The following is a 72089-nucleotide window of genomic DNA, read 5'->3' as shown; positions in this document are numbered from 1 at the left end:
GTCATCCCAGGCTGGTGCTAGTGCCACTGTCATTAAAATATTTATTAATGTTAATCCTTTATTAAACACTCAGTACAATATAAAACAAAACATTTACAGATACTGTGAAGTCAAGCTATTTCCAGGGCTACATTAACTGTGAGATACTGTACTTTATTAATACTTTATTTACATGAGGAAAAAAATAGAAATATATTGTGGACTACCGGGAGGCGTGCAGCCACCCTAGCCCAACACAGGCAGGCAGAGACACAAGTGCAGCACACAGCACACATTTATTTACAGGAGGGAGACGCTTTTTCTTGCTCTCCAGAGCAGAGCACAGTACAATGCACCACAGTACAAGTCTCAGTCCTTACTTCTCTACTTTGCTTCTCTTTTTCAGTCCTTCTGCCTCCATTCCTCTCCCAACAAGCTTCGTCCACTTCCTCCCGACTCTGGTCCCCGAATGGAGTGAGGCAGCTCCTTTTATTCAGCTTCTGGGAATGCTCATCAGCGTTACCTGAAATCACTCCCTGGTGTGGTGGAAGTCCACTGTAGGGCTCTGCAGCTCCCCCGGAACCCAACAGGGTTATGCCAAACTCCAACTGCCAGCGTGACCTGCGGGAATCCATGGTGCCTTAGCTGCCCAGGAGGGCTGCCCTCTGGCGTCCATGGAGAGAATATGTTCTCTCCTCCGGTCCTTCCGTCCAGCTGATGTCCCAGCTGGGTAATGGCCGTAGCTGCCCGTCACATTATCAAATATTTACTGTTTTTTTCTGTACATAAGAAAATATACTGCTGCTGGAGAAAAAAATAATGGGACCACTATTAATTACTGTATCTAAACTTTATTTTGCTTATAGGAGACTAATCAGTAACAGTTTTTTAAACTGTTTTTCGCGTATTTCTAGATCTCTTTCTAGATCTTTTTTATGTCTGCCTAGTTGCTTTATGCAAAGAATATGCCTTTACTCACCAGTTTCATGTTAATTTCTTCAGAGGTTATTAGTGTCCACCCACAGTGCACTGATGTACTTTTAAGCTGACGAGTGACACTAAATAAGTCAGGTAAGAGTAAGTGTGTGTGGGGAGAGTGTGAGTGTGCATTTTACTTGACTGACATCCTAACCATGTTGGTGCCTCCCCAATGCCCACTGCTGCCTGAATAGGTACATACTTTATCATTTATAAATTCCCATTTAAAACATTCCTTGAATTTTACCAATATAAGTCATAAATATATATGTATTCCTTAAATAATTTATATTTAAAAAAATATTTATTTCAAAAATGCGAACCACGTCTATGTTAAATGTGCTTCCAACTTGTGCATTCAATTTCAGGCGGTACACTTTTCTTTTCAAACACTGTTCAATACTGTTTTTAAATGCTGTACCTTATTCATATTTTACATAAGAAGTACTACTAAAAATGATCATCAAGCAGCAAATTTATGGTTGCTACATAAGAAATGACTTTAAAGGTACAAACAGGTGTTATTGAAATATTTATCAAGTAAGGAAATAAAGAATCATCAATAAAATGTAAATGAGAACAGGAGTGAATAATTTATCATTTCATTTTGCCATAATGCATTTAACTTTTTTAATATCTGCTGACTGAAGACAAAAAGGATATGGTACAGAAAATGTCTCTTCTTTATTATTTCACTTATATAGAAGTTAAAGATCAATATACAGTAGTTTACTTCATCACAGTAGTAATGCAAGTGTCACATGAGTGTTCACCTGCTAAACCGCCAATCTGTCCAGTTCTCAAAGACAGCTGCACAGAATCGTCCACCTGTACTTTTTCTGTATCCTTAAAAATGGTACTCTATTCTTTTCACGTACATATTTTGTTGTGAGATATGTTAAAATTCCAAAGCCTTTGGCTTTCTTTTTTTCTTAATAAACAATTACACAGTGGAAAAAAAATATAGAATGTTTCAGCATAATGACATAATCGATATGTCACTGTCTTACAGCTAACAGTAAATAAATAAATACACACATTTTTGTACAGAACCTCTTGAAAACTGAATAAGAAAAATTTGCTGTTAATATTGTTTTCAAAGTTAAGACTCCTCTAAATCACCCTGAATTTTTTTTCTGAACATCTTACATACTTTTTATTATGCATTTTATTATTAATCCTTGAAATTTTGCCTGTTCACAATTAATAACTTATTTTGCTGTTGTATTTATTTTGATCACAAGTGTATCTGGTCCTTGACTGATTGATGTTTCTTCTGTATCATCCTTGTGTTTTTCCATCTTTCTTCACTTTCTTCCCAACCAGCTCTTCCTGTGAGAATTATACTGTTTTTTCTGTATTTGAACAAGGATGTGTACATAAATGTGCTTCTGTTATCTTGTTAAGTTTGAATTTTTGCTACTGGACTCTTCCTGCTTCATTTTATTGTGAACTTGCACTGGTACCTTAGACTGCCTGTGGTGGAGTAAAGGACCATTGTGGTCACTAAATAAAATCCTAAAGGAGAACAATTTCAGCCCCAAACCAAAATTGTACTGATTAAACCCAGAGTGGGGATCAACTGTGCATACCAGTGCCAAGTCCAAAACATGCCTTCCGTAATAAAGCACAAAACAAAACCCAGCCTATGAGCTTTCCCTCTACAAGTGAGAAATCTGTGCAACTTTAAAAGAGACAGGATCAACATAATGGAGCTAGACCAGGGGTCTCCAACACGTACTGGTAGCTCGCCACCCCTGTCCAAGTAGCTCGTCAAAGGGTTAATGAATCCTACATAAATTTGAAAACTTGATTAGTCAAATTAAGGGTGGGCGATCTTTCCAAAAAATCATATTACGATCCTCAATCTGAATTGCAATCTACCTTTTCAATGTGGCATACACTTAAGAGAATATCCCGACTCAAACTCATCAAGAACGAAGTAACACTGTATTTTATATATCAAAAAAAGTTGAATTCAATTGTTCTCTCATTCGCTAGCTAAGCAGAGTTAAAGTACACGCTCCGAAGCTGGCAAGTGACTGAGGAGAGCCCTCCCCCCCCAATTGCGTGGATCTCGGATTCACGCAAATAAATTGGTACCGCACGCGAACTATGATAAAAAGCGAAATGAGGGAAGTCCCAAAATCAACCGGAATGTTCAAGCAAATTATAGAACAAAACCTGATCTAAATCCGTTAAGTAGTTCTCTCGTGAAAAGCGGATAGACAGACAGACAGACAGACAATGGATTTTATATATTATACATTAGTAAACCTTCAAAATAATGTGCAGTTAAAGTCTCAACAGCATTCTCAGGACTTCTGGAGCGTAGTAGAGCCAGATAACTATAAGAATCTTCACCAAGCAGCTCTGAAAATGTCTGCTTTGTTTGGGTCTCCATACCTCTGTGAGTCGGCCTTTTCTGACATGAATGTCATGAAATCAAAGTTCAGAACAAGACTGGCAGATAAACATTTAAATGACTCCATAAGAGTGAACCTAAGTGGCTACACTCCACCATACACCTCTCTTGTTGACTCCATGCAGTGCCAGTCATCTCGCTAACTAAAAAAACACATCACACATGCAACTGGACATGTGAATACTCTTGTGAAGTGAAACAGTGACATGGAACAAAATGACAAATGAATAAGGAATATCTGTGTGTTTGGATTTGCTTTGTTTGTTTTGACAGCATTCATGTTTTAATTCAATAGTGTGGGATACACTAGAAAATGCATACAGACCTACAAAATGCGCTAAATATTTTTTTGTGATGTTTTAATGCAAAATGTGAGCTGTGGACACCAACATTGTGTGAATATTCAGGCAAAACAAGCTTATTCAGTTTGTTTGGGTTGAAATAAGTTATGAGAATAAACGTTAGAAAACACAAGTAGCTCTCAGCCATTTTCATTTTGTAAAAGTAGCTCTGAGGGGAAAAAAGGTTGGAGACCCCTGCACTAGACAAACAAACACACAGATACACATTAAGCTTGATATATTGGATGATTCCTGGTCATTCTGATGAACAGCTTAGTTGACAGTTGGACGCGTGTGTAATGGCGTGTTTTTTATTTTCCTCACCTTCTACTGCAGGTCTTAGTGTTTCCTATGAGCCTATGGTTCAGTATTTCACAAATACATTATGATTACTTGTTGACGTTCAGCTGCTGTTGGACTTTCTCACTCATTTTATGATTCACTGATTTCTGTCTATTTTGATGACCAAGTTTACTTTTTTGTAATAAAAGTATACTGACATATAAATTAACACATAATCATACCATGAACTAACGTCAGGTTGTACACATTATGTTAAGTGGCGTTGCCCAGCTAGATATGCAATCTGTTTTCTTACTTCTTTCACATCTGGTACCTTAGCTTGTGCTCATTTTTTTTTCCTAAGATACTGATAAGTTTATCTTCATCACCATTGTAAAACTAACAGGGTTTTTTGTGTCATTTTTTTTACAAGAAGAAAAAAGTTCCATATACTTAATCATCTTACAGTGATTGATATGATTCAGTCTCAAGGATTTTGAGCAATTTTTAAATTGTAGATTTCTAAATGCAGTTTGTTATTGAAATAAAACATCATTTCAAAACATGACACACTAAACATGACTTTACCATAAATGGCTAAAAATGAACTTTTTCTGCAGAACCATCCCTGTCACTACATATCATACCTACTCATGAATCCATTTTTAATTTTATTAAATCCTATTAGTTAATAGGTTAGCAAGTTACCAAGTAGTGTGGTAGACAGGCAGACTTTAAGGGCCTTCAAAACTCAACTTGATGTTATTTTGGAAGAATTAAGTGGATAGGACTGACAAACTTTGTTGGGCTGCATGGCCTGTCCTCTGTTGTCTAATGTTCTAATTTCTGTTCAGAGTTATGGGTGGAATTAAAATGGAGCTTCATCTTGTATGCCAGTACATCACAGGGCAAGCACTTGTCTTTGAGGTGAGGAAGAAATTATAAAGTGCCCAGAGAAAAATCCACAGAGACACAAGGAGAGCAAACAAAATCCACTCACCCAGGCAAAATTACACCCATTAAAAAAAAAGTTCCACCAAAATGGAACCCATGCTCTCCTACTATGTAGAAGCAAAATAATCAGTACTTTGTAACACTGTAACACAGTAATATTGATACAAACAAACTAAATATCCATCATGAAACTCCCTTAATCCAGAGAGTTGGGTACGCCAGAGCTTATCCAGGCAATCTCAAGCTGGTCCACTGCAAATCCCACTATACAATACACACTTGACCAATTTAGAGTCATCATTTAACATAACAAGCACATGTTTGGAAAGTGAGGGGGAAACCAGACCACCCTGAGGAAAACCCACACAAATGTAGGGGAAAGAGAAACATCCACAAAGACATTAACCAGGTTGGGATTCAAACCCAGGATGCCAAATTCATTAAGTAAGAAAAATGACCACTCTTCTGCTGTTTTGTCACTGTGTCCTTATTTTACATTCAATATTAAAGTTTATTTGTATTTTAAAGATTTGTACAATAGCCTGAACCAGTTGATTATGAAGTGTGTGACAAAATAGCATAACTGTACTAAATTAGATAGATAGATAGATAGATAGATAGATAGATAGATAGATAGATAGATAGATAGATAGATAGATAGATAGATAAGAAAGGCACTATATGATAGATAGATAGATAGATAGATAGATAGATAGATAGATAGATAGATAGATAGATAGATAAATATAAAAGGCACTGTATGATAGATAGATAGATAGATAGATAGATAGATAGATAGATAGATAGATAGATAGATAGACTATATGGCCAAAAGTGTGTGGTCACCCATTCACATTACTGAGCTAATGCATCAAGGATTCTCATTTTCAGTCATATCACTGATGACAATCGAGTAGTCAACAGTTTCTATTAATTTTTCCATTGGTTTTCTTTACATTTTCAGAGGTTTGACAGAGTTACTGTTGATAATAAAGCCATTGCTTTCTAACAAATTCCTTTACATTTTTACGAGTTTTGACAGAGTTCATTATTCATTATATTTGCATCGATCTATACTGCAGCATCCTGGTAATAAAAGGTCCAGCAATCAGTGTGTCAAGCAGCGGTGGCATTAATCTTGTGGTGCTGTTTACTTCCAAATGTGTGCATTTTTATGGTTTTTTCAACATTCATTTCATGTTTTCTCTGATTTAGACACTTTGTTATTTAGGATTTTGTTTTATGGCTTGGTTATTGCTATTTAATTCCCTTCCTGGATTTTTGGCATTTGCATTGCTTTTCTTTTTGTTTTAACTTCTTCTTTTACTTTCCTTAACTTGTGTACTTTGGATTTTTTTTGAATTTGGAATCTCATTTTTTTAAATTATTATTTTAACTTACTAATCAAGGAAAGTCTTTTGTGGTCAGGTGTTTTTAAATCTTTTTTTTTTTTCCATTTGAACATAACTTAGAAGATAAACAAAAGGGCACTGGAAGAAACATTGATACTCTAGGAGCTCCTATGTTATAAAGTTCAGCATTGAAGGGCCTAACTTTAAAAGCATTGCTATCTTTATTACTTTGGCTGGCATAATCTAAGCATGAAACACATTATTTCCCAGAAGTTCAACCTTCTGGACTACTGTGTGCAGTAGTGTGTTGTAATTTGCCAGCTCAGAAAACCTGATCATGTAAGGCAAGAAAAAGTACACGGTCTCTTGCTGTAGCGCACAAGGCAACTAACTACATGGTAAGTGCATGAGTTCAGTCAATTAACACGTAATCGCCGAGCATGCAGTATGCGTCCAACCGTTTCTTCTCTATCATTGCCGTTTCTTGCTCAAATCACCTAAACATTCAAACATCTTTAAACGGTTGTGAGATAATGAATAAATCGCTCAAGGCAAATATATCAGTTGAGAAAATAATGCTTTCAGCACGGCTCAGAGCAATCAATCAATTCTATATGCTGCCTAGTCAACAGCTTCTTAAACAACTTTACATGTACAGTTACAACACAAATGACAGAGATCTATACCTTTAAAGTAGGGGAGCAGACAGGAGAAGTGACTTGCTGACACGCAACAAAACAGAGTGGAGATATCAACTCGTGCTTTACCCATCACACTTTAATTATTTGAACACTCTGCTTAGCTGGGACTGAGACTGGGAGAAATTATATTAGGACTAAAATGACACTTTCAGATATTGGTTGGAATTCATTTGTACTTCTCCTTTCTGTCCATTTCCTGAATCTGCTTGGATCATGAGAAGTTGGAGAGTAGATTAATACTAAAATCCAACCCCAGGTAAGGCACCAGATCAGCACAGGGTCCATTCATGTACACATCTACACAGAGCCTATAAAGAATTGCCAGTCAACGTAACATGCAAATCTATGGGATGAGCCTGATGATCTCAGACAAATCAGCATGCAGAAGCTTCAGGGCTGATGGGCCTAGCCCTGCTGATGCACAGTTTTCCAATAAAGCGAGTCTTCCATACTGTAAGAGCCATTTGCTAGTTATTTATGCTATATTAAATGCTTGCCTAAATATTAGTGTATAGTCTATGGTGCTTATAACCCCCTAGTTTGGTAAATTCTAACTACTTTTTGCCCCTCTGACTATAGAATAGTCTCAGTTAGTGATCTACCTTGCTGTGCGTAAGACATGGAGGGCACACGGTTTTAAACCGTGCCTTACGTGCTCAATAGTATGAAAGTTAACACGCTCTATTAAATGTGCAGTGCCGTACGTTAGAATGTACTGAAGATAAAATAATGCATTTTTAAGTATAAAAATAACTGAGGTTTGACAAGAAAAAATAAGTTTATAGAATAAACACTTTTTCTCATTTTTTTTTTTTTTTTTTTTTTTATTCTATTTGTGTAACTACTTTTTTTCTTTATTCTTGTGTGGACTATTTGCTTTGAATTTTCACTAAATCTTTTAAAATGAACTTTTGGAATAAGAGATTTCTTTCAGCACACGTTTTATCCATGCCGTACGCACCTGCAGCTACACATACCTGCACTGTATACAATAAATACTGTAGATGGGGAGACAAATAGAAATGGCACTATATAATAGATAGATAGATAAATAGATAATGCACTATATAATAGATAGATAGATATTTTATTCTTATACATAACTTTATTGTTTTATATTCTCAAACAATCAAAACAATTGGCAAACAATAATTATTATTATAAAGTCATAATAATTAGAAGTACCACCACACAGTTTGCCATCTACAAGTTCCTCTCTCCAGTTAGAGACCAGTTAAAAATAAATGTACAGAATCTAAATAAATTCACCACCACCACTACCACTACCCCGTTACACATGCTGTATTTTTCAAATAGATTCAGGACATTCCAGGACATATACAGAAGAACAGCAGTTTGTTAGTTAATAAATACCAACAAAAAATAAAGATTTCAACATCAGTTCACCAATTTACCAACAACTCATCACCCTCAACAGAGCACAGCACTTATCCAGCTCCCCATAATTCATAAAACAGCCTGACATCATTCATCAGTTTATAATACGTATATGCAAGTGTCAGTCTGCTCTTTACCAGTGCGTCGGTGGCTTGGAGTTTTTTCTCCTTGTTTCATCTCATTTTTAAAATTGCTAATTTTGCTTGCCCTAAGAAGTTCTCAATTTCAGTTGGCTCAGCAGAAAACAACTGTTGATAAAAGTTTAGGGCGAAGGACCAAATGGCCTTGGGCTCCTCAAGTAGCTGCCCTTTGGCATGTTTTAAACAATGAATTATTTTATTCTGTCCAGTTTCTTTCTCCAGTCCTAAAACGAACTGAGTAGGTGCACCCATTTGAGATAGTAAATGCATCCGTGAGCAGATGAGTGCCCCTTGAACTCACTTATCAATCAGTTCCTCCAGGAGCTGTTTTTTATTTTTAAGTGTTTCAAAAACATTGTTGTCATAATTGACATTTAGCGCTGAGTGAAGTTCAGAAATGTCTCTCTCAAGCTTATCCACCGCTGCTTTGGCTCTCTTAGTAGTTTCTTAAGTGTAGTGTTGGCTCAGCACTCGAAGTTCTGTTTTTGAGTAGTCCCACCACTGACGGAGAGTAGAAAAGTTCTGTTTGTTTTGTCTCCATCTGCTCAAAAAGTACTCAAAACATTTTACGACGTGGGAATCCTTCAGCTACATGGTGGCCAGTAAGACTTAAAAGTTTAGTAATAACAAGAAACTCGCAACAGAACAAAACTGTGGTCAGAAAAGCCAGTCGGACAGACAGAGCAGTGCGAGACGAGATTTCTCCAATTTTTGTGCATATAAAACCAATCAAGTCAGACCCACCTCTTCTCCCCAAAGTCTGCCCCCACCTTTAATAACCTCCCCTTTATTAACTCAGTAGCATGTAATGAATCAGGAAGAAAACTTTTTGAGGACGGCTAACCCAGCACTGACATTTGAGCCGTGACTTAGCACAGCCTTCCCTTCCCACTACCTGTGCCATTTGGACTGGTTGATGTCATCAGTGTGTGTTTCTTGCAAAACAGAAACGCTGATATTTTTACATTCAAGGAACTCAAAAGCTGAAGCTCTTTTCATAGTGTCTTTAACCCCATTAATATTTAAGGTACCAAGACATGTAAAAGGAATAAAAAAGAAGGGCACCAAGTCGCTGTCAGTAAAATTAAATTCAACAAAAACATGGAAAAAATTATTGGTCCCTCCATAATTATTGATGTGCTTTTAGGGAGTGTTTCACCTTGCTAATGACATTCTTTAGCCACCATGTCTCTGTCTTATTCATTCACAAGATGCAACACAACTGCCGCTGAGCTCAAAAACAGTCTTAAATCGGAAAAATGATCCTCTACATTGATGCCACATTTGCCCACTGGAAAATCCAAAAAACTGAAAATGCTGCCAGTGCTGTAGCCGCCCCACGAGTGCACATGAGATGGCAGATCCCCCCCCCCAAGAGGTCAGAGTCACTGCCCTCTGCCTCCTCTTCATCACTGAAGGCGTCTTTTGTTGTGCAACTGTCTGTGCTCTGCAGATCAGTAATATTAGGAGTGGACTTATTATACTTCATTATCTTTTTGCGAATTCACTGCCGAAGGGTTAATTTTTTCTTTTTTTGGTATTTGGCTTTACCTAGCCCTGATTGCTACCTTGCTCCTGAATGAGCATCATCTCCTGAACACTCATCTCTGTTGTATGACTGTCAGCTTGGCATCGCGTGCCGGGTGCTGAGGCGCAACTCAGCCTCCCTCTCAGAGGGTGCAGCCTCCATCTCTGCTGGGCTTGTTTCAGGAGCAGCATCAGCAGCACATCTTACCTCAGGAGGCACAGGCTCATTAGTTTCTAAGACTGCGTCCTTCCTAGTCTCATTCGATGCCTGCTCATCTTCAACATGAATTTCATCATTCTGTTTCTGTCTGTGCCATCAGCTACACTCCCAAATCGAGCCTGTGCACCCGACTCTGGGTCAGCACACTGCACTGTGTCCAATGTGAGCTTGGAGCCCACCTCAGCCATGATTCATGTCTTAGCGAACTGCGTCTGTCAACTTCAAGCTCATCTTAATTTTGATTTAGTTCTAGTTCTTATGTCTTGTTCTTCTTCCATTTCATATTCACTGATTTCAGAATCATTTCTTTCATCATCTGATGCTCGCTTAAAAGGTCCTCTGAACTCAACAGACACACCTAGCCCACCAGAATCGCCTGCCATCTCAACACACTTGCATAATTTTGCTTTATGCCTCATCTGACCACACTTAAAACATTTCATTGACTCTGTAGAAACGAATACCACATAATCACAGCCGACATCCAGCTTTGCATTCACGTTATTTAACAACATGTGCACTTGTCTCCTGAACAAGACCACATGTTTCAATTCAGGAGATCGGCATCCAAGTGGTATCATCGTCAAATCAAAAAGAACTTCACCATACCACTTGAGTGTAGATTTAGTAATATGTCATTAATATAAAAGGAGGAATGTTCGAGATAATAACATGTTTAACAAGAGTCGATAACAGCAACACTGATACCAGTGTCCTGTTTAACACCAGCCCCTCCAGTACTAAATCATGAACCAACTTTTCATTATTTAAAAAAGACAACAACAGCCTTTTTCATCCTGGACGCAGATCGTACATTCTTGCTGCCTACTCTTTTTGCTACCTAAACCACGCAAGCGAATTTTGCGTGTTCAAGCCAGCCAGCATTTTTTGGGACGCAGCCATAATGGCTGCGGCCACAGCCGTGCACAACTTGTGCAGTAGTAAACAAACCAACCCAATAGTATTCTAGAATCAATTAACAAAAACAATGAACATTAGAAAAAGAAATGAAAGAAAAAGGTCCACCATCCACGAGTATGAACAAGCTGGCAATCCCAGCCAACCCCAGGCCGTGGTGATCCTTTTGACATGGTTAGTGACATGAGATGTATGCAGGTCTGCAACAGATACAAGTGCACAGCCAATTATTTTCTCAGCAGACCTCCCAACACGCTGTAATTTATTTTTGGAGTGTGTCGTTGCTGAACCAAATCAGACAACAATGAACAATGTGATTACACTTTCAATTATGGCTTTATAAAACTGAACTAGGATTGGCTGGAAAATATTTAATATCTTTAGTTGGCGTTTAATTGCAATTGCTGCTGTGCCTTTTTAGTGATGTACAGTAGATGGTGTTAAGGTCCCAGCTGAGAGTGTTTGTGATAGTTGTGCCCAAACATTTGAAGGATTACACCATATTGACTGTAGAATCATCAATGTCTAGTGCAGGGGTCCAACCTTTTTTCCACTGAGAGCTACTTTTACAAAATGAAAATGGCCGTGAGCTACTCATGTTTTCTAACGTTTATTCTCATAGCTTATTTGAATCCAAATAAACTGAATAAGCTTGTTTTGCCTGAAAATTTACAAAATGTTGGTGTCCACAATTCACATTTTGCATAAAAAATCCAAAAAAAATATTTAGTTCACCTCAAGTGCATTTTGTATGTCTGTATGCATTTCCTAGAGTATCTCACACTGTTGAATTAAAACATGAATGCTGTCAAAACAAAACAAAGCAATTACAAATACACAGATATGACTTATTCATTTGTGACAGAACTCAGGTCACACTTACAGGTAATCTAACTTAGACACCATTTAAATATCCGACTACGCCACCCAGTTTTATTAAGAGACTGGGAACTCCTGAAATTTACCAATAATAGCACACAGGTTTCTTTAAATTGGACAGTAAATAAACACAAAATGAAAGACACAATAGTAATTTCAGGAAAAGCAACAGTACCTGCTATTACACCAGACAATAATAAGTACATTAAAAAAATAAATGAACATAAACCAAATCTAACAGTATCATGAAGAAAATTTATTTTTTAGAAAGGAAAGCACACAGTCCACACTCTAAAAGTCCATTAAAAACAAGAATTGGATGATACAACCTTTAGTGGTGAAAAGTCCAGTTTGTTCTCAGTGTTACCCCAGCACTTAATTGTTCAACTGTCCACGGATGCACTCTTGTTCACCGGACACTCGTTTCCCAAGAGAAGTTTTTTCAAAATCGTGGAATCCCTGTTGGCGTCTCTTCGTTGTTCCTTTTTTTCCACCCTGGGCTCCTTGTATTGCTGTGACCTAGGCACGCCTTATTTCTTGTCTGCCAGCTTTGCTCGGTCCTTTCATGCGGCTTCCCTGTCTCACTGGACCCACAACCAGTTGTCGTTGTAGAGCTGTCTCTTCCTCCCTGGAAGTATTGCCGTCCTTGTGCCTCACGTCGTGCCAGCCACGTACCCTTGTCAGCCTGCGAGACCCTGTGCTCTGTCCGAGTACAGTATCTTGGCTGTGTTCTCAGTGGACTGTCCTTTGCCTTCTCCTGGCCAGAGATTAAATCTCCTTCAGTCCCTGCAATTATCAGTTCTGGACAACCAGATTAAACAATGGCACATCTAAATTTCCTGAGTTTAACAAATAATGAAAACACAAGTTAACAAAATGTATTGTTACCAACCATTAATGAGTACAGATCTGCTGTTTAGAAACCAATATTGTCAAACATGTTAATTGCCAAGGCAGGTAAATACAGAAATCTTCCAAGGAAGGAGCAGTTCTGTTATCACAACTTTGTATTGTTTGTAATCTGAACCAGCCAAAACCTTCAAAATGGTGACACCTTTGCAATACAGCCAATACCTAAAATCTGCAAACAGCCTTTTAACTTCTCACCCCCAGTGCCAACAATGGGTGCCTATTGCCTGTTCATCTGCTGGGTTTTAAATGAAATATTGACATGTTTCTTTTCCTAAGAGAGAAATGGAATGACTCAGTGTACAAACAATGTCCCCCTCTGACACATTTCTCATTTTGTTCCATTTCACTGTTTCACTTCACAAGAGTATTCACATGTCCAGTTGCATGTGTGATGTGTTTTTTAGTTAGCAAGATGACTGGCACTGCATGGAGTCAACAAGAGAGGTGTATGGTAAAGTGAAGCCACTTAGCTTCAGTCTTATGCAGTCATTTAAATGTTCATCTGTCAGTCTTGTTCTGAACTTTGATTTCATGACATTCATTATGGAGACCCAAACAAAGCAGACATTTTTAGAGGTGCTTGATGAAGATTCTTACAGTTATCTGGCTCTACTAAGCTCCAGAAATGCTGAGAATGCTGTTGAGGCTTTAACTGCACATTATTTTGAAGGTTTACTAATATATAATATATAAAATCCAAGGTCTGTCTGTCTGTATGTCTGTCCGCTTTTCACGAGAGAACTACTTAACGGATTTAGATCGGGTTTTTTTCAATAATTTGCTTGAATATTCCAGATGATTTTGCGACATCTCTCATTTCGCTATGTATTATAGTTCGCTTACAGTACCGATTTATTTGTGTGAATCTGAGAAACATGCAGCGGGCTGGGGGGAGGGGCCTTCATTACTCACCCACCAGCTTTGGGGCGTGTTAGAACATTAGAACACTCTAGACGAGAACAGGCCATTCAGCCCAACAAAGCTTGCTAGTCCTATCCACTTGTTTCCTCCAAGAAAACATCAAGTCGATGTCTACCACACTATTTGGTAGCTTATTCCAAGTGTCTATCGTTCTTTGTGTAAAGAAAAACTTCCTAAGGTTTGTGCGAAATTTACCCTTAACAAGTTTCCAACTGTGTCCCCGTGTTCTTGATGAACTCATTTTAAAATACAAGTGTCGATCCACTGTACTAATTCCCTTCATAATTTTTAACACTTCAATCATGTCACCTCTTAATCTTCTTTTGCTTAAACTGTATAGGCTCAGCTCTTTTAATCTTTCCTCATAATTCAACCCCTGTAGCCCTGGAATCAGCCTAGTCGCTCTATTCTGGACATTTTGTAGCGCTGCTATGTCCTTTTGTATCCTGGAGACCAAAACTGCACACAGTGCTCAAGATGAGGCCTCACCAGTGCATTATAAAGGTTGAGCATAACCTCCTTGGACTTGTACTCCACATATCCTGCTATATAACCTAACATTCTGTTAGTCTTCTTAATGGTTTCTGAACACTGTCGGGAGGTTTATAGCTTAGAGTCAACTATGACTCCTATATCCTTCTCATAAGGTGTACTCTCAATTTTCTGCCCGCCCATTGTGTATTCAAACCTAACATTTTTACTTCTTATGTGTAATAATTTACATTTACTGACATTAAATTTCATCTGCCACAAATCTGCCCAATTCTGTATGCTATCCAAGTCCTTCTGTAATGATATAATGGATTCCAAATTATCTGCTAATCCACCTATCTTGGTATCATCTGCAAACGTAACCAGTTTGTTACTTATATTCTTATCTAAATCATTTATATATATTAAAAATAGCAGCGGCCCTAGCACTGACCTCTGTGGAACACCACTCTTAACATCGGCCAGTTCTGATGATGTTCCCCACACTATCACCCTCTGCTTCCTGTGTCTAAGCCAATTCTGCACCCATCTAAAAACATCACCCTGAACTCCCACTTCTTTTAACTTGATGCCCAACCTCTCATGTGGCACCTTATCAAATACTTTCTGAAAGTCCAGATAAATAATATCATAAGCTCCACTTTGGTCGTATCCTTTTGTTGCCTCCTCATAGAATTCCAGCATGTTAGTAAAACACGACCTCCCTCTTCTGAACCCATGCTGACTGTTCAGAATAACTCCTGTCCTTGCCAGATGTTGTTCAATTTTATCCTTAATAATTCCTTCCATTAATTTTCCTGTGAATCATGTTAAACTTACTGGCCTATAGTTGCTTGGATCTGCCCTGTCACCCTTTTTATATAATAAGATGATATTTGGCATTTTCCAGTCCTTCGGAATCTCTCCAGAGCACAGTGACTTCCTAAAAATATGTGTCAAGGGTTTATATCTGTACTTACTAGCCTCCTTAAGAACACAAGGATAAATATTATCTGGTCCTGGTGATTTGTTTGATTTCATCTTCTTTAATCTGAGCAGCACTTCTCCCTCTAAAATTTCCAAATCCCTAAGTACCTTCCTAGTAGTCGTGTTTACTGCTGGCAGGTTATCCACTTGCTCACTTGTAAACACTTCAGAAAAATGTAAGTTCAGGCATCTGCTATTTCACTGTCTGTATCTTTTAATTCCCCTTTACTATTCCTGATGCACTTGACCTCCTCCATGGCTGTTCTTTTACTGCTAATCATTAACTCTGCTTAGCTAGCAAGTGAGAGAACAATTGAATTCAACTTTGATATTTAAAATAAAGTGTTACTTAGGTCTTGATGAGTTTGAGTTTAGACATTCTGTTAAGTGTATGCCACATTGAAAAGATAGATTGCAATTCAAATTGTGGATCGTGATTTTCTGTTAAAAGTATCGTGATATGATTTTTTGGAAAGATCGGCCACCCCTAATTTGACTAATCAAGTTTTCAAATTTATGTAGGATTCATTGACCATTTGGTGAGCTACTTAGAAAGGGGTTGCGAGCTACCAGTTGGAGCATGTTGGAGACCCCTGGTCTAGTGGAAGAGGTTGTAACTGCTGTTTGCAAAAGTTAAGGACCCTTTTCACTGTCTTTATGGAGGTACTGAGCAATAAGCTGCACACCAAGACACAAGACAAGACACCTCTTTTCTATAATGTGTTTTATTGCCATTAGTAATTAGACCAATAATGGTGGTGTCATTAGTGAACTTGATCATTTTAACTGAAGGATCGGTGGACCTACAGTCATTGGTTTACAAGAAATGAAGTGGGGGGGAAAGTACACAGCCTTGAGGGATACCTCTATGGAGTCAGAGAGGTGGAAGCCCACACAAATGTATTTTTTCTAGCTTACTAGAAAACTGTAAATCCACTTACAGATGGAATGATTCAGTTCAGCCTGCAGAAGTTTAGTTAACAACAGTTCAGGGACGATGGTGTTAAAATCTGAACTGAAGTATACAAACAGAATTCTGGCATAAGTTCCTTTACTGTCCAGATGCTGTAGTACCAAGTGAAGGCCCATGATGATGACATTGTCTACAGATCTATTAGCTCGATATGTAAACTGAAGAGGGTCAAGAACAGTAGCAGTAACAGACTTCACAGAGGTTAGAACAAGTCGTTCAAATGTTTTCATTAGAACTGAAATAAGAGCAATAAGAATAAGAGCAACTTAATCATTAATGCAGCTAATTTTATCACTTTTGGGAACAGGAACAATAACAGAAGATTTAAAGCAATCTGATACAGAGCACTGTGCAATGCAAGAGATGGATTAAATATGTCTTTGAAGAGGGAAGCGAGCTGCCTAGCACAGTGTTTGATTGTTGCAGGTGAGACAGAGTCAGGACCGGCTGACTTTTTGCAGTTCTGTGTTGTAAACAGTTTCAAGATATCATATACTTTGATAGAAAAAGGAAAAGAGGGGTGAGGCTTTTGTGAAGAAGTGGTTGATATTAAAATATTAGTAGAGTGACTGAACATATTCAGCACCTTGTTGTTCAGATCTGCCATAGAACTTGTCAAGTTCGTCAGGGAGGGATGAATCTGAGTAAGCATTGGGAGATGTCTTTTTGTAATTAGGGACAGAGTTTCACAAGAGTTAATGATAACACATCCATGCCCTGCAAAAAACGCATATACAAAAATAAGAATGAAAGTAATAATAAGGAAAACAAGATTTAATGCTTTTATATGAAAACTCTCCACTTGCTTAGATTTAATTATTTGTAGAGAATGCATAAAGATGGTTGGGCGGTCTTTTTGCCTTCAGATTTCCACATTTCTCCAACATTATTCCAACTGCAGTTTTTATTTTCCTCTTCTGTCTGGAATTCTGACCATTATTTTTATTATTATGCCAGACATTTTCATTATGTACGGTTTTATATAACCTGTTATAAATAACTGTCCTTTACTTTTTAATTTCTTTTGCCACTTTATTTAGCTGTAATTAAAGTAAAGCTATTTTCATGTGCATCCACAATTCAGAAAAGTGGGAACAGTACAGAAAATGCAAATAATAAAACAAAAATGTAGTGATTCTTAAATTTACTTTGACTTTTAAATGCTTTGCTGGCCTGAAATGCAGGAATAGATGTATACTGTCTTAACAAATGAAATGAAGTTGACCAGACAAAACCTGAAAAATCTTAGGTTCATACCATCAGCAATGACATAAAATTCAAAGTAAGTGCATTTTCATTCATTTACATTTTCCATACTGTACCAATTTTTTCTTATCTGGTGTTGTATGAAAATGTGCTGTATAAATAAATCATGTTTTCACTGCTGTTTTGTTCTATTTGCTTTTCTCGAAACATGGGACAGTATTATTTTATTATTAATATTGATTTGTCTGATGCTTATGCAGTTTTGAAGATTAAGATATGGTTTCCAATATGTTTTCCAGCTGGAGCAAAGGCAAGTTAAATGCTTGCAATGAGGCAGAGATTAAAACAGAATCAGCATCCTTATGACCAGTAGTACGTTAGCCCTGCACCACACTGCCTGCCAGCAGCACTCTTCATCAGCCTCCTCAATGATGCTTTTGTTAGTAAATATCATATGTGTCTCCTCTTAGCAGCCTTTTAACAAGTTAAAGTAGGCATGGTGAAATGTTCTGGTGTGTTCAGCGACTGAGTTAACTGATATGAAAGTTGGAGCATTTCACATTGTTTTATTTACTTCATCCAAGACTCCGTCTTTTCATTAAATAGTTTTGTAACAATTAATCATATTCAAAAGTAATAGTGATAATACACTGCAACTACTTGTTTTAGTAGGCTACCTTAAATATATGCTTTATAGCAACACTTTACATTGGAGTTAAAAATGGAGCACAAATAGGCTTGTGGTGGCTCAATAGCCTTCATGCACAGCAGACTGCAATCCAAGTGATGTGAAAATGGCATCGATTGATGTGTGTTACTAGTGGAGGGTCTGTGACTAATTGTTGTTCAGTTTTCTTAAATATGATATTTTTGAAAGTATACCCAGTACAGCAGTATCCAATAATTGGCAAAAAAATATAATACAAAATGACCAATGCTAATATAAAATCAGTATCAATATTACCTTATGAACGGAGAAAAGGAAGTCAAGGAAAGGTGACAGTAATCTTAAAGATTTTAATTCCAGAGTGAAGATACATGAAAGCAAAAGCAGCTCTTGTATACAGATAAACAGTAACACACGCTCAGTCTATTAGTGTGTTACACCGCTAAGTCATCACAGAGCAAACTGTAATCCTGGTCCATTGTTGCCATATTAGCAGCGAGCATGCTTAGATGTTCTTCCCACAGGTCAACTGCAGCTCCACTTCAAGACATGTCTGTAGGATGTGCAGAGATCAGGATTTTAGCTCCCCATGTGATTGTCATGCAGTATTACACACGGATAAAAATCATACATGTTAGTAAAATGAGGTTTCGCACAAGTGGATAGATAGGAGTAGTATGTGTATGTTACATAAAAGATTTACCATTAATTGGGGCCATTTTTTACTTGACGGGCTAGACCAGGGATTCTCAAAGTTAGTCCTGTAGGCCCACTATGGCTTCAGGTTTTTGCTTCAACGAGATTCATAATCACAGACAACTGATATCACTGATCTCAATTTATTAGCTGGTATTTTTTTTCTCTTCTGTTATTCTACATTAAGAAAGTATGGAGGCATGATTTCTACATTTATAAGACATTTAGTTTAGATTTAAATGCTTAACTCACTTTTGTTAATTTCCTTATATTTTACCCTTTCTCTGGGCAGTTTGCCCCCTTCATTGTATCTTAGTAATGACAATTAAAAATGAACAGAACAAATACCCAAGAAAAAGAAAAGTTGCACAAAAGGCTGCAACTACTTTAGCGTCAGACCCACTAATTACAAAATAATTGATTAATTAAACAATTAGAACACCTGGAAAGGCAGAATGAAAATCAAGATGAAAATATTGTTAAAAAGAAAAAAAATACATTATTCCCATATAACTGCTTAGTACATTTTAATAAATTTTTTTTTTTTTTACCAAACTTAGCTTTCTAATTTCTATATTGTTTCCAAATAATAGTTCACTTAATAAGCCCAGGGTCCAATTAAAAACAGAAGCTGGTTGGAACAAAAACCTGCAGCCACAGGGAGTCCCCAGGACCGACGTTAAGAACCCTGGGTTAGATAATCAGTAGCATGCCACAGTTGTTTGTGTATTTGTGGGACTTAAGGATCAGAGGCTGGGTGCCAGAGATCAGGGGCTTAAAACACTGAAACTCCAAACCCCTGACGCCACCGCCATTGCTAATCCTATCCTTTGTTAATATGAGCCAGGCCAGATCTACATTTCCTATCTAATGAATTAGTTCAAACACTGTTTAGCTGCAAACTGTTAACTTTGGTTTTGTACAAAAATATTCTGCCAATAATATTAATTTGATCAATCCAGTCTTGTATATTTGTACATTAATTGCTTTCTCCTTCCATTTTTTGTACTCTATTAGTTAACTTACCTAATGTTGCAGGAGAAGGGTGTTTCTGTGTAAGCTGTTTGCACATGTGCGCTCTTCCTAGCATATGACTCACTTACATTGGGCATCTGAGCAGCTGACAGAGGATTAAAAAAGTAAAACATACAAAATACACAAGACAGACAGTTAGACAGACAGACATTGGCTTTTGTAATAAGTGCATTACGCACCATATCCAAATGCAACTAAGAATTGTGTTCCTGTGTTGCCCATATTCATGCTACTCTATTTTTTACCAGAAGGAAATTATTTCTGAGCAGTCTACCTGATATTAAATTAATTACCCTATGTAGTTTATACACACGTTGCATTTTATAGTATTATATTCATTTCCCACACCCCTTTTTCTCATTACGGTATCTTGGAAAGACAAAGCCTGACATAAATGGAAAAAATAGATACTAACCCTAGACCAGATGGCAGGCCATCACAGGACCCATCAATAGCTGAAACCAGTTATATAGAAACAATTTAGAATTGCCAGTCAACCAAAATTATATATCTTTGGGATGAAGGAGGAAACTAGAGTTTATGAAGAAAAGGCATTTGGACATAAAGAGAACCTCGATGCATTATACAGATGGTCTGGAATCAAACAACTGAACCTTGAAGTTTAAAACAGCAACACTGACCACTGTGCCATCAGTAATTTTGATCAATGCACATAACATATAATTCAGAAAAGGACTTATCATGACTTACAAACCAGAGCACACATTAAGATCTCAAGATGCTGGACTGGTTATGATTCCAAGAATTAATAAAATAACAGTGGGAGGCCGAGATTTTAGTTACAGGGCCCCTAAACAATGGAAGGTCTACCTGCTACTATAAGAGATGTCCCTTCATTCTCAGCTTTTAAATCCCAGCTGAAGACTCACTACTTCAGTTTAGCATATCCTGACTAGAGCTGCTGATTAACTGTACATATTGCATCTCTGTTGTTAGTCATTAGCACTAAAACATAACTAACACGATTGTTATAATTTGTTACTAAACATTACCTATTCTGTTTCTCTTCTTGGTACTCAAATGTAGCACTTGGTGCCACGGCCCACCTGCCAAGTTGTTTGACCTGCCTAAGGTAATAATAATAATAATTCTTTGCATTTATATAGCGCTAAGGTAAAGTCATCCCTGATGAAGGATTGCAGGAATCGTAGGATAGAGGGGTCCTTTCATCGGATTGGCTGGCCTAGCACTGTTTCAGCTGTGGAATGGCCAAATGGGGGAGGCAACTTGATAGCTGAGGTCTCCAGGACTCTAAACAAATCCAAATCGTATTATGTGATATCATCTACTGTTACATTCTGCTCCATACTTGTAATTTTTTTATTTTTATACTGTATTGAGGATTTGTTCTGTTTTGTGTATTTATTGTATTGTATTGACCCCCTTCTTTTTGACACTCACTGCATGCCCAACTTACCTGGAAAGGGGTCTCTCTTTGAACAACCTTTCCCAAGGTTTCTTCCATTTTTTTCCTACAAAGGTTGTTTTGGGAGTTTTTCCTTGTCTTCTTAGAGAGTCAAGGCTGGGGGGCTATTAAAGCTCATTGTGGTACTTCTTGCAGTGATTTTGGGCTATACAAAAATAAATGTTATTGTATTGTATAATGAAATAGATTTATTAAATTGACAATTTCCAATGGCCTCACACTTAATGTTGCCGGGACAGGCACTGAACTGGGAAAGCAAGTTAAAAGATAGATGGATAAATAATAGTCAGTGTCCCAAAGGGAATATGAACATTCACAAAGCAGGCACTTGTGATGGCGGAGGTGAAACTGACTTTTATGAAGCGAAAGACATTGCAAAAATTCCAGCACAGACAGAGCATGTGACATTTCTGACACATCGGGCTATCCATCCATTTTCTGAACACCCTTTTTCCATTACAGGGTCAAAATAATAATGATCTAATAATGCTTCCAATGTAATGGTAAGTGTTTGTCAAGTGGCGTCAAAGTGGCTAGTGATAAACATTAGGAAAGATAACAAATGATTCTGAGTTAAATTCCTTTTATTGAATCATTAACCTAAAGGCCAATTTAAAATTATTAATCATGAAAATAGCAGCTAATACAATAGTTAGGCAGGAGTGGGGGGTGGGTTGGGGAGCATTTGAAAGAGACTGTGGTTTATGTTTTACAGGAAAAAAAGTTTAATTCTGGTTTCTGCATTATTTAATTAAAATAAATAGCAGAATGTATTTAATATATAATAAAACTGTTTTCATGCGGCTCTGATGTTCTTCACTTTTAAATGTTATTAACATTCTGTTTTCATTTTCAGAATGTGTGAGACTTCTCGTCTGGATGAATGCATCTGATGAGCATTTAGATTATTTATATCAACCAGTCTTTTTCATTTTAACTTCAATTAAATCTTATTTTTGATTGCAGTGGCAAAATGATAACTCTTCATTATCTCCTGATTGGATTACTGTAATTCTCCCCTCAACAGCCTTCTTAAAAAAATTATTACACACTCCACCAGGTTTGTAATGCTGCTCTGTGAGTCTTGTCATGTGCACAAACTCCATGGTTGTTGTAACCTTTCAACAAAAAACGAATAAAAAAACACTAATATTATGAGATTCCGACATTTTCAAAGAAGGTCAGCTATGTATCCTTCTGTTCCCCTTCAACAACCTTTCAACGTCTCAAAAGACAAAATCACAGTAAACAAGCAAATAAAAAATGTATCCTTACCTCAAGAAAAATAGTACCAGGAATATACGATAGAATTGGGTGGCACAATGGTGCCATAATAGCACTTCTGTCTGGGAGGAGGGAGACCAGGGTTAATGGCCTGGGTCTTCCCTGCGTGTAGCTGCATGTTCTCTCTGTGTCAGTGTGTGTTTCCAGTGGGTGCCACTCTCCAAAGACATGCAAATTAGGTGAATTGGTGACACTACATTGGCCAGTGTGTGTGCTTGGTATATGGTCATGTGACCCTGGTCTGGACTCATTTTATAGAAAATGACGTGACAATACAGTATGTGATAAAATAATTTTTCCAGATCCTTTTAGCTGTCACAAATATGTGTCAGAAACACGGAACACATGTTTTCTTATATCAAAACTTTTGTTGCAAAGTGGACATATTCCGTAAGTCTTTTATTTTATGGTGGTGCCCTGTGCCCTATGGCTTTCAATATAAAACCCCAGGACAGGATGTGTATTTTTTTAATTTATAGAAAATGCTTATAACACAGTTTTCCAAGGGAAATCCATATATATACACTGTTTGTAATGAAATAACTCTCTGCAATGTGACCTAAGCTTTATACAAATATAAAACACAAAATTGTTGATTGCATAAGTATTCAAGTCAGCATATAGTAGATGCATCTTTTGGAGCCATTTTTCAGTCAGCTATGCACATCGGCACACTAACATTTTCCCTGATTGTTCTTTGCAAAACTGGTCAAGCCCTTTCAGGTTGCATGGGGATCGTCAATGAACAGCAATGTTTAAATTTAACATAAATTCTTGGTTGAGATCTGGACTCTGACTCAGCTACGCCAGGACATTAACATTATTGTTGGCTTATTGCTTTTGTTTTATGCTTCAGGGTTGCTGTTGTAACAGAAAAAAAAGAAACCACAATTTTGTGTCCACCATGACTCGGCTCTAACCCCATTCATCTTTCTCACAAGAAAGTCAATAACATCTTAAAGAACTTTACAGTACAGTTACAACACAAATGACAGAGATCTATACCTTTAAAGTAGCAGAGCAGACAGGAGAAGTGACTTGCTGACACACAACAAAGCAGAGCTGAGATATCAACTCATGCTTCACCCATCACACTTTGTTTATTTGAACACTCTGCTTAGCTGGGACTGAGTGTGGGAGACATTTTTCACAAGAGAACTACTTAATGGATTTAGATCTGTTTTTTTTTTCTATAATTTGCTTGAACAATTCAGTTGATTTTGTGACTTCTCTTATTGTGCTATGTATCATAGTTCGCTTGCAGTACCAATTTGTTTGAGCGAATCCAAGAGAGACCCTGCAGGCTGAGCGGAGGGGGGTGGGGCCTTCCTCACTCGTGGCAGCTTCTGGGAGTACCTTACCTCCTCTTAACAAACAAATGAGAGAACTACTTCATGGATTTAGATCTATTTTTTTCTAGAACTTGTTTGAACGTTCCAGTTGATTTTGTATCCTCTCTCATCGTGCTAAGTATCATAGTTTGCTCGCAGAAGCAATATATTCGTGTTAATCCGAGACAGAGGCCATGGGCTGAGGGGAGGGGGAAGCGTAACGTCAGGAGTGGGGAGTCAGTCTACCTCCATGTTTTGGAGCATAACTTGCCTTTGCTTAGCTAGCAATACCTTTTTGTTTATTGATTTCACTACTAAACGGACACAGCTAGTGATAGATAGATAGATAGATAGATAGATAGATAGATAGATAGATAGATAGATAGATAGATAGATAGATAGATCTTTCTCTGATGTAGAACCCTCGTCATCATCTGAGCTCACCTCTGTTATAGGACGTCTTTATGTGAAAAAAGCAGTGTCAGATCGTTGAAAGCCTGAACAAAACTGAGAGAATAAAAAAAACAAACCTAACCTTTACAGTATCATAGATTTACACCGGCTGTTACAGACTCAAATCAAATGTATGTTTTTATTCTAAAATAGTAAGAATAAGAGTAGCTCACTAAACTGAGTCATCCGGGGTTGAACCCGTGAAGTTTTGATTACCAGTCAACAGTTGTTACCATTGTGCCACCAAAGCGGTCGTATCCAAAGCATGTCAATGTCGCACCCTAATGTGGGTTCTTTTTCTGCAGTTATATTCTTGAATAGAAGCACACTTGTTCTGTTATATTTGTACATTTTGTGAAAGTGTTTATTTGATATTTGGACTTCAGGCTTCACACTTTATACACTTCATGTCTACATTCTGTCAATTATTACTAAAACATGAAAAACGTTTCTGTTTTTAACAATATGTTTATATAGATTGTTGTAGACACGGAACACACATGAAATGCATGTGTTCCAAATAACGATATAGTATTTATAAAAGGTGTAATTTTGCTTGACTTCTCACTTTATTCAACTCTAAGCAACTGAACTATGCAACTAAGCAACTAAATGTAAACAGACTTGAGCTGAGAAAACTGTGCAGTGGTGGGGGGGATGTGATAGCAGGCTGCTTGCTGTTTATCAAGACAAAAGACGCTGACAGAGAGGTGTGAAGGGATTTAAGTTGGGGCGGAGTTTTTTCGTAGGCTTTGGTAATTCTAGTGTTAAGACTAGTGTAGTGGTTACTCCCACTCTGAGAACTGAGGCAAGACAACATGTCTCCATGAGCCACGGTGTAACATTTAGCAACATTCAACAAAGTGCAAAGTGCGACAGAACAATACAATAAATAGACAATCCAACAATGTAACAGTAGAGTGTGAAAGGGGTTTAATCCTTCCAGAATATATTATACAGAGGCAAATTGCTGCATTGAATTGCACTGAGTGAGTGGTAAGTTATAAGGTTATCAAAAGCACATAACTAGACATATGTGCACCTGTTGTGACAATAAACAGAAAGTAAAATACAGGTGTTGTTGAAAAAGTCCAAAGTGTAATGTGATAAGCATATCAAGCATAAAGTGAAGTAGTACAATGAAATGACACTTGGTTAGACAGGAACTAGACATTTTTATGCATTCAGAATTCAGATGGCTTGTGGTATAAAATTGTTACTCTGTCTTGTAGAAACAGAACAGAAACTTCAATACCATTTACTAGTCAGTAGAAGAGAGAATAGTTCATGTAACGGGTGAGTCTGGTCCTTCACAATGTTACTGGCTCATTATAGCAGTGCGTTTGGTAAATGTCTTTCTACTCAGATAGAGGCTCAAACTTCTCAGCTGCTCTCACTATCTGTTGTAGTGTTTTGCAGTCCAAAACTTTACAGTTCATATACCAGCCCCTGTTTCAGCTAGACAGTAGACTTTCAATGGTACTCCTATAAAATGTGACGATGATTGGTGGGATAAGGCTCACTCTCTTCAGTCTCCACAGAAAATGCAGACACTGCCGAGCCCTCTTGGCTATGGAGACAGAATTGAAGGACCAAGAAAAGTCATCTGTGATGTGGACTATCAGAAACTTGGTGTTTTTGACCCTCTAGTAATGTGTTGACTGTATTTTTAAATTAATTTAATAGTATCTTGATAAACAAAGTACTGATTTCCAACAAAAATATGAACATTTCTGATTGATTCACCACTATTGAATGCTGGCGTAAACGTTCATTCACAATAACCCCCTTTATATGCATAGATACTGCCTAGCAAAAAATGTGCTTGTATTTGGATATAAGAAAATATTAGCTGTAAAGCCTTTAGTGTTTAATGGAGTGTTTAATGAAGCAGCTGTTGTTTGCTGAGGTATTTCATTGCTGTTTTTGTAAATCCATCATATCCTTCTTGGAGGGGGGTTGCATAAAAGGTGATGTACATTATAAGGGCTAAGGTTGTGACATTTTTAATGTATTAGATACAATGCTCACAACATCAAAAAAGTATTCACATAAAGCCTCCTGTGCCTGCCAGACGCTCTAGCAAATAAATTTCAGCTTATGCATCATGCCAGCCTGATGGCTGCTTCAGGAGCACAGTGTCTGTATGTTCAAAGATTTTTTTTTAAAAATCCATAATTTATTGTGGTTTTCAAAGATCTAAATTGTATGTCATGACCCCAGCTGGCTGCAGTATACTGGCTCAATATAATTTTCAAACACATTTGCAAGACTTTTTAAGTCTCTTGCAAAGCTATGAAATTAACCCCCTATGTTTACTTTTCCAAAGGTTTAGGACTGCTTCGCACAAGGTGGCTGGTCCAGTTTCCATTACTCATTACCAGCAAGACACTTAACGTGCCTGTGATCTAAATTTCAAAAACTATTCAACAAGTTCTCAATTCAATAGGATATTTGAGGATGATGGTGGCGATCAGAGACACCATAATTATTTAGTAACACTTTAGAATAAGAGCTACCTAGGCACATCTTGTTAGTTACTACTATGAAACAATATCTTCACAAAAACCTTGTTTGGTTTTAATGAAGCCGACCAGTCATCAGTAGCACTTTACACTGGGTGTATCTACTATGTATCTAATAGTCATTTACTCCTCTATCAAGACTCCAACAAATAGGATAAGTGTGTGATGCAGCAATAAGTGTCTAAAACATACACTAAACCAAACCTGCATAGACTCTCTTCTTTAGTTAATTCATCTTTCTCTCCACGATTACTCTGGCAATGTTGTCAGGTTAAAACTTCGACCTTCTTTTTGAATTTGTTCTTGTGGTTTGTCTAGTTCTGGTTACCTTAATATTGATTTGTCTTTGTTTTGTTTTGCATTTTTAATTTATCCTCACTCACTTACCCTCATTCTTATCAAATATGACTCTAACGTGCTGATTTATGAAATCTGCAGTTACCTGATAGTCCTATATGAGACACCTGCATGTCACCAGCTATCACTGGGGCATTACTTTGTGTTAACACCTGTGTTTTATTGGCTTTTGGCATATTGGTTCTGATATTTTATTAGTTACTTTTAAGTTATTTAGTTTTCCTTTATCATTCCCATCTTTAATGTTTTAGCTATAAAACTTTGATTAGTACATTTCTGTTTTATTCATTTATAGAATTTAAGCTGAATAGTATTTTTAAATAAATACTAGCATTGTGTTTTTTGGGTGGTTTTGGCACTCTGATTTGGAAATATATTAAAACAAATGGTTGCTGTTGCAACGCACTAAACTGCAATTTAAAATGTGATTAAAAATGGCATTCTTTAATTTAAGCTAAATAACAAACATTGCTGTAAAGAAACCTAGATGATGTGCCTCCCCCCAGTACTAACTACTTCACCCATGTAACCTTTTCAAGAACTTCATACTCCCCCGAGTATGAATCTGAATCTGCCCCAGGTTTTTCTCCTCCGAAAAGCACCAAGAGGACATCTTAACTATGTATCCATACCACCTCAACTGGCTTCTGTAAATCTGGAGAAGCAGTTGTTCTAGTATGAGATCTTCCTACTCTATGTACACACTATGTTAGTGTGAACTTGTAAATATTATCTTTGTTGTTTTGGACTTAGATCTGGTAATTAGTCTGGTTTAGCATAACTAATTTTGGTGACTGTATTATCGTGGTATTTCCCTCCACTTGCCCTTTTACCTGTTTCCTCAAGGGTAAGGGTTCTCGTCAAGTTCGTTATCGGGTTGGTCTACTGTTGCACTTTAAGATGAACAAAAAAACACACACACAGATAAACACACACACAGACCCTAACCACAACAGTGCTCCATGAATGACACACACACGCTGATTAACCCTTAGCACTTTAAACCACACAAGTGCTATAGGAATAACAGCCTGTCATTCACGTCAAGAGACTTACTTATTTTCGGCACGAACAACAATACGATGTTTTAGTGATATCTCAGACCTAAATATTACTTTTGGTCTACAAGAATACATTTAAACATTCAAAGACTCAGCACACTTGACTATAGGCCATTCATCAGCCAAGAATACCTTCTTTCTCGTATTTGTTCCTTCTGTTGAGTATGGCGCTCTCACTCTCAGCCATATAAACCTCGCAGCACAGAAATAATGGCAAAAATCTGGCTGTCACCAGGTGCTCAAAGAAATCTAACTTATTACTTCAATCACTCTAGACATTAAGACAAAGCAGTGAAAGTTAAAAGCAGCATGGTATTTATTACAAGAATAATAATAATACCACAAGAACAAAGAATACTAGAAAATAGGTAGTGATAGGAAAGTCTGAATATATGTAGTCTTTAGAAAAAGCTTACGAAAAAGTTACAGATGACAAGGATGAATGTCCCAGGGAGGCGTTTGATTTAGCAATCGATGTTCATGATGCCTTTCTGACGACCAGGGCCGTCTTCGTCTGTTCCTCTTCTTCTTTGCTTCTCTCTTCTTCTCTCTTTCCTTCTCTCTTCTTCTCCCTTTGCTTCTCTCTTCTTCTTTCCAAACCAAGGCATATTTATTATGAAATGTCAAGCCTTGGTTTCACAACATATGCACCTGATTGGCTGGCTGTCCAAATGATTGATGAATTAATTCAATGTCCGTTTTCCCACACAACAAAACCTTTGATGTGCTCTGAGGTATCAGTAGTTCTTCCTGTCCCAGGCTATAAAGCAAATTGTTGTTCCAGATGTCCATCCATAAAGTAATCAATAGCCTGAGATATCAGCTCAGCATCCTTTCCCAGGCTATAAAACTAAATTAGCACGAAGCTATGAACAAGTGTTATAAAAGTAAGGTGTAAGGGAAGAAAACCTGCTTTAATTTGTTTTAGTTCATCTGTTGTCTTGTCTTCAACAAAATATAATGGAAACCAAAATGTACAGATTTTATACACCATAACAGTGACAGATCAGCTTAAGTTTCACTTCCCAGTCAATATCATTCAAACTACAAATACTGTCTAACTCTGAGTCGGTATATCTTTTCTTCCACAAATGCAGAGACTAAATGGCATGCAGCAGTGACCTTAGAATGCCACACTTATGAAGCACAAAATACTACAACACATAGTGAGTGCTTAAGAAAGAGCTTAGTGAAAAAAGGAAGCTTACAAAGCTAAAATAAAAAAACAAACTCACATAGGATAACATGAGATATGTATACAAAGGACTGGGCATAATTACTGGACTGAAGCAATCCAGGGCCCAGGTGGTAGAAAAGGATGTGGACAAAGCTAATGCCCTGAACCAATTTTTAAATAGAGTTTTCTTTCCAACTGCCACATTCTTCCAATGACCAGTCTCCCCACACCATCCCTACTACACTCCCACCACATCAACTAGAATGGCCAGCGACACGTCAGCCTCTTTCCATCAGTGTGGATGGTCCATAACTGAAGACCAAGTAAGGAGACAACTGAGTAAGCTTCACAGGTGCAGGGTCAGTCCTCGAGTTTTTTATACCTGTACTGACCAACTTTGTGGGATCACCTGTTCAGTCTGTCCCTAAGTCTTCAGAAAATGGCACTGCTGTGGGAAACATCTTGCATTGTTCCTGTTACAAAGAAGGCAGGCGACTCTTTACCTAATGACTACGGAGCAGTGGCACTTGTCTCACATCATGAACACTTTTGATAGGCTGGTCCTGGACTATATGAGTTTTCACTGTAGACAACCTGGACCCACTGCAGTTTGCCTATCGGACAAAGATTGAAGTGGAGGATGCAATTATCTATCTCTTCCACAAGACTTGTTCTCACCTGGACAAAGCTGGCAGCACTGTGAGGATTCTGCATATTGATTTCTCCAGTGCCTTTAATACCATCTAGCCATCCCAGTTAAGAGGTAAACTCAGAGATATGCAGGTGGATGAGCCAATCTATCTATCTATCTATCTATCTATCTATCTATCTATCTATCTATCTATCTATCTATCTATCTATCTATCTATCTATCTATCTATCTATCTATCTATCTATCTAATCTACTGAATACTTGGTCATAATATATTTCCCGATCACAAGTTAACAGGATTGGTCATAATTCTTAAAAAAGTGTTAATGTTCACTTTTAAAGGAACATTAAAGGAGTGAATGCTTAATATCTATTAACAAGAAACTGAACACTAATGGTAAACATGATTACAGTATTTTTCCCAAACTTTTTCTCACACTGATTTCTGACTGATAGCAAAGAGTGAATTCTTCTGTTGATGACTGACTTTGATCAGAAAATATATTAGCAGTTAGAGGTGTCCTTTCAGATAGTGTAGTACATTTAGAAAAAGAGTTACTTAAGTTTTTCAAAAGATTTTTTGAAGAGGTCTCTAAGTTCCCTGAAGCTCTGACCGCTATGGTATCCTAATGTGAGGTATTCTTCAGTCCCAATCCATACATCCTAACCTTCTTTGATCTGCTCCATAATTCTTTGTTTTCCGTCCTCTCCCAAATCTGTTTCTATATAAGTGGCTTTGTTGTATTTCTTGCATTTACATTGACTATTTTCTCTTAATCAATCCACCATCTAACTTGTTTATTGAGTTCAGAATTGTGGGACTATGTTCTTCATTGCATTGGAAATAACTTGAGAAAGCTGAACTAAACGAAAGAACAACACATTAAGAGGCAAAATATTGCAATCATAACCTAACAATGTGAAAAAAATGCATGTACAGCTTCATGGTCTGTACCCATATTTCTTTAAATTTAGTTTAGGAATCATTTTTAGTATTTTTTTTATAATGTCTCAAGTAGCTAAAAAATCAACTTTTGTGCTGTTAGCTGTTGCCATGGAAACTTTTTAAGAACAGTAAAACTTACCCCAGACAATTTATTAATAGTGCCATTTTAAGTGTGCTTAAGAAACACATGTTCACAGTTGTAGTTCAATAGAACACATCTAAAGAAGGCAAACCATTTCTTACACACACACACACAAAAAGAGAAAGCCAGAAAAGAAGAATAATCATCATCATTCAAAAACACACTAAGGCACAAAGCCAAAGCCACCATGAGCCACCATTGAACTCATTCAGGCTTATCTAATTTTGGCTTTATAAATTTTAAATAAAGTAACAGTGTTTTGATTTTCCCCTCATCCAAATTATATGGAGCATGCCTTCTCCAGAAGAGTGGTCATACTTAAGAGCAATATGGAACATCGAAAAATAATGGAAAGATAGAATGTTCAAGGTAGAAATGAAAAAGAAGTTGTTGACTTCTTAAAGTTGGAAATAAGAAATTCAATTTGCTGTATGCTTAACACCCTACCATTAAAAAAACCCAAAACTTTAAAACTGCAACACTAGTGTAATCATCACCTGATTGACAATGAAAGGGTTTTGTTATTCCCCTTTCTCTTTATTAGAGAGATGTCTTTTTCATTTTTGTATTTAAATAATCTTTTAATTTTGCATTACCAATGGATTTAACCAACCCCAAGGCAAAAATGTGTGATTATTCCTTTTTTCTTTTTGTTTTGATGTACTGAGGGTAATGTAATATTTATATCCAGATTGCTAAAAACTGTGAAATCGTGACTGTCTTGTTGACTAGTTATAATAAATAGATAGATAGATAGATAGATAGATAGATAGATAGATAGATAGATAGATAGATAGATAGATAGATAGATAGATAGATAGATAGATAGATAGATAGATAGATAGATCTAAACACTACTGTGGAGAGTCACTTGCATACTGAAGAGTCTATAGCTACAGGTGGAAAGTTCGAGAACTTGGTTGTGCCTGTCCAGGCTTACATTACAAGCACACCACAGTCAGAGCATACGAAGGGAGCTGCCCCTTAAACTACAATGCTCCACTGGTCCAGAGGCTAAAGAAAGGAAAAGCAAGGCCAGTTTAAATATGGGGGCATACCAGTAATTGCTTGTCTCTGTCTTTTCATCAAAATCCATTCAGACAACATTCTGGATCAAAGACCTATTAGCTCAGGAGTGTAACACAAGATTGAAAGAGCCACCTAAACTCCAATAATTTATTTGAGATCTACCAATCTGGCTTTAGGCATTATCATGGTGTTGAAACGGTTCTCCTGAAAGTGTTCAACGACATCTCTCTTCTCCTCCTTGACCTGTCCGCTGCCTATGACACCACTAATCATGAAATATTGCTGATGTGGCTTGAACATCTTGTTGGGCTTAAAGGGGCTGCTCTTAACTGGTTCAGGTCATATTTAACTGGTAGACACTTTTCAGTGACTTTTAATTCCTCTTTTTCATCTACTGCTCCTCTCAAATATGGGATCCATTTTGGGTCCTATTTTATTCTCTATATACCTTCACCCTATTGGAGCGATTTTTAGGAAATTTAACATTTCTTTTCACTGCTATGCTGATGATACTCAGGTTTATATTTCCATCTGCAACTCTGCAACAAATCAACTCCACAACTGTCTGACTGAACTAAGATCTTGGATGGCTAATAATTTTCTTGATCTAAATCAAAATAAAACGGAGGTGCTTTTAGTGGGTCCATCAGCTAAAGCCCAAATTGGTCTTGGACTTCTCGGCTCTTTCTCTCTCTTTTCCAAACCTCAAGTCTGCAATCTTGGTGTTATTTTTGACAGTAACCTCTCTTATGAGAAACAAGTAAATTCTGTAGTCAAGAGTTGCTTTTTCCAGCTTCGTCTATTAGGTAAGATAAAGCCTTTTTTATCTTCTAGGGATCTTGAGAAAGCTACTCATACTTTTATTTTTTCTCACCTCGATTACTGCAACTCGCCGTATTCTGGGATTAACAAATCTCTGATTCACAGGTTACAGTTGGTCCAGAATGCTGCCTCTCACTTTCTGGTTGGGGCAAGAAAGTATGACTCTGTTTCTTCTATTTTAGCTTCTTTTTACTGGCTGCCTGTCAGTTTTCGAATTGATTTTAAAATCTTGCTGCTAGTTTTTAAATCTTTACATGGGCTTGCTCCTGCCTATTTATCTGAATTGTGTGTTTTACACCGGCCATCCAGAGTGCTTAGATCTTCTGGTCAGTTGTCTCTTGTTGTCCCTCGTACCAAGTGTAAAACCAAGGGTGACAGGGCCTTTGCAGCTGCTGCTTCTCGCCTGTGGAACTCTTTACTTCATTACATAAAGGAGTCGTCTACAAGTGAACTGTTCAAAACGAGATTAAAAACTCATTTCGATTCACTTGCATTTCGTGACCTTCAGTAATACAGTATATAACATTATTTCTATTTATTATGTATCTTATTTTATGTTCATATATGTTATTTCTATTTATGTTTTTATGTTAATTGTTTTGTTTTTCTTTTATTCTATTACTGTAAAGCACTTTGGCCACGGCATTACTATGTTGTTTTAAATGTGCTATATAAATAAATTGGCATTGACACTGACACTAATTTCTAATTTCTCAAGAAGAGTTGCTATCCATCCAAGTTGTATTCATTTGCTTTCATACTGCTTTTGTAACATTAGGAACCATAGTTTAGAGAATGTTGATCTATGCCGAGTTAATAATTTTGTGAACCATTTTCTTTGTTTCCCTTTGAACTCTTTGTAATAAATCACATGGAGTATAGAAGTAGGAGAAAGGATGAAGTATTTTAACCATAGACACAGTAAACCTCGGTTCATCCTGGTGGTGACGTCAAGTCGAGCTACATCTATACAACAGGCTGGTAAGTGCGACTTAAAGAAGCAAGAGACAAAGGTTTAGGATATTCAGATATTCAGAAAGTCCTAAGGTGAGGACAGGGTCACCATCAGATCCTTCCATGAAAAAACAACCTGCTTGATTGAATCACTCGTTCCTTAATAACTTTAACCTTAGCAAGCCCACAAACAGCTGCTCACTTTAAGCCCTCAAACACACACACACACACAAACAGGGTGAGCATCGAAAGCTGCATAACATTCTCTGATAAAGTTGTCTCTGTTATTGTTAGACCATGGCCAGAGGACAAGTCCTATTCCAGGAAAAACATAAAAGAGAGGGGGGGTATTCTCTGGCTATTAACAATGATTCTGTTATCCTAGAATCAGCAACATATCAATATGAGTGTGGCACAGTCTGTCAAGAACCTCACAAAGCCAAAGACAAAAAGAACAAATACAAGTAGTGTATTAAACAGTAGAAATTTCGAGACATATAAATCTCCACTTGATGTTATTTTGGAGAATCTAGGTGAATAGGATTGGAAAGCTTTTTGGGATGAATAGCCTGTTTTCATCACAACTGTATTGTTTTCTGAATGGGATGTTCCTCTTTGAGGATTTTTATGTTATTTGTATACAGTATGTGTTGGAAAGGGGGGGGGGCAGTTTCAGAATCACTACAGGTCTGGAGGAGTTTGTATGATTTCTATATACGTAATTAATTACATTTTGATTCTCTGCTCCATTTCACTGGATCATTTTTTGCATAAAAATCAAGTTTATTAGTTGATGTAATGCTGCAGGAAGGGGTCCGAAGGCAGTTTGGGGTTGACATACAATCTGTATTTAGCCCTTCACTATAAACATGGTGAATCGTAGTGGTTACAACTGCTACAATTTATCCATTTTCTCATCCTTCCTTTGCATTTAGAGCCATAAGTATTGTTCATCTGTAAAATACTTCAGCCTTCTCTCAAGGGAAGGCAGACAATACTGTTACAGCTAGTCTGCCATAGACAGACTTAAAATAGTTTCCACTACCTTCTTTATTTAAGATATTTTTGTGGTTAATTTTAAATTAGCTTTCATAATAGGTGGTATCACAATGCAGTTGATAGCATGTTACTACACAACTTACTCTATACGTTTAGTTGATTTGGTGATAGTGCTCATGGGAAATAGTGCTTTACAAAATATACCAAGGCTGAGTGAAAAAATATTTGTGTCAAATCAAGTGTTATTCAGTAATATACTGTATGTATCCAGAGGTAAAATTCCAAGAAGTCTGCAATTTAATGCAAATATTTTTTTTTCTTACCTGTGAAAAAGAACCTGAACATAACCAGTCCAGTCACGTCTCTCACTATACTGTGATCTCTAGGAGCAAAGCAAGTCAATCACATAATGGTACTGGCGGTAGTTAGTTAAGAATTCATTAAGATGAGCCTCTCTGTGATCGATCAAGTGACACCTGAGAGGTTTTTAACTCTCAGTTCATTAGTAAAGAGACCTCTGAGAGGCAACACAAGCTCCTTCTATTTAGGCAGAGGTGCTTTTTACATTTATCAACTTTGGAATAGAAAGAACAAACAAGAAAAAGTCATCTGTTAATAGTCTTAAAATTTCTTTTCAAATCAAAAATGGACAAGATCATTTTCAAACGTCAGGCTGAACAAAACTGCACTTCATGAGTTAACTACATTACAAAATGATTTCCATTAACTGGCAAAAAAGCGTTGAGGTAACAATGAACATGATAAATCTACAGTAAAGAACTTGGTTAGAGTCCTTCCTAAACATTAAATATGCCAGAAAGTTAAATAGGAGAGCTGGGTATTGTATGAGCAAGGTGAAAAGGATAATACAAAGTTGTTAAAAAAGTGCCAAAGTTTAAAATGTGTTAGTCGATACAGAGAAGCATTGAATCATTAAGAAAGACATTAAGAAAGCATTTTACAAAAGAGGAAGGTCAAAGTTAAATGAACATCTATCTGAAAGCTACATGACCAAATTTAGGGCATCTCTCAGGGTAAACAGCATAGACATGAGGGCGGGGTGCTTTTATTATTGTACATGTTTGTAAGAATATTAAATAGCAAGGTGATGAAGATGATTATGCAAAAGGCAAATTCAATATAAAGTTCTTATTTTAAGTGTAATATGGCTACATCACGTGATATGTGCTAAGACTGCTGTGACACAACTGCGCATGACTTGAAGCTTAATATTTTCCAGTTTATGAATATTTATTGTGAATAGCACCATTTACACCATGCATACTCACACAACACTGTACTGTATAAATGACTGCAATATAGCTATGATAAAAAACAAAACTACAGCACACGTTGAAAGAATAAGTTGGGACTGATAAACATTAGGAGGAAGAACACAATACTGAAGCCATTTCAGTGCATAAACAGAGTAGTCGATGGAAGCTTAAACTGTAGTACAGTAAATAACCTAAAAGTTATTACTTTAATGAGATGGGAGTTTACAGAATGCTCTGATCATGAACACATAAAACAAGGAAATTGAGTCACAATCACTGAAAGTATTTACTCGCGTACCAAATCTTTTAATTTTTGTGTTGCCTATGGGGTACACATTAGCCTTTTCTGAAGTTGATTGGACTGAATTCATCACTAACATTTTGGCTAAAGTTCTACAGCCAGATGCCCTTCCTGACACTTACCCTTTCTGTGTATCCAGGCTTGGAACCAGCACCAAGTTTGACTGGCTTGCCCTCTTTCCTCCTTGGCAGTTATGTGCACCAAATCTTTTAACTAAGCCTGTAGAACTGCAAGCAAAATTTTCAGCTTAGCACTCTGTCTGCAGTTTCAGAATGCACATTTGGCAAACACTACATATATTTATCTCCATTAGACACAATTACCAAACCTGAATCCTTATTCGTTTAAATTTGGAAAACACTGTTGTTCACAATGGCATGCTCACTGGTCAATTGACTACAAATAGTTTTCAAGTGTGAAAACAACTGCAGCTAATTTAGTCACTTAGGTAGCAGAGCATGAACACTATAAATAGGGAACAGTTTAGTTCTCTTGGTTTGACAACAATGGAGAAAAATGCTGCTCAGAAAATAGTATATATCACAATCTGCCCAGGGTTTGTTTCCTGCCTTGTACATACTCGAATAATGGATACTTTATTCGCCATCAATGATTGTTTTGGTAAAGCCATACTCAGTGTATTCATTAGATGAACGGTAAAAAAGTAAGAGCGAGGGGAGGATGACTTATTGAGGCATGCAGGCTGTAGTGGCCAACTCTATCTGAATTGTGCGATCACATTTGAAAAAATATATCTTTTCAAGTTCTATTTAGTCCATATGTGTCAAACATCCGGCCCGGCATGTAATTATATCCGGCCCGCAAGATCATTTTATATACTGTATTATTGTTATTAATGGCCCGGGTATATGAAGCGCTGGTAACACAATAAACTACAGATCCCATAATGCAGCGCTTCAGCTGCCTTGCCGAACACTTACCGCGTTAATCAAGTCTAGCTTATGATGCTGCAAGTTATTGTGAAGCTAGCTCAAGAGATGCTGAAGAGAAAAGTTGATTCTGAAAAATAGAGCCTTTAAAAACCGATGGGAGGCTGAGTATATGTTTACTGAACCCGTGTGTCTCATTTGTGGAGCTAATGTGGCTGTAATTACAGAATTTAATCTAAGACGGCACTATGAGACAAAACATCAGGGTAACCTGAAAGACCTGAATGCAATGCAGAAAATACAGAAAGCAGAAGAATTAAATAAGAATCTGACACTTCAGCGGACGTTTTACCGTGCACAATCACAAAGTGATTTCAAGTGAAGCTACTTTTATAGGAGACACAAATGCACCAGTGCAACTTGCCCCACTTTCCCTGTTGCCAAGTCGTCACTACGGTGTTCCCAAATACACACTTTGCTGATAAACTGGGCGCACTGAGTTTGCACGGCGCTTTGGTGTCTTTGAAGAACAAAAAAACTCCGTCTACATGCGGCTCGAACCTTGTGCATGTTTGGTAGCACATATCTGTGTGAGAAGCTCTTCTCAGTGATAAAGACTAACAAAACAGCACACAGGAGTTGCCTCACTGATGAGCACCTGCAATCCATCCTGAGAATCTCCACAACACAGAACCTCACACCAAACATAAACGAACTTGTTGCCAAAAAAAAGATGCCAGGCATCCAGCTCTAAAATGACATATGAGCAAAGACAACTGAATGATTTGATTTGTTATTGCTGAAAGGAACACATTTTATTTATATTTCCAGGTTTTGTTATGCAGCATGTTCATATTTGAATTTGTATAATTTTGACAGGATATATTTTTATGGAGAGCAAAATCTTTTGGGATATTTAAAATCTAAGTTTATTTTTTATATAAAATTACATAAGAGTAAAGAAATTTGAATGTTTGTTCTTTTAGCGTTTACTTTATTTCTAACTTGTATAATTTGGACAGGATATATTTTTATGGAGAGCAAAATATTATAAGTTGTTTAAGGTTTGAGTTGATTTATTCAGGAATAATATTCCTGTCTGTTTTTACCATTCCTACCAAAGATATTTCTGTCGACTAAATAAAAATTCCTTCTATTTAAAATTTAAATAGAACTTGAACAAATACGATAGTTCATAATATCCACGCAGACTTGCACGTAAGAGCGGGAGTTATCCGTTTTAACAAGCAGCGTATTGCACTGATACGAAATAGCTGTGTGTGTATATATGTAGATATGTATATATATGTTTATATATGTGTGTGTGTAATTATATATATATGTATTTGTGTGTATATATGTGTGTGTATGTATGTATGTGTGTATGTATATGTATGTGTATATATGTAGATATATATATGTATGTATATATGTGTGAGTGTATATATATGTGTATATGTATAGATATGTATATATATATGTTTATGTGTGTGTGTGTAATATATATATATATATATATATATATATATATATATATATATATATATATATATATATATGACAGCAACACTCATCACTCACAACAGTGACAAAACAATTACATTGACAATCATGTTACGTTATTTTCAAAATGTTTCCTTTTCTTTTTCATTGCTTCTTTAACACACTACTTCTCCGCTGCGAAGCGCGGGTATTTTGCTAGTATATATATATATTGTCACACACGCACTATTAGGAAGCAGTCAACAAGTCCTCAGGAGAGCGAATTAAAACATGATAAGGGTTTGTTTCATGATACTATTGCCTCTCTCTCTGACCTTGTAGACCTAAAGAAGACAATTAAACCCATTCTCAAGACAAACAATATTCCGGAAAACGAACCACCTACCACTTCATCATTCAATTCACTTCCGGTCCTGCAATAATGACGTCACTTCCGGCTCATGGCAATGACGTCACTCCCGGTCCCCCTCTGATGATGTCACATCCTCTTTCATCATTTCCTTCAGCCATTTTGTCTTCCCTATAAAAGCCACCCGTTTTCATTATCTGTTGTCTGTTATTTGGATTATTTTTTCATTTAACTGGACCATTTCTTTGCTGTCAAGCAATATACGGGGCAATATCCCAACACTTCAGAGTTGTTACTCGAATTATTTATTACTACAGTGATCCCTCGCTATATCGCGCTTCGACTTTCGCGGCTTCACTCCATTGCGGATTTTAAATGTAAGCATATCTAAATATATATCACGGATTTTTCGCTGGTTCGCGGATTTCTGCAAACAATGGGTCTTTTAATTTAAAGTACATGCTTCCTCAGTTTGTTTGCCCAGTTGATTTCATACAAGGGACGCTATTGGCGGATGGCTTAGAAGCTACCCAATCAGAGCATGTATTACATATTAACTAAAACTCCTCAATGATATACAATGTGCTTCCCGAGCGGATTGTTTGCTTTTCTCGGTCTTTCTCTGACATTCTCTGCGCCTGATGGAGGGGGTGTGAGCAGAGGGGCTGTTTGCACAGAGGATATGGACGCTCCTCTAAGAAATGCCGCTTTATCGCGTTGGCCCAAAAGCACGTATTGATTTTTTGATTGTTTGCTTTAATCTCGCGCGCTCTCTCTGACGTTCTCTGCTCCTGACGGAGGGGGTGTGAGCAGAGGGGCTGTTTGCACAGAGGCTGTTTGTTTAGAAGATACGGAGACTACTCTAAAAAATGCTGAAAGACTACCTTCACATTGCTCCCTTCTTTGCGGCTGCTTTATCGCAGTGCTCATATTTAAAAGCCCAACAGCACGTATTGATTTTTTGATTGTTTGTTTTTCTGTCACACTCTCTCTATCTCTCGGACATTCTCTGCTCCTGATGGCGCTCGTTTGAAGAGAAGATGTGTTTGCATTCTTTTAATTGTGAGAAAGAACTGTCATCTCTGTCTTGTCATGGAACACAGTTTAAACTTTTGACTAAAGGGTATTTCATGTCTAGAGGGCTCTAATAATGTTAACAGGGTGGGAGAGTTTATAAGGGCTTAAAATATATAAAAATAACCATACAAACATATGGTTTCTACTTCGCGGATTTTCACCTATCGCGGGATTGAGGAGGGATTACTGTATATATATACCGAGGTGTGGCAGAAAAGTAATGAGACTATTATTATATAATTATTTACCAAAGTTTTTATTTTTTTCAAACATCAATGTTATGCCCTTCAAAGTTGTTCCCTTGGGCAGCTACACACTGATGAAGACGTTGTTCCCTCTGTTGGTAGCAGCGCTGGAAGTCTTCAACCGGTATGGTCTTCAGCATGTCCGTTACACTCTTTTGGATGTTTTCTAAAGTCCCGAAATGACGTCCTTTGAGGACATTTTTCAGTTTAGGAAAAGGAAAAGTCACACGGACTGAGGTCAGGTGAATAAGGGGGCTGGGGAACCACAGGAATGCCTTTTGAGGTCAAAAATTCTGTTATGGAGAGGGCAGTTTTTCGGCACCATTTTGGCACAGACCTTTCGCATGTGCAAATGTTCAGTCAAAATTTGATGAACGGTAAATCTGTTCAAATTTAATTGTTCACTCAACATTCTTAATGTTAAACGACGGTCTGATCTCACAAGAGTGTTCACACATTCGATGTTTTCATTGGTTTTCGAAGTTGAAGTCCTCCCTGAACGGTGTTCATCTTCAACGTGTTTTCTGCCTTCCAAAAATGATTTGTGACAGCGAAAAACTTGAGTTTGGGATGAAGAACGTTCCCCATAGGCCTGTTTTAACTTTTCAAACGTCACACTTGCCGTTTAATGGCACAACGTTGCTCCAAATTCCGCTGTTCCATTTTGCGTGACGCACAACCAAAAACACAACTTCGCTAATAGCAGTCACAAAAATCACGTAGTTAACTGAAGGAGTTGAAACTCGCACTGAACTATGGGAGGGTACTGATACACGTGCTCTATCAAGGACAATAGAGCAGCGTTGCCAGATCACTTGCAGTGTTGCCAGTCTCATTACTTTTCTGCCACAACCGGTTCACGAACGTCTCGGTTCACGTACAACTCGGTTCATGACCAAAAAGTTCAGCAAGCTTTTGCCTCGGTTCACGACCCCACACTCGGTATACGAACAAGCCAGTTTCCCTTTCAGTTTGTGCGCGCCGATGATTTCTGCACGTGTTGCATTGTTCTCGGTCAGACATGCCTGCCTGCTGCTGAGAGAGAGAGAGAGAGAGAGCCACGTGCCTGCCTGCCTGCTGGGGAGGGGGAGGGGGAGATTGCTGCACGTGTTTGCCTGCCTGCCTGCCTGCCTGCCTGCTGCTGGGGGGGATGGTTCGTGTGCACATAGGTGCCTGCCTTCTGCTGAGGGGGAGGGGGGGGATACAGCTGAGAGAGAAAGAGAGAGAGAGAGCGAGCCGCGTGCCTGCCTGGCTGGTTCATTTAAGCAGAGCCGCTCCCTGTTCATTGTTCTCATTTAGACGTGCGCTCTCTTTGTGCTCTACAGCATTTCGTGTGCTTTTTCAGTTAACTATGGCTTCTAAGCAAGTGAAGAGTGGTGAGAAGAAAGTTTTGAAGAAAATTGAAATCGAAGTAAAGAAAGAAATTACAGTATTGAAAAGTTTGAGCATGGCGTTCGTGTTACAGTACTGATCTTGCCGCCGAGTACAAGAAGTCAAAATCTATGATTTTGACTATTCTAAAGCAGAAAGAATCTATTAAAGCAGCTGATATTGCAAAAGGGTTAACCCTAAAAAGCGTTAACCAGGCAGAGGCTTCAAGTGATGGAAGAGGTGGAAAAACCGTTTACCAGTTTACTCATTTACCAATTTGAGAACCCTCTTGCTTTCAAGCAGCACAATGTAAACAAAGCCAGACTGCCAGTGATGTGAAGGGCAAACACGAAGGGTTGGGTCACAAGGACTTTGTTTTTGGAATGGCTGCATGAGGCTTTCGCTCCCACCAGCTAAACAGCTAAAAACACCAGAAACCCATGAAATCACAAGAGAGAAAACACCTGAAGGAAAACATCCCTCCATTGCGGAGCCAGACTCTTCCTCCTCACTTTATGCCAGAACTCGACTCATACAAGGTTAGTTTCCTTGGTGGTTTAAGACACATTTTAAAAAAAAGTGTTTACAGCGATCATGCTGTAAAGCTATTAGCATGAACTCCTGCAATGTTTTTTGGTTGCTTGTGGTTGGTTTTTAAATTAAAGTTCCGATTTGTTCAAATGTTCCCCTCTGCTCATAGAGAGAGAGAGAGAGAGCATGGGCTGCTGACAGTTTTGGAGGGTGTGGGGATGGATTGCTACAGAGAGAGAGAGAGAGAGCGAGCGAGCGAGCCTGATCGTGTAGCTGAGCAGGGAGCCTGGGTGTTTTGTGTCAATATTATTATTGTTTTTTAGTTTAGTATTACACTGTGCATTCTATGGTGTAATTAACTAAATTTACAGTGATCGGTTCGTAGCGTGCATTTTTGCAATGTTACTTTTCTTAGTGGTTTATTAAGTTATGAATTTTTCAAATGTTCATTTTTTTGCCCTGTGCTTAAAACCCATTAAAAAAAAAGTGTTTTTAGCGACCGGTTCATAGCGCTATAGCACGAATTCTTGCAGTGTTAGTTTTCTCTGTTGTTCAAGGTTTTCTCAGTGTTATTCAATGTTTTTTGGAACGGATTAATTGTATTTACATACAATCCTATGGGGGAAATTACTTCGGTTCACGACCAAATCGGTTCATGACCAGAGTTTTGGAACGAATTATGGTCATGAACTGAGGTTCCACTGTATATAGGTTTTAAAATAAAGTTTTAAAGATTTAAAGTATGGCAAAAAACATCACATAAAAACATCACATAAAATTGTTGCACAAAATTGTTGCACTTTTAGGCTTAGGATTTTATATATATATATAGTAACAATAGCGCCTTATTGCGCCTGTCCCGGCACAGACTCACACAGAGGCACGTATAGAAATAAAAATAAAGATTTATTTTTCTTCACCTGTGGGACACGTCTTCCCTGTGAACCCCACAGACAATACACTGACCACAACCAAAACACTGCCTTCTGGCACCACCAATCCTCCCTTGAAGCTTTATCCTCTCCTCCCGAATCTGGCCACTGGTGGTGGTAACTGGCTCCTTTTATAGCCCACTGGGAAGTGTTTTAGGTGCTTGACCACCTGGTCCCAATTGCACTTCTGGGGAGGGCTGAAGATTTGTCCAGTTGGGTTGTGAAATCCAGGCAGCTCCCCCAAGTGGCCACCCCAGCTCCCAACCAGGCTGTGGATGATCCCATCTCCCATGGAACCCTGTGGGAGGTTGGGGAATCACCATCAGCCCAAGCGTCCTGGGGGAGGTATTGTGTTGCCCATAGTTGCTCCCCCAGAACATATGCAGCAGGGGCGTCCCGGCCGGGCATGGGACTTGGCCACCTATCACTATATATATATATATATATATATATATATATATATATATATATATATATATATATATATATATACAGTATATAGAAAGCTGGAGGGCTGATCGTACCCCAAGAAGATACAGATGCCCCTGGGAAAACCCCAACCCCATATTGCTCCTTACCTTCTCACTTGTACTATAACGTGTAATACAAGCCTCGCACGATACTCCACTAACTTAAAAGCCTTGTGCAGTGCCTGTCAGTTTTGGAATTGATTGTTTGCTTTTATCTCTCTCTCTCTCTCTCTGACATTCTCTGCTCCTAGGGGAACTGTCATCTCTGACTTGTCATGGAGCACGTTTAAGCTTTTGAAAAAGAAACAAATGTTTGTTTTCAGTGTTTGAATAAAATTCCTGTTTTCTACAACCACCTGTGTCTCTGTGCAAATCTGTGACCCAAGCGTGACAATATATATAAATATATATATATATACTAGATGTGTAAGTCTGTGCTGTAAAAAGCCTGGGCTCCTAGACACTATTGAAATCATCAGAAACAAAATTGAAAAGCAGAGTTGTAGGTTTGGTTTTGCAGATGTGCTCGCCCCCCTTGTCTGTCAGCAGGTAAGCAAGTTTCTCTCTCCTCAGAGGTTTTGTTTTGCTGATGTGCTCACCTCACTTGTGTATTAGCAGTTAAACGAGATTGTCTTCAACTTGTTAACTTCGGACCGCCTTGCCAGCTCTTTCAGCTTAATTTTGCGGCCTTGCACTTCTAGGCCGGAGAGACAGACACGCGCACTTCCATATGTAGATGTTTATATATAATATATCATGGAAACCAGGGTGCTCCAGCCACCCCAAACACCTAAACACACCAGACACAGGTACAAGTGTTGCACAGCACACATTTATTTCAGTGGGGGAACTGCTTTTCCCTCACTCCCCACAGCAGAACAGTACAAAGCACCAAGCACTAATACCCAATCCTTCCTTCACTCTCTCTCACTCTCTTTTCTCCTTCCACCTCCACTCCTCCACTTCTGAATAGAGTGAGGCAGCTCCTTTTAAACAGGACAAGGGAGTGCTCCAGGTTGCTAATCAGCATTACCTGACATCACTCCCAGGCATGGTGTAAGTCCACTTTAGGGCTCTGCAGCTCCCTCTGCCAGCCCCCATGGAAACCAAAAGGGTTGTACCAAACTCCAACTCCCGGCATGGCATGTGGGAATCCGTGGTGCCACGGCCATTCAGGAGGGCTGCCCTCTACCATCCCATGGAAGCTAGTGTCCTGTGGATACTCTCCCCCATTCCTTCCATCCAGCTGCCGTCCTGGCCAGGTAATTGCAATCCACAACACACTCTTCTTAAAAAAACAGTGTTTAGAATAATGGAAGAATTGACATCAGTAAGAAATTACTGGTGGTGTTTAAGTCTTGAGGAAAGTATTTCTGTAATATATAAAACATTTGAAAGTCCCTCCCTTTCAAAGATTCCAGAGTACAGTGGGAAAAGGATCTCTTACTCAACATTTCAGAAAAGGAGTGGAAGGCAGCCATGCACAGAATTCACTCTAGCTCCATATGTTCAAAGTATACAATTATTCAAATTAAAGTCTTTTATCGAGCACATCTCTCTCGTTTAAAATTGTCCAAAATGTTTCCAGGGCAAGATTCAACCTCCGTACATTGCAGTCGAGCTCCAGCCTTATTGGGTCATATGTTTTGGGCCTGCACCAAATTAACATCATTTTAGACGAAAATCTTTTAATGCCTTTCAGACAGCCTTGGTGTCACAATCCCTCCTAATCCACTAACAGATGTGTTTGTTGGGCTCACAGAAGGGCTTGAAGTGGAGAAGGACTAACAAACTGTAATTGTTGTTACTTCACTACTGGCACATAGACATCTTGCTCAACTGGAAGAATGCTAACTCACCTAAGTCAGTGGGTAACTGATGTTATATATTATCTAAAATTGGAAAAAATCTAATTCTCACTTAGAGGAACTGTACAAAACTTTTTCAAAACCTGGCAGGATCTAATCAAAAACATTTTAGAATAAGCATTGTCAGGTATGCCAGGGGCAATGACCCGGCCGGGACACCTTGAGGGACCGGAGGAGGGTCTACGCGCACCCTGAATCGCGTGGGGGCCACCATCCTGGTTGCTTTGGGGGCCACGGGCACAGAGCTTTGAAGCTCCACCCTGTAGGGGCCCGTGGTCGCCGCCAAGGGGGCGTTCCCATGCCTTGGGAGCCCTCGACCTCAGCACTTCCGCCACACCAGGAAGTGCTGGGGGGAAGAAGAGATGGGACACCCGAAGAAGACACTCCTGGGACAGGGGCGTGTCGGCGTGTGATTGCCGGATCCCACCTGGAGCACATCCGGGTGATAATAAAAGGGGCCTCCTCCCTTCATTCAGTGCGAGAGTCGGGAGTGGAGTGGACTGAGCTGAAGAGGAGAGAAGGAGGCGGTCTGAAGAAGGCATTGTGTGGCCAGGACTTTTGGGGACTTTGGGGGCTTTGTGGTGCACTTTTGTGAATTTATTGTAAATAAACGTGATTGTAGGTGAGATGAACGTGTCCGCCTGTCTGTGTCTGGGCCAGCTTCAACAGCATTTAAATTGAGGAAGCGGATTCTTTCCCTTTTTTATTCTATCTATCTATTTATCTATCTATCTATCTATCTATCTATCTATCTATCTATCTATCTATCTATCTATCTATCTATCTATCTATTAAAGTTTTACTTTGTTGGCCTAGCTCTCTTTCTCATGGGTGGGGGTTGATTTGCTTCAAACCTAGTTTTGTAAAACTTGACTTGCTTGTATGGAATGTTATTTGATTTTAATAAATTAAATAAAATGTTAAAAAAAGAATTTACTGGTGGGGTTAGTTGAATGGAGGAGGTAATAAAATTCTGCATGTTGAGAGTCAGATAACGTATTTATTAGAATAGGTGATAAAATTAGAAAAAAGTATAAAAACTTGTTTAGTTGATTGCTCACTGAGACATTTGTGCATAACTCTGTGCAAATAAAGAAATGTTCTGCATTCTCATCTGGGCTCCATGACTGCCTTCTTTGAAGATGAAGGGAATTTTTTCCACAAAAGGATAAGAGGTGGACGAAGATGAAGACAAGAACATGGATAAAGACAGAAATGAACCAGCATGGATGAAATCCGGGCCACCCTGCTTGATCATGTGGCCTACTATGATTTGAGTATGTGGTAGGATGGGCAAAGAATCCAGCCAAACATTAGCCACTTCATGGTAGCTGGTATCATCTGGACATTTAGAAATGATAACAGGTGAGTAACATACAGACTTCACAGTACTATGCTATTGTATTTACCTCACTACACCATGAAATGTAGGACAGGACTGGATATATCTATGATAATGATGTATAGCCAATGTAAAATTTATATTTAATTTAAAGTCGCAAAAATAAAATTTCACCCTAACCATTCACATCATGTTTTTGCAGAACTGAAAAAAAAAATTTTACACCCAACAGCATTAGAAGCACATTGTCTAAACATGGTTACAGAAAACAAGAGTATTCAACTGCAAGAGATACAAATCTCATTCTCATGGCCAACACCACCTTCAATAGTATCAGCAGAATCAGTTTCTCAGCATTGTCCCATGTCCCTCAATGACATCACTTAAGAATAAAGCAGCAGTGCTGAGTGTCATTTGAAAGGAACTCAAACATTATAAAACAACTGAAGTTTTTTCCAACATTGCCGCTGCTGTCTAGATGATTGTCTAGATTGTATAATAAATATCCATGACAATCATTTATTTTTACTTTACTTTTACTGTATTCTTGGAAGTTCGCTGTGTAAAAATGAAAGGACCTTCAGGTTTTACAGATTTTTATCACCAAGTATGTTCTTATACATTTTTCTTTCGTGGATAAACTAGCTTTATAGGAGTACATTAACAAACAATTAACAGTTAATTCAGCACAGAGAACATAATAGCAATTGAAATCGGATACAGAATAGCAACCAAGTGGATCCCTGGAGAGACAGGCATGGCACTCTGGCAGGCTACAGAAAAATAAACTTTATTAATGTAGAGAATGCAAAATCAGGACCTAACTCCGACCTTCTAATTTTCTAAAGGCTTTGAAAAAGAACGGTTTTTCCCAAACATTTAGATACACACAATTCTCAGAATACTACACCATTTTCCTAAAACTATATGCACAAAGCCCAGTATCAAGTACCACTTCTCCAAAATCTTAAATACATGAGAAAAATCATACTGTTGCTGAAAATATCTAGACACCTTCAACACTAGGTAATTCAGTCAAAATCACACATATACACAAAAGAATAAAATGGCTCACAATGAGCACTATTAGACTAATTTGTTACAAAAAATTGAGTATGCTTCAGGAAAGAAAGGATACTTCATCTGATACCACAACAGAATAATCTCAGTTTATTTACAAAAATTGACATGTAAGACCAAATATATATGGACTCCAAAAAAGTAATCCATACATCCATTTTCTTAACATGATTTCACAAAGCAGATGAAAACGAAATTGTTAAAGTAAACACTGTCTCCAGTATCATAAAAACATTGGGAGGGACAGCCAGCACGCTAGCCCAGATGGGTCACCCTCAACATGGAAGGGCAGGAGGAGACAACATGTATGGGGCATTGTATCCCCCAGACTGTTTGATGGCAGCTCTACTGGGTAGCAGCAGTGCCACATCTTCATATAGGGCATAATGGGAACTGGAGTTCTTGGACTCAGCCCTGTTGTTTTCCTTGAGTGCCATCAGAGGGTGCTGTGGGGACTAATGAGCCCTAACTTTTTGGACTCCAGCCTAACCCGGAAGTGCTCTCAGGCCACAATTTTGGGACCCCGGAAGTACCTCCGGGTTTCACATAAAAGGAGCTGCCTGCCACTGCTCAGAGAGCCAGAGTTGGGAGGACGGAGACAAAGCTTGTGGCGAGGAGCGAATGAGGCAGTGATTGAGAGACAAAGAGAAAGAGAAGAAGACAGAGTGTTACTAGCTGTGTGCTTATTTCTGTACTTGTGGTTTTGGCATGGGAAACATTTACAGAGAAGATTTTCCCACTATAATAACTCTTCATGCTTCTCTACTTGTGTCCAAACTTGTCTGGTAGCATACTTGGGGAGCTGGAACATCCCCTACAAGGCATAACATCAAGAACACAAAAATGGCATCCTTCCTAGCCTGGTCTAGCACGCCATACAGTACAGAAAGCTCAATGGAAAATAGGAGGGAGGCAAACAGAGAACTCAGGCATTATCCTGCCTATTATGATACAGAGTCCTAAATATTCCAGCTAAAGTTTAACCTCTTAAATTGTGCCAGAGTTGCTACCCAGGTGTCTTACTTGCTCATGCAATGGTTGATGACACTATCACCCAGAGCTGCTCTTTTAGTTGCTCGAACAGTTTTTCTTAATTACATACACACAGGTACCACATATTGGCCAACAATTCTTAATACCCAAAACTCAGAGGTCAGCTTACTAAGCCAGTGGCACATGTTGCTATTGTTACAAATCCCTAAAATACTTTTTTGCAAAACATTGCTCTAAGCCAAATTTTCTGATAAACTCTCATATCATCAAATGCTAAGTTAGAAAATGCCTACATTTGAAAATCAGTGACATAACACAGAGCACAAGACAACACTAAAAACTAAAGAACCTTTTTCAACACTTCTCTACCAAAGTCATCCAGTGTGCAAAAGATGTCAAATTACAATATCAGTAAAGAAGCATTAGAATGAAGTAAAAATAAATACATTTACAGAATCAAACCCATGACCTCTGCGTTTATGATGTAATTAGACAAATATTTCCAGTATTGTGACTGCTAGGCTACCACCACCGCACTGTACACTACTCACAATACGTTTTACCATTAGATTGCAGATATATGGAGAAAACCCTCACAATGGTTGAATTAGGCACACATGTTATGCAGAGTTCAACCAATGAGGTTTCACATTGTTACTAAGCTTGAACAGTCAATTGAATACTGAATAGATTTCAGTGCTTAACATCTACAAAATGGAGCACCATGAAGGCAACTGTGGGAGAGGAATAGAAGAGGGTAGAGGCTGAGGAAGAGCAAGAGATAGGGCTTATCCAAGGAGACAAAGGCTATAATGTTTGACCAGGTCATTAATCATGGCTTGAGAGAAGCAGATCATCGTGTGCAGCTCAAAAGTGTCACGTTTGAAAGTGGTTGACATAATCCAACAACAGACATGAAAATATATACAGTGACTGGCTTCTGTGCTGCAGTACTTACAGCAATTGCAGATTAAATTCACATTTACATTTACTTGCTTAGCAGATGCTTTCATCCAAAATGACTTACAAAAGAGGTCGCCATAATTGAATAAATATCAGTCTGGGGGACTGTTTGCAATCAAGTGTTACAGGACAAAATTACAAAATCGATCATCACAAGTGAAGAACTCGGAATAAAACACAAAGCAGTTACAATTCCTTGGTTACAAAAATCTAACAGCTAATATCATTTGCGCAGAAATCCCCAAACATGAAAGTCTTCAAACGCTTCTTAAACACACTGAGGGCAACTGATTCCACCAGCTAGTAGCTACACATGAAAAGAGTATGGACTAAAATGTGATACTGTGTAGAAGTGGCATTAACAGAAGCCATTCATCAGTAGACCTGAGTGGTCTGAGAATGAGCATAGAACCTCACAAGTGTAAAAGAACAGTCAAGAGAAAGGTTTGGGGTTCGACCCCATATATTATTAACAGTGTCTCAAAAAAATGAGAGGAAGAAACAGCAGTCTCAGATGACTGAATCCAAGACGGGACTGACTGGGGAAAGGCAAGTGGCTGGCTTTATAGGCAATGGGATGGAGGAGGAGGGTCCAACAGAAAACAGATGGAAGTGAGGTCAGTAGGAGGGCGTGGTCTGGAGACAGAAGTGGCCTTTCCTGCTAGTAATCTGGAATGGAGGGAGAAAAAACACCAGTACATTTCTTCAAGCCCTGACCCGGCATTTTACTCTTAGTTAGGCTCATTGGCTGCATGCCATGTGCACATGTGTGACAATATATACAGGTGCTAACCCACTGACTACTCTGTAGGCAAACATCGAGGAACTGAACATAATACATGTTGCTACAGGGAACCAATGTAGTGATCTGAAAAGAGGAGTGACACATGCCCAGCTAAAATGGTTGAATACTAGACGTGCTGCTGCATTTTGAATCATCTGCAGTGGCTTGAACTTGGAGTGGCCTCAGTAATGTTTGGGACAAAGACACATTTTTCCTTGATCTACCCTTCTGTTCCACAGTTTAAAATTGCAAATTAATCAATTCAGAAGTGACTTTCATTTAAGAGTATTTGCATACACTTCAGTTACACTATTTAGAAATGACAACACTTTTTATACATTGTCCGTGTCAGAGGTGTTTCTGATTACTTAGGTGTGTTTCACTGCTTCTAAAGAGCAAGGATAGGATGCCAAAGCTTACTTCTACACTTTGGAAGTTGGTATCAGCAGTATTGTGTGAGGGAAGACTTAAAGAGATGACAGTGATAAGACCAGTAATGATGTATGGAGTTGAGCCATGAACAGCAAAGCATAGTGCAGGAGAAGTTAGATGTGACAGAAATGACTGTGTTGAATTACAAAAAAGGACAGAATAAAAAAAATGACATAATCAGAGGTACAACACAAGTAGGAGAGATATCCTAGAAAGTACAGGAAAGCAGGTTGAAGTGGTATGGACATTTGATGAGGAAAGACAATACGTGGACAAAAATATTAGAGAGGTCAAAGAGGGGGTGTATGGATAAAGTAAAAGAAGATCTGAAGCAAAGAGATCTGACTGGGGAGGAAGTGCAGGACCAAGCTGGATGGAGAAGGCTGATCAAGCACATCAACCCCACATAGAAGTGGAAAAAGATGAAGAGGAAGAAGATAATGTTGCGTTTATTTGACTTCTTTCCTTGCATTCACTTGTTTTAAGCTTCTGCCTATGGTGGCTTGGAAAAGATCTTAAACTAAAGATTTTAATGATACTTGTTGAATAATTCTTACATTGTAGACATAATAAAATTGTAAAGGCCTTTTGTCAATTTTTTTCCTTATTTTCTCTATTCTCCCATACAGACATTTTTTGCATATACTGTTTACCAGCACATACATTTTGCATATACTGAAGACAGCACACAGGGAACACATTTTAAAATACATCCTACATACAGGGTGGACCAGATCTAATTACGCAAATCCAGATCATCTGGATGACTTTGATTTATGCAGGGACGATTCCAGTTCACTGTGAAGATGATTCTTCATGTCATCAGTTCCCACACTTCTCGATGGTCTGGGATTTTTCAGGTGATTTTCTATTTAATAAACTTAATAAGTTATAGCATAATGAAAATTGCATAATAAGATCTGGACCACATAATATGCAAATTAAAAAATAACATTACTAGCTTTATGTATTGACTTTTATCAAAAGTGGCAGTGCTACAATTCCTGCAATCCCTGACCATTAATCAGCAATAACTCACTCAACAAATGTACACAGAGTTGCCTGCCTCACAGATCTTTCCAGAATTTTAATGTAAGATTAGGAGAAAATACGTGCATAGGCAATGTCTAATAAAATTTCTTCAGCAGCAAAAACTGCCTGAGGGTATCTTAGAAAGATTTTCTAATTGTCTTGCATGTATTAATCACAGTATGTCTGATATTGCCATCCAGTCCAGATCTATTACAAGAGGGAAGCATGCTGTCAGCATATTTTGTGTTGTGCTATTTAACGAAAAGCACCTATGACCAAGCTTACTTAGGTAAGCTAGGCAGGTGATTCATAGGAGACTAGACTTGGCATAAATAAACACTTTAGTGGTGTTCGAATGGCAGTCAAAGAACTGAATTTTATTGAAATGCTAATTGAAATGCCAAAAGGCCAGAAACCATGCACCAATTCTGCATAATATATAAAAGTGTTTCTTTTATTGTCATGTCATTTATTTTATTTTTTTATGTAGTGGTAGACCTTGCGGGTTGCTTGGGTAATGTTTTTTATGACAAAATATCAGATATTATCAAAAATATGATGTATTGTACAGTTCAGTTCAGGTACACAACACTGCAGGGGAAGGAATCTACAAATAGTCCATTTTGTTAAAAACAATACTTAACATTATTTCACTACATGCACTATCCAACTTGGGACCTTTATCTGTGTGGGGTTCGCATGCTCTCCCCTTGTTTATATTGTTTTTTTCTGGAATGCCCTGGCATCCTCCCACATGCCAAACATGTGCATGATAAGTTAATCAGCATCTCTAAATTTGCACCATGCAAGTGAATTTAGGTGTTGCGTACCCCTATAGTACGCATGATATATCACCGATGACATGATGCTTTGGCCTTGAATTGGGTTAATACTAGAATCCCTGAAGCCTATGAAAAAAGTCACAATGCCGGGCCTAATTAAATTCCTTCGCCCTTCTTCATCAGTGTCTTTGCTTTTCAAATGTGTCAATCAGCACAAGCAGCAAGCAGCCTGCTATTTTCTTTTTGTTAGCATCAACAGCAGTGAAAAGTTTCAACTTTTTTCTGTAAAGTAAATTGCTTTAGTTACACAGACCATGCCCCATGGTGTCCATAGCATGCAGTATTATTAAACCTTGAGGTCTCTGGGAAAGAGGTTCCTCCGCAGTGTCCAGGACACACAGAGCCTGAGTTACATAAAAGGCACCCCTTGGTGTTCATAATGTGCATCCCTTAACTTTCATAAATGGTGCCCCCACAGGTGATATTGCCCGATGGATTGACTGGCTCTCTCTGGCTGCTCTTTGTTATTTTGTGATTCACTCTTTTCCTTTAACCAGAAAAAGTTTTACATAAAAAGATTATAATAAAAAGTTAGAGGAAATTAAAGTAACATTTATAAATTAGAATCATTGGATTTATAAATCTGCAAGAAGACAATTGAAAGACACAAAAAAATTAAAAAGATGATGATGTGGAGGTGTTCATAGGGTAAAATCTCAGTGAATTTATGAAACACGTTGGAAACCTTTTGAGTGGCATATCTACGAGGGATGCTCAGCAGTCATCACTTTTGCTGAAGGGCAAGCCAAAAATAAACCCTCAAACTGATCAATGTGCTCAGTGAGATTAAACCACATCCTGAAAAAACCCAGAGTCGAGCTGCGGAAAACCTCCAGTGCTCTGCAAGTACAGCAGAAGTCAAATTTGATTGACAATTATGCCACCCCTAAATACATCCACAATACCTCCGGCCTGCTCCAGCTCTGCTCTGCTCTGCTGCAAAGGAATGGCGGCTATCAATAAAGTAAGTAACATAAAAGTGTAGTCTAAATGACTCTTCAGCTGAGCTCCTGAATTGCGACTATTGGGACAGATATACAAGAAATACACACACACACATATATGTATATATCTACTCTCCACGTATAAAATCCTAAGCCTAAAAGTGCAACGATTTTGTGCAACTATTTTAAGTGACGTTTTTATGTCACGTTTTTTGCCACGCTTTAAAACAGACTTATTTTAAAACATACATATACAGTATATGTTTATTTTGTATGAGTGCAGATGCAAAGACTACTGTAAAATTGTTAAGTTGAACTTTGGTAGGGCTAATTTTGAGCACATGTGACAATGTCTAAGTAGGATAAACTGGGATAAGCTTTTAAGTGTGGAGACAGTTGAGGAGCAGTGAAACAGGTTTAAAAATGTTTTACATGTAATGCAGGACAGATACATACCTAAATTTGGAATTAATAGGAAACAAAAAACTCCACGGTGGATTAATAAAGATTTAAAAAAGAAATTGCAAAGGAAAAAACTGCTTTATAAGGCATATAAGACTAATGACTGCAAAGTGAATCATAGAGCGTATGAGAACATGAGGGCAACCATTAAGAAGGATATCAGGGAGGCTAAAAGACAGTTGGAGAGGAATATAGCAGATAAGGCGAAAGAAGACCACAAGAGATTCTTTCAGTATTTTAGTAGTAAAAGAACAGTCAAGGAGGAGGTCAAGTGCATCAGAAACAGTAAAGGGGAATTAAAAGACACAGACAAACAGTGAAATAGCGGATGCCCTAAACTTACATTTTTCTGAGGTGTTTACAAGTGAGCAAGTGGATAACCTGCCAGAGGTAAACGCGACTACTAAGGAGGTACTGAGGGATTTGGAAATTGTAGAGGGAGAAGTGCTGCTCAGATTAAATAAGATGAAATCAAACAAATCACCAGGACCAGATAATATTTATCCTCCTGTTCTTAAGGAGGCTAGTGAGTACATATATAAACCCTTGACACATATTTTTAGGAAGTCACTGCGCACTGGAGAGATTCCGAAGGACTGGAAAATGGCAAATATCATCCCATTATATAAAAAGGGTGACAGGGCAGATCCAAGCAACTATAGGCCAGTAAGCTTAACATGCATCACAGGAAAATTAATGGAAGGAATTATTAAGGATAAGATTGAGCAACACATGGCAAGGACAGGAGTTATTCTGAACAGTCAGCATGGGTTCAGAAGAGGTAGGTCGTGTTTTACTAACATGCTGGAATTTTATGAGGAGGCAACAAAAGGATACGATCAAAGTGGAGCTTATGATATTATTTATCTGGACTTTCAGAAAGCATTTGATAAGGTGCCACATGAGAGGTTGGGCATCAAATTAAAAGAAGTGGGAGTTCAGGGTGATGTTTTTAGATGGGTGCAGAATTGGCTCAGACACAGGAAGCAGAGGGTGATGGTGCGAGGAACCTCATCAGAACTGGTCGATGTTAAACGTGGTGTTCCACAGGGGTCAGTGCTAGGGCTGCTGCTATTTTTAATATATATAAATGATTTAGATAGGAATATAAGTAACAAGCTGGTTAAGTTTACAGATGATTAGCAGATAATTTGGAATCTGTTATATCATTACAGAAGGACTTGGATAGCATACAGGCAGATTTGTGGCAGATGAAATTTAATGTCAGTAAATGTAAAGTATTACACATAGGAAGTAAAAATATTAGGTTTGAATACACAATGGGAGGTCGGAAAATCGAGAGTACACCTTATGAGAAGGATTTAGGAGTCATAGTGGACTCTAAGCTATCAACTTCCCAACAGTGTTCAGAAGCCATTAAGAAGGCTAACAGAATGTTAGGTTATATAGCACGATGTGTGGAGTACAAGTCCAAGGAGGTTATGCTCAACCTTTATAATGCACTGGTGAGGCCTCATCTTGAGTACTGTGTGCAGTTTTGGTCTCCAGGCTACAAAAAGGACATAGCAGCATTAGAAAAGGTCCAGAGAAGAGCGACTAGGCTGATTCCAGGGCTACAGGGGTTGAATTATGAGGAAAGATTAAAAGAGCTGAGCCTTTACAGTTTAAGCAAAAGAAGATTAAGAGGTGACATGATTGAAGTGTTTAAAATTATGAAGGGAATTAATACAGTGGATCGAGACTATTATTTTAAAATGAGTTCACAGTTGGAAACTTGTTAAGGGTAAATTTTGCACAAACATTAGGAAGTTTTTCTTTACACAAAGAACCATAGACACTTGGGATAAGCTACCAAGTAGTGTGGTAGACAATAAGACGTTAGGCACTTTCAAAACTCGACTCGATGTTTTTTTGGAAGAAATAAGTGGATAGGACTTGCAAGCTTTGTTGGGCTGAATGAATGGCCTGTTCTCGTCTAGAGTGTTCTAATGTTCTAATGTTTGATATCATTCATTTCAAAATTTATTGAACTTTAATGTGATGTTGTTGGATTTTCAGGTTCTTATTCCGTTTTTAAATTATAAACTAAAAAATATAAATATCAAGAACTCACGTCCTGCGAGACAAGACTTTGTGCCAAAAGATTTAACCATGCCCATGGCCAGAAATAAAAGAGAAAGAGTAGATGACAAAGACAGCTGTTGTACAGGCTTTTAAATGTTGAAGCGCCACACAAGATGCAGATCACGCAGCATGGCAGCAGCAGCAGCAGCAAGCCATCAGCTGATCGAGCAAAGAAGAGGTAAAAAAAAACTGCATTTGGTTCCCATTGTATCACCATTTAAAAGGGGGTTTTGGAGGAGTGACCGTGTCTCCTTGGGGTGTGTTCAGCCCCTCTTTTCACAACGCAAGCGGCAGAGATGCGAAGTGGCTGGCACATAGCACATGCCGGAGGGGTTGGTGAGCAAAGCAAGCAGGGGGGAAAACCCGAGTATATACACTGTGTATATATATATATATATATATATATATATATATATATATATATATATATATATATATATATATTTATGGAGTGTGCATTTTATTGCTATCTTGCAAACTAATTGCAGCATAAAGGACACTCACACTTTACAAAAAGTGGCAAAAATCAAAACACTCAAAAATTAAAGCAAAATAGCACTTCACTTTCATTACTTTTTCAGACATAAACAGCTATGAAAGTAAACATCAACACAATCAAAAAGAGTCTCTAGTGCTACAGGATTACAGTCAAGGTTTGCTTTTGTTGCTTGGCCCTCCCAATCTGTCCAGAAGTTTTGGTTAAAAGAAAAGGTCCAAAGGCACTCAGATATTAAAACACTATCATAAAGAAAAATGCATCTCCTGAAAGACCAGTTGGTACACCCTAGGAGACAGGGTAAGTTGACAAATCATTTCAGATATTTTGCACAAAGTGACATTTCAAACAAAAAGGGTATCAGAAGTAACTACTGAAACTTCTAAAACGGATCAACAATATGCTAATTTGACCATTGATATGCTCCACAAAAAAAGCCATCAGAAAAAAAAAACAGAATTCAATTTCTTGGCCACTAGAGATACTGGAGCATCTCATTTTTTAGTCACACCATTCTCATTATGTGCATGGAGGAAAAACTAATTAGAGTTTATTTGAACAATTACATAAAAAGAAAATTAAAAACACAATTACAGAGATTAAAACTTTAGCAAATTCAATGAAATAACTAACATGTTTATAGAATATTACAAGTCTATATACACTAAGGTATACAATTACGGTGAATCTCATGCCAATGAATTCCTTGAATATATAGAATTGTCACAGGTTGAGACATTACTCTTAGAAAGGTTCAACAAAGCACTAAGGTTATTTACTGTATAATCCAAAACGCTACAAATTCCTTGTAATGTAGGAAAGCTGTAAGCATCCAAGTGGAAGTCAAAAAAAAGCTGTCCACTAAATAAGCTCTACTAGTGCTAGCTATCTACAGAATAAAGGCCAACTTAAGTATGTGTTTTACAGGTCACTCTAGCAACTGAATAATGACACTACAATTCTAGTGAATATTTTTGCTAAAGAATAGAAAACATGCTACCTTCTACAATATCATAAGATCAAATTGATATCTTAAAGAGAGACATCTACTGTATTGTCAAATCCTTAAAAATAACTTGTAATATTCTTTCAGTATTTGAAATTCCACAGGTCCTGCTCTCCCAATATGCACAAAATGAGGATATTTCTGTGGCCCCAGGCCTGACTTGGGGCGAGTAAATACCTGAATGCAGTTGGGATATGGCCTGCAGGCTACCTATTGATGGTTCAGGATCTTTTGTGACTAAAATTATCTACATCTACTGTATGACAGAAAGTATCCTAACTATAAGCAATGCCATCTGGTACCGGCCTCACTAGGTCATATGTTTGAGAATTTTCCTGAACTTATTTCAATTGTTAGAGGAATTATTTAGTTACTTCTTAGAATGCTTTGGACTTAAAATTACTCCTAATTCTTAAATATTAAATATACTAAAAATTACTTTAAAAAATCTATATTGTTCTGCCACTATACACTACAATGCTTGCATGTGATCTTCTACACTGTAACTGTCCTAATCCATCACTCATAAATGGATGTCTTATATTTTTCATAAAACTAGAAATAAAAAAAATCCTTTGGTCTACAGTTCATTAAAGCTGTTCTAAAATAAGCCAGTTAGGCCTCTTCCTCTAACAGGTGGAATGTTAATACTGTATAATGCATCTAAATCTTAAATACTAATATCAATAATGCTTTAATTAGTGTTAATCAGCAAAACTAACCAAAGTGTTTTTGCAGCACATCTGCTCTATTTACTGGTGACCTTGTTTGCCATATTTTACCTGCTGAGACAAACTTACTTTTGCCAGTTCCCCACATGCCAAATATTACATTGCAGATTCCCCCAGGGTATAGAACAGTAATCCCAGTGGTGGAAAACTTGTCAATACATTTAAATACAAAACGCACATACAGAAGGAGACTGCAAATGAGTCTGTGTATTTGGCTCTATACAGACCTATATGTGACCTGTATGTAATATGTGAGCCTACCTCTTTAATAGCGTTACCTAGACTTCTGTGCAGTTGATGCAAACAGGACAGAGTGTTGAATCCATGTCCATGTTGTACATTTGCTAGCAGCCAACAGTGAACAAGCAGAAGTATTCAAATGAGTTGGATACCTGCTATCAAATCTGTAGAGGACAAGTTCATGCTTCCTGTCTTCCACTATCTGTGGGAAATTTTACTGTTTTAATATTGAATTACATTAATTTTATCTCAGGGAGGCATGGCAGTGTAATTGTTAACACTTCCGCCTCACAGCTCAGATTACATTTTGGGCCACCATAATATCCCCTTTATAATAAATATACCATAGCAAAAAATATGTTTTCTTCATAACCAAATAAACAAAACATTAGGAAGATGCAATAATTATTGATTTGTTTTGTACAAAGTAAAAACAGAGTATCTGGATAATACACTTAAAAATGAGTCTTTCCCTAAAATGTGGTGTGTTTTGGGATTGGCTCATTTCTGAAGCCATGGCTCCATGAGCGCTTGAATATCTTTTTCATTTCTAAGCTATCTGTGTAGATGCTTCATGTTTTTACAGTACTTTCATCAAGAAGATGGAAGCACTTTGTAAATTATAATAAATCTTTCATTATTATTATTTCAGAGTGCCCCCTGTGTTTTCTAACTTGGGAGAAGATTTGTTTGGACTAAAGGCTGCAGCCTTTTCTGAAACCCAGAAAAAATGAGAAAAACACATTTTTCGAGTCTTCAGAAATTCCTACAGAAATTCCTAAAGTAGTACAAACCATGAATGCAAGCTCTGCATAGCCTAGAAGCATTCATCCCACAATGCAGTGCGTTTTTGTGTGTTTAGAGGTGGTGGTAGTAGTCTATGATACAATGTTTTTCTTAGTTTTTTTTGTGACAGTATGCGCCTCTGCCTTAACAGCTGGTCATGGCATTAACTACATAATAAATGATTCTATAATCAAATGTGTGCTGAGTCTTAGTTGTATTTCAGTTTCATCAAGTTAGTGCATACATTTTCGCAAATTAATCTAATTGTTTCTTCAATAAGAACCTTGTTATAACCACAGTTATCTTCATGCGATTGGTTGGCCCTCCACTCACACACTGTGATCCTGCGGATTCAGGGCTCTTTAAAGGATGATGATCAGCCATTGACGCTTAAGAGCAAAGAACGAATTATAAAGATTGCATTTGATGAAAACATGCAAAACGTCAGTCAAATTAAACAGTGATTGCTTTGTGGGACTACACAACAACTTTTTTGTTGAATGCAGAGCTCATTATTAACCTACTGTTAATATTGTTCGATTTCGGAAATTCTATGTTTGTAATTTGAGAAAAAAAATAATGGTAGTACTGCTGCCTCGCACATAGGTTCGTGTTCTGGGTCCTCCCTGAGTGGAGTTTGGAGTTTGCAAAACACTTTAAGAGGTGAGTAAAGCTTTATATAAAAGTAAAAAAATATATATTATACTTGATGATTTGCCAATTTCACATTTTAAATGGTATGTTTCTTCACCATATAAACAAAGCATGTAGTGCTAGGACTCTCGACATCTTTATATCTTCACAGTACCTCAAACTTGATCCAAATGCAACATATGTATACCACCACCTTTTTGTTCACAAAAAGAGGCCCCGCTAATCACACATGTCGTGATTTAAAACAAATCGATGTTCCCTCAGCATGCTGTAGACGTATTCATGTCTGTCAGTTATCACTTGTTATGGGTTTGATAACATTGGCAGTTCTTTTTTACTCTGTTAAATGCACTTTGTGATGTGCTTGTGGCATATGACCAAAATATTTACTTTATTTCAAAAGGGAAAGATATGACCAAATGTTTATTTTTTATTTAAATGTTCAAAAATGGATTGCTACTACCTCAAATTCTGTTCAGTTATAGCCTGATATTATGTTTATGCAGTTTTTGACGTGCCTGTGTCAGATTTAACCATATTTAAAACCGAAACAATTACTTCAGTTTTAATTTTTTCAATTTTCAATTCTTTATTGTCATGTGTAAAAGTACAAGTACCGTGTACAATGAAATGCTTGCTTGCATATGCCCCTGCAGACAATGAACATAGACAAAAAAAAAAACAAAACACACACACAATAAATAAATGAATATAAATAAGTAAATAAATAAAACCAGAATCTTAGGAATAAATAGAGACAGTGGCAGAAGTATATGTGCAGGTAGCAGTGGAGGTGACACAAGGTTACTGATTTTTCATGAGTCTGATTGCAGTTGGGTAGAAACTGTTCCTGAACCTGGAGGTGTACGTCTGAATGGACTTTAGTTGCTTCCCAGATGGGAGGAGGATGAAAAGTGAGAGTGCAGGGTGGCTGGGGTCCCGCCTGATACGGTTCACTTTCCTGATACAGCGTGTAGTGTGGATGTCCTGGATCGCAGGTAGCTGTGTGCCCGTGATCTGCTGTGCTGTGTTCACCACACGCTGCAGAGCTCTGCAGTCCTGAACTAAGCAGTTGCTGTACCAGGATGTGATGCATCCTGTCAGGATGGATTCCATAGTACACCTGTAGAATCTGCACAGGGTTGTGGGGGACATCCGGGCTGTACTCAGTTTCCTGAGGAAGTAGAGGCATTGTTGGGCTTTCTTGACTACTGCCGCAGTGTGACTTGACCATTTAAGGTCATCAGTGAGGGTGACTCCGAGGAACCTAAAGCTGCTGACCTGCTCCACAGCCTCACCTCCGATGTAGATGGGGCTATGCTCTGTTGTCTGTTTGCAGAAACCTACAATCATCTCCTTAGTTTTGCTAACGTTGAGGGTGAGGTTGTTGTCCTGACACCATTCTGACAGAAGTCTGACCTCCTCCCTGTAGGCCATCTCATTGTCCTCGCTGATCAGACCTATTATAGTGGTATCATCAGCAAAATTAAGGATGGTGTTAGAGCTGTACTTAGCTACGCAGTCATGGGTGTGTAAAAAGTAAAACAGGGGGCTCAGCACGCTGCCCTGTGGGGTGCCAGCGTTGATGGTGATGATGGAGGAGGTTTTTTCACCAATATGCACTTGCTGAAGTCTGCCAGTGAGGAAGTCCAGTACCCAGTTGCACAGTGAAGAGCTAAGCCCCAGATCCAGGAGTTTAGCGATAAGCTGGGATGGAATGATGGTGTTGAATGCAGCCTGGCCTAACATTTCTTGTTCTCCAGATGAGACAGGGCGGTGTGAAATGTTATGGAGATGGCATCCTCAGTGGACCTGTTGCAACAGTAGGCAAACTGGAGGGGGTCCTGACTGTCAGGGATGATGTCATTGATGTGTTCTACCACCAGCCTCTCAAAGCACTTCATGGCTTTGGGAGTAAGTGCTACTAGGCGGTAAACAATTACTTGTTTTCCAATATATTCATTTGTATTGGTTTAAAATTTGCCATTATCTGCTGCTTACCACCTGCTGAAAATGTCTGGCCCAGCTAAAGTTCTTGGTTTGAAAATATGGCCCAACTGAATTTGTCATTCAATATCCCTGATCTAGAGGCTGCTGATCCACACTTTATTGCTTGTGGACTCTTCTTGAACTAATTCCTAGATACAGACATTATCATAACTGCAGGTTCTCAAAATAAAGTATTTGCTCCCTTTTTCCAGCTCATTCTAATCTTTGGACTTACCTTGTCAACTGGACACCCTGCCACAATAAATACAAGGCTTAGCATTACAGTTTATATAGGAGAGAGCATCATGTATTGCAAACGCTTGGAACCGGGTAGCTGACACCCAATTTGCTGACTGTTTCTGAATTGAATGTCTATTGTCTGAATTCCTTTCCGCAGTTTATACAGTTAAAATGAAAGGTGATAATGATATGCTTGAGCTGCCTTTCTGAGATAATTATTACTGTCACTAATTTGAATTGTTTTATAAAGCGTTCAGAAAAGATGCACAGTCACAACTGAAAATTACAATGATTTATTTAATTGACAATTGTCCTAGCTTTACTTAATATAAAACAAACAAAGCAAGAAATAACAATGTAAATTTGGAAGATGAATGTATTCTTCAAGCACTATTAATACTATAGATGAAATTAATTTGAAGCTGTTGTCAATATATAAATATATCTTTACACATATTTTCTATTTTAAGTACCATTTATTATATGTAAAATCAAAAGAGCTAAGCCTGAATCAAATTCACTTCAAAATCATTTCCGACTTAAGTTGGCAATTAAAAATTAAATAACAATCAAAAACAACACAGCATACATTATCACCTTACCATACTTTAATATACTTTTAAAATAATTTGTTATACTTGCAACAGTTTACATTTTAACATTGCAATATTCATATAAACAAGTGGCTACCCTAGCCAGTAAAGGACATTAAAATGGCATTACTGTGATTTATTGGACTCTCCATAACTCAAAAATAGTGGCACCCCTGAAAACAAGAATCAGATCAGCAATCCACACTGATAAAAAGCGTAGGCCACACCTGCCCAAATCAGCCTGGCCCCAATCTCTAGAAGCCTGCACAGGCTGTGCAAAAAGGGCGATGTCTTTAATTTCAAAAAGCCAGATTTGAAGGAGAGAAAATGTGAAAAGCTCTGGCCCACTAAATCTAAAGCAATGTTCCCTTACAAATAAAGAGTTTATTATTACAAAATTATTTTCAAAAGTAAAACAAGAACAAAACAAAACAAACATGAATTTGAAACAAATACTGTAGTTTGTCTAAAACAGGCAAGCCAAAGTAAGCTATGTCAGTCCAAGTCAAGTCAAATCGAGTCGGGGAGTATGCACCCACTACACGACAAAACAACTCAGGACCCCGGTTGGTTTGGCCTGGTCCAGCCACTTGGGTCCACAACAATGAGTTTCCTGTGAGTCAGATTACCCTCTGGGAATCACACCACATGGTTGTAGTGCCGTAACTGACGCTCCCTCACAATGCAGGTAATGTGCCTCATTCGAGACACCATGAGCAACCGCTCATTCGACACAAAGTCAAACCAACGGTACTCAAGGATTTTACGGAAAGACACTGTACCAAAAGAGTCCAGTCTTCATCTCAGGTCACTGGATAGCGTCCATGTCTCGCAACCATATAGCAGCACAGAAAGCACCAGGACTCTAAAGACTTGGACCTTTCCAGTGGCCTCATGACTTTATAGGAAGAGTCACCAGAGACATGGATGTCATTGTCAAGGTAAGTAAACCTCTCGACAAGGTCAACACTCTCTCTGCAGACAGACAAACTGCTGATGGCTGTGCCCAAGAGGTCATTAAAGTTTTAAGGTATTTATCCAGGACGTCGCAAGCCCAGACACTCAGACTCCTTGCACAGTCTCTTGTGTGTCAGTCCACTATCTCAAAATTTGAATTCCTTAAAACAAAGCTGAAGTACATAACCAAAAGATCCAAAAATAAGAAATCTTACAATATAAAGTTCATATCCAATTCAGAGACAGGCAAGATAAAAAGAGTTAATATTAATGCTGAAAGCCACATTGCAATAGTTGTCAGCTTGTAAAAGACGGGGTGATACCGCAACCAATGCATTTGGGGGCCCTGTCCATTAAGGATCAATATATAAAACACAGTATAAAGAAACAGTAAATACAGTACATTATCATAATACTGAAATGCAAAATAATCAAAAAATCAATTTGTTCAATAATACAATACAAATTCAACACACTTTACAAAATTTAATTCAAAAGATTACAAAATGAAAACAGAAAAAAAATGACGCAAGAGGTGAGACCCTAAGCATTTCCTAACAGATATATGATGGAATAAGGCTTGCTGACAGAAAGAGGAGCTGGCATTAGTTGTAAGAGAGTGTAGCGTAGGGGCCAGCATATGCGGTAAAACCCAGAAGAAGTTATATCCAGAGAAAAGAGAATTAGAACATTAGAACACTCTAGACGAGAACAGGCCATTCAGCCCAACAAAGCTCGCCAGTCCTATCCACTTATTTCCTCCAAGAAAACATTGAGTTTTGAAAGACCCTAGCCTAGCTTATTCCAAGTGTCTATCGTTCTTTGTGTAAAGAAAAACTTCCTAATGTTTGTGCGAAATTTACCCTTAACAAGTTTCCAACTGTGTCCCCATGTTCTTAAAGAACTCATTTTAAAATACAAGTCTCGATCCACTGTACTAATGCCCTTCATAATTTTAAACACTTGAATCATGTCACCTCTTAATCTTATTTTGCTTACAACTGTAAAGGCTCAGCTCTTTTAATTCTTCCTCATAATTCAACCCCTGTAGTCCTGGAATCAGCCTAGTCGCCCTTCTCTGGACCTTTTCTAGCGCAGCTATGTCCTTTTTGTAGCCTGGAGACCAAAACTGCACACAGTACTCACGATGAGGCCTCACCAGTGCATTATAAAGGTTAAGCAGAAACTCCTTGGACTTGTACTCCACACATTGTGCTATATATCCTAACATTCTGTTAGCCTTCTTAATGGCTTCTGAACACTGTTGGGAAGTTGATAGCTTAGAGTCCACTATGACTCCTAAATCCTTCTCAGAAGGTGTACTCTCGATTTTCTGACCGCCCATTGTGTATTCAAACCTAACATTTTTACTTCCTATGTGTAATACTTTACATTTACTGACATTAAATTTCATCTGCCACAAATCCGCCCAAGCCTGTATGCTATCCAAGTCCTTCTGTAATGATAAATGTTTTCACAAAAGTTTTTAAGACCAAAGGTTCAGAAAAAAACAAACATCCATAGGGAAAAGGATAAAAAAGGACACATGCCCAACTGGAGTCTGTTAGGGAAAAAGAGAGAGAGAGAGAGAAAGGAGGAGAATTGATTTCTAGTTATCTAGGTGCTGTCACACACGTGCGAATGGGAGGCAGCTAAAGGGCTCGAATGAGGATAATTCCACGCTAGACCAGGGTGTAGCGAGGTGCACTAATCCTTCTCTCTTTCCACTGCAAACCAGTTACGGGAAATTCCACCTGGCCTTAATGAAGTCATTTCCGGTAACGGGCCAAGGTTGTCACTTCCAGCCCCAAAGATGTCACTTCCAGTCCCAATGATGCAAATTCTGGTTCCGGCCCCCATTACGTCACTTCCTCTGCCATCCCTTAAAGCCAACATCTTTGCCTCATCCAGGCAGTTCTGTACACCATGTAAACCAATTTTGCTGCCAGGAAACAATATACGGGAGACTGTCCCAAACCTTTTTATGGATCCTGTCTATTCGTATGACAGTGCATAATTGATCTGTTAGTTCTTGGCAAATTTTTATTTTGTCTTGTTATGCCTGGTTAATTCTTACCTCTCAAAGTTGAAGATATGCCAAATTACGAAAGGTAGCTTTCCAAGGGGTAAGCCAAGTGAAAAGTATTTTCTGCCTTGGGTAAAGAGGTAGTGAGGAAAGATGTAAAAGTAGAAATGTGTGTGGAGAAAGAGATTTCTTTGTGAACAAACATGCTGAGATGGCAGCCCAGAAATTAACAACTGCTGGGCAACCTCAGAAAGTATGAATCAACGTACCTGGCACTTGACCATAACAAAATGGACAAAAAGGATCCACAGACAAACATGTACTATGGTGTATTCAAGCTGAGATATATAATCGTTGCACCAACTTAAATTATATTTGCTGATGAGCTGGATTTCTTGAAGATAGATGAATATTTTTGAACACAGAGTGCCAGGATACAGAAGATACAGAATAATACAAAGCCAGGTTTTATTGTTTGGAATTGGGTGTCCAGCATACTTTATAAAGCATCTCTGGAATTGGAAAATGGAAAGAGAAAGAGAGGCTAAAGCCAGGATTTCACTCACTGTGATGTAGGTTTTCGTTTAAAAACCAATTTCATAATGAAAAGACCGTCCTTGCTGATAATGAAACTTGGGATTTAACTATATTGCTCGTGCTTTACATTCATTCAAGACACATTTTAGTTATTTTGTCATTTACTGAGAGTATTACCCATATGTTTTGTTGATCAGAACACGTTTGCACTTCACAATCCTTCAGTTTTCTCACTCATTTATTGCTAAAAAGTTTATTATGACAGATAACACATAATGCACATTCACCATTGAAAAATGAAGCAGGTTAGTCAGAGAGTTGGTAGTTTCTTAATTATTTGCATTTCATAACAGACCGTGGCTGGTTAAGAAAACAGGAAACAATTACATCTTAAATGCAGCTGTTTATAAGTAATTATAGGTTTTAAATTGTAAAAAGAGAGCTTACTAAAATGCAGCCCAAAAACATGTTGGTTTAGCAGCAAATATGTGAGTTCTAATTAAGTGAAAAGCTTCAGCCACTGTGGCCTGGGGTGTGACTAAAGGTTCCTGGTGCTAAAAGATATGTTAAGAGAGAAGAATGGAGAAAGAAAACAGGAGGTGACTTAGACTGTGCGGGGTGATTGTTTTCATGAGGTTGGCAAGCTTATCTACCTGATAAGCCAGGAACACAAAGCATCTGTTTGTAATACCTTAAGATGGAAAATGCAGAAATATATTTTTTAAAAAGTGATTAGGAGATAAATTGTTCAAAACCATAAATCTTTCAAATCAGACAAAGCCAAAACTGCTGCACTAATTCTGAAACCAAGAAGACCTGCAAAGCAACTTTGCTAGCAACCATACACAAACAGAGCTGAAATGACGGCACCCATTAAAAACAAAATGACACTGTGAAATTGTTAGCAATTTTAACTTTTATAGGATGTAGAAAGAACACAAAATAAATATTAAAAAAACCAATAAGATAAAGAAAAAACAGCATAACAATTTCAGCCTGGACTGGTGGATAAGTTTTCAGGAGAAGGGTATTTCACACTCTGCTTTGATTTTAAAGTAGCTTAAATCTAACTTCTGACATTTAGTCTGGAGTGTTAGGCTGTTAAATGTGCTAAAGAAGTTATTTATTTTACTTAAATTAATAAAAATTTCAAAAAAAGTTTGAACTATATTTCATTTTATGTTGGTTAGGTTGCTGATTTGAGAATCATCTCTATAAATTACTAAAAATATGTAGAGGTTTTCTTTTTTCTAATACCAAATTGTGCAAAACTGTTACATTTTTCAAGTGCCAATACAGGGCCATAATAACATATGTCCTTGCAGGTAATTTTCCTTCACTGAAGAGTGAATGCAGAGACATAGAGTACAAGGGTGGGCAGTTCACATGAAAAATAAGCTTAACTTTGAAGTAACTCAATCACAGTTGCAAATCCAGCCGTAAAGGTGAGCCTTATTAAGTTGATTGAGAATTCACAGCATGTGTCAACGATAAAAGACCTCTGACAAAGTTTTCAAAACAACATTAAGCTATAAGCAAAAAGGTACAAAGGAGCCCTAATTGCAAGTTCATTGGTCACAAAAACTGCAAAATAAAATATCAAGTGCACCATCTCAAATATAATGACAGCATAACCCAAACATTACATTCAGTATTGACACACTTCACAGGATAGGTGCTAAATGCCACAAAACTGCAGTCTTAAAAATTGCCACAGAATTGAATCAGCTCCTCGATGACCCTGTATCGATAACAACTGTGTATCACAAGCTTCACAGACATTCAATATATGATAGAACTGCTAACTGGAAACTGTGCACAAAGACACAATGCCTAATGTAAGGAGCACAAATCCTGCATACTTGAGCAATGTAAAAAACTAATATGGGCTGATGAGTCATCTTTCTACCTATTTCCAACATTTAGATGGATTTACATTTGGAGACAGCCAAAGGATGCCTTCAACACACAATGTCCACTGGCAATATTCAAACCAGGTTGGGGAACTATAATGATATAGGCAGTCATTAGGTTCAATGATTGCTCTGCATGATTATACAACATCCAAAATATATGAGGTCTTCTTGCGGGACCACATGTATCCTACAGTGCAAAGACTGTTTATCATGAGGTTTCCCTATTTCAAAATGATAACTCCCAAATTCCCATTGGTAATGACGCTGAAGAATATACAAATAGTAAATAGGAAAACATTTGTTACCAGGTATGTTTCTTATTTCTTTTTTGTTCACGGTGTTGTGTACTGGTAAGATCTGTGATATTTTTAACCAACCCATTGCCCCAAAAGTATACGTAAAACCAATTTACTTTAAAGGCAACCCAAAGCCAACGTATCCAATATCACAATCTACAAAACCAATTCAGGAATCAACCAGAAAATGCATGAAAGTACTCACACTAAGGACGTTTTCCACTACAACTCTTAATGTTGATCTGTAGTACAAGATCCTCAGCCTGGAATGAATCTAGCTGAATGCCATGGTGGGTCTGCCCGCTGAACCTCTATATAAAGAGGACAGGGCACATAACTAAGCACACCAAAATAAAAATGTGCAAAATACATAATAAATAATCACTAAAATAATTTTTAAAACATACCATACAAAACGGAAAAAAAAAAACATACAGAATAATGACATTTAAAAACATAAAAAAGATCATAATAACACTTTATTTAAATAAGGTGCACCCAGAGATATCACACTTAACCACTATACCCAGAGATGAGGCCGACAGTCACTGTCATTGTCAAACATATATTAGTCATGTAAAACAATCCATAATAGCACATAAAAACAACATTCATAAAATTGTGACCAAACATGTCACAGAAGACATGATAAAATTATGTAACCATAGGTAATAATCAATCCATCCATTCCATCCATTTTCCTAATTCACTTCTCCGGGGCATGGTCACAGGGCAGCTGAAGCCTATCCCAGCAGTTTTCTGGCTAACGGCAGGACCATCACCTGGACAGGGCACCAGGTCCATCACAGAGCACACACTCACACTGACATTCATTGGGGCCTATTAAGCCAATTCATTTAACCTGCACATCTTTGTAACATGGGAGGAACCTGGAGCACCTGCTGAAACCTACACAGAGATCAGGAAAATGAAGTGAGCACCTGGGACATGAGCCCCACATGATATTCCGTGAAGTGGGAAAGTGGTCCCAACCTACACTTTGGACATTGGATAGTTAATAAGCCGAACGGGATCAGTGGAGAGCTGAGTCACAGAACAAAAGTAAAGGGCGATGGTGCAAGTTTATTTTTAAAAAGTGCTGTACAAAAAAAAAAAACAGTAGTGTCAGGTGGACTTTGTTTCACTGTCCTTGAGCGCTGGCACTCCACAAAAGCAAAATAAAAACAAAAAGGAAACAAAAGAAAAAAATGTGTATTTACAATAAGTCCAGTGCACTTCTACAGTTCTGTATAAAAACAACACACACTCATTTCAAATATCAAGGCAGTCTTCCTTCTTTATCCCTGGCTCAGGAAGCTGCTAAAAAGGGGAAAAAATTGAGGAAAAAATATGCACAAGAAAAAAAATCAAGTGTGTGTATATACAAAAAGAAAAACAATTGCACCAATCCCAAAAGAAAAACCATGCCAAAGTCAAAAATGTATATATACCTCCAACAAAACCATCACTCGGAGATACATATGTACAAAAAGAAAAAGAAAATATTTACAAAACCATCAAGTAAAACAACTTCTCCTTCTATAACTCAGCAGTGCTTAACTCTATCCTTAGGTCCACTGACCACCCCTGTTGGCCAGCTACTCCTTAAATACTGTATTACTGGCAAAATTATCCTGCCAATCTGCCACCCCCGTCTACCCCACGCACACATCCAAGTAGACACAGGCACGTTCACAGCACGCACTGCGACACACCCTTTCTATTTAAAAATTAAAGCCTTGACAGTTGCACAAGCGTAAATCCCACTGATGGCCAACAGATATGCTGAGCTTAAGCACTGGCACTCCAGTAAGTAAACTTTATTTACTTAGAATACGGGATCTCCATCTTTGACTCGGGCTCAAATACAAATGCAGTTGCCGGCTTTCTCTTCCAGGCGCTCTGCACCTTAAACCGCCTGCGATGGCCATTATACCATCTCCATGTGTGTCTCACAGCACATACCCACTGAGACGGCTCCGCGTTCCTGCGGCAGCACCTTTAACACACAAATGGTAAGCGACTGTCCTTTATACTGGTGTACTTTTACCATTATAAACAATAATGTTTGGTTGAGTGTTACTTTAACTTAAATCAGTAATGCATGGAGTCGCTCATTACCACACCCCTGTCACCATGTTGTCAGGCAGCAGCGCACTCCAATACTAATCCAATATTACTAAAATGGTCAAATATGAACAATAAGAAGGAATAAATCAAAGTCATGATAGCTGTTATATCTATGGGCACTAATATTGTAATCATAAAATGAAGAAGACGGACACAGGTTCAAAGTAGTAACTAACAGGTCCTTTACTAAGATCGTTCCCAGCTGTACACGTTACAGCTTATTATTAGTCTCTACTTCCTAATAGCTCTCTAATACCCATAATCCCTTATTACTACAGAATCCCCAAAAGTCCAGACTTACAATATACTACAATATCAAGAATGAAAGAGACAATGGAAACAAAAAGAAGATCTAAAAGATTTGAAAAGGCAGAATTGATCAAGGGCACTGCTACTGAAAACATTGTCAGACTAGCTCATTTCACATCTTAGTTATGAACATATGAAGACTCATGGCCTTTCAATTAAAAAGTTCAATTATTAATATAAATGAATGATTTGGATAGGTGGATTGGAAGATAATCTCGAATCACATGAATCATTCAAAAGGGACTTGGGTGGATTTGTGACAATTTGTT

This window comes from Polypterus senegalus, chromosome 1, assembly GCF_016835505.1.
Source record: "Polypterus senegalus isolate Bchr_013 chromosome 1, ASM1683550v1, whole genome shotgun sequence".
NCBI classification, from domain to species: domain Eukaryota; kingdom Metazoa; phylum Chordata; class Cladistia; order Polypteriformes; family Polypteridae; genus Polypterus; species Polypterus senegalus.
Note: the sequence above shows the minus strand (reverse complement) of the source record.